Below are 72,089 nucleotides of genomic sequence, written 5' to 3' on the forward strand. Positions count from 1 at the left end.
AAGATTGCCACTTGGAGAAACAACCTGGTTTTGCTAAATTTCTTCTGCAAGTCCTCCGAATACAGGGCCTGAGATTTTTAAGGGTGTGTAGGCATTGTTCTATTTAGCATTGCAAAACTTATACATGACAGCTAAATCTTATTTTCAGAAGTGACTGAGGTCCTCAGGAGCTTAAGGAGTCAGAGCAGGATTTTAAAAGCTGGTTGAAACATGATTTGGTTTCATTTGAACAGACAGGAAACAAAGAAGGACCTACAAAGACACTCTGGCAGTGGCAAAGAAAGCTTATGAACTGCCTGTCATTTCACTTTACAACAAACCACTAAAGTCTTCTCCTAACACCTACCTTCAAGATCAATCCCAGGGCAAAGGGAAAAAAAACCAAAGCAGCCCAAGATTTGAAGAAATGTACAAAAGGAAGGGGCAACACATGATAAATGCTGAAGGACTAGTACATTATATGATGACAAATCCTTCCTGAGTAGACATCAGATGGGAAGAAAATGAGTGATGTATTGGGAGTGAAGAAAGCAAAAATGGATAAGTAAAATATTTTAGTCTACTTTGCCAGGAAAACAGGACTTATGTGATCACACTGTAAGTATATCTGTGCCTCTTTCTTCTCCCACTTAACCCTCTTAACCAAATTAAATAGAAGTGAAGAAACCTTCCAAACAATTTAAGTGTCTACAACTTCCATAAAAATAAACGGCCAAATAGAGAAGATGATTTTTAGAGCTGCAACACACTCAGCTCTCTTTTTTAACAAGCAGAGAGCCCAAAAGGGAAAATTACTCTTGTATATATGCTCTCATTGTAGGAAAAGCTTGAGTTAGAGCTAGCAAGTCCTTAGAGCACTGACTCGGGAACGAGAGCTACTTACATTAGAGAACTGGCAAAATCATGATCCTCACCTGTAAGTCCTCCCTGCTGCATGGACAACTGCTTGCTTTTGAAGCAAGCAAAGAGAAGTTTCAAGGTAAATTAACATCAGTTTTTGTCCACCTTAACAAACCATGTGTAGCAGGCGGCCAGCTGCTTCAGTTCAGCCACCAAGGCAGCTAGTATTGACAAACGTATTTGTTAAAGAAGGGGAGGTTCCTTGAAACATAAGCAGGGAATCAGAGGAGAGGGGAAAGCAACTCCGAGGACAGGGTAAAGGAGAGTTGAGCTTGGGTTGACTGTAAAACTGAAAGCAAAAAAAAAGGTTAGTAATAAAAAGGCAAGAGTAGAAACATCTAAGGTTGGAAATCAGTACAGATCGTTCATGGAGCACAAAAGAGGAATTCACCAAGCAACAGGGAAATGAGAAGAAACAGAGAAGACCAGGGGCCAAAGTCAAGAGAGAAAAAAGCCGAAACAGCAAATTGTTTGGAAGTACAGAAAGGTGGGGGGGGGGGAAAGCCAAAGGCTACTACTCATCAGCATTTCTTTCCCTATTCTTTTCTGCTGTCTTAGGAACCAGCTTTTCTTCCCACTGTTTCTACAGAAGCTCTTTCTCCCCCTGAGTCAGAAGGCATTTCTTACCATCAGCTTTTCACAGGCTTCATGCTGCTGCTTTGTAGGCAGGAGAAAACAAGACTCAGTGGGAGGAAACTCCAGATCTTATTCAGATTAACATGAGCAGTAGCTCTGACCATGCTTCTTCTCCATCCAAAGATCCTCCCCCTCCTACCCAAGGAGGCCACCTCTTAACACACACCTGAAATCACATTTTATATTTGACACTTACAAAGCACTTGACAGGAAATGAGATGCTAAGTAATTAAACTGTTGTATACATTAAGCATTACCACAGAATGAGTTACTTTTTCAAGAAATTTGTACTTCTCTGAATCTGGAAACCCCCTTCCATATAGAAAAATAGATGGACGCAATAGGGGAAACTAGGATGTAACAGGCTTTGACTACCCAAAGTGCCTGTAGCCCAGTTTAGGCACAACTGAGGCTCTGATCTTAAAGTTCTGTTTCCCAAACTGGTGAAGACCAGAGCCTCAGGAAAAATTGGAAATTACTTCGAAAATGAAAAAAATTCCTTTAAGTATTGCATGTATGTGATACACAGTAACCATTTGCAGCTCATAGCTTGAAAGGGTGCTTTATTTTGTTTCGGTACAGATTCAGTCCAGTTCACAGAGAACACATTAGTTAATACATATCTTCACTTTGTAGGAGAAATGGGCACAAACACGAGCACTCAGTCACCAGCCTTTTATAGCTAATTTATGCAACTTTTGCCTCTAAAGCATCATGTATGGTACACGGGTTTCACTAACATCCCATATAGGAGCACTGTAACATCATCTCTAGAAACACAGGAGAAGATGATGTAAATCTCAAGGACTGTAAAATTATATATATACTGCTTGTGGAGTTATCTTTCAGAATAATGTTTTTGACATTAACTTGAAAGTTTGTTTTAAAAGAATGAGTCCCTGAATAATATATGTTCTTCCTTGAGGCACAGGTTCAAATTCAGGCTATGATAGCAATCTTCACTTTAAGCAGCCATTGAGAGCTGAGGACTCAGAGCAGCCAAAACTGTCTTAAAACCAGGTCTCTGCGAGCTGCAGTAGCAGCTAATAGGAAGAAGGGTACCTGAATCTCAGCAGAAAAAAAGCAGTCTCCCATATTTAATCATTTTATTAGAACATGAAATAGCAATGAAGGCAAGGATGTTTGCTAAATCAGTCCCTGTTAACCTACCAAACTTACCTTCATTGTTAGATATAAGGTCTGGTAGCACTCATGAGGCTTTGGGTTTTTTAAAGCACAACATAGGACTCAAAACTCCAAAAGCTCATCTATTTCCCCCGCACATCCAGGCTTATGCCAGGTGGTCTAGCAAAAGATACTGTCACTCTTCACAAACCCTTCGTTACTTACAAAGTTCTTTGATACACCCAATACAAACTCTCCCCATCACAGACAGAAATTCTATCTTTAAGCAAAATAAAGCCGATAACTGCCTACAGTATTTATCTTCTACTGAAGAAAAAAAAAAAAAAACAACAAAAAACCAAACCAAAACAACAAACCCTCTCTCTGGAAGGGATTAAAGAAGGGTGACTTTTTTTTAAAACCATGTTGGCTGTAAGGGTGACAAAAACCCAATATCCTCCACAATGTAACATGAAACCAGCAGGAACATAAAAAATACTGACAGAATGAAGATGAGAGGACAGAAAAGGAACTATGAAAGATACTTTCAGTCTGAAGCATGTTTCAAGTAGCTTAGATTTTCAAAGCCATTTTAAAAGTTTTGTGCACTCAACTTGCTTCTGAATACTCCGCTATTTTTTCTGACTTTTCCACCTAATTACTTTTCTCTCCTCTCAAAGAGCAACAGAAAATGAGAAAACAGGTCACAGGAGAGACAATGAAAGCAGTGAGTTAGCATATACTATCAAGTACAGAAAGTATTCTGTAAGCTGTCAAATATAAGAGCAAAACAGCAACCTTCATTTTCCCTCCCCTTAAAGCATTCACGTTTTGAAAATGTTTAAAAGAAAATGTCCAAAGTTCATGCCCAAGCTCCTCAAAGTTTTAAACACAGCATCTTACAACTGGGAGAACACAGTTTATCTTTTTATTTGTAAACCAAAGTTTGAAATACCTTACAATATACTTTTAATTTGATTTTTCTAAAGAAACATCATTTAAGAACTGAAAGAACAGTGTGCCACTAAATGTTAAGGACCACATTTTAAAAACCTTTATTAAAAAAAGGTTATATAGGTATGATGAATTTAAGTTGTATTTTAAAGTCAACTACTTAAGCATCTAAATGATTTAAAATGAAGTGCAAAATTGGAAGTCCAGTCACAGATGAGGCTGTAGAGTTGTGCTCAAGATAGAAGAGGTCTACCCGTGGCAGGCACAGCTGCACACTCACAAGCTAACTCAGTCTGTTTCAGCCATGAATCCTGCAGTTCTGAGCGACACCGCTGATTAGGTCAGTTTGATCTACTTAATATAAACTCTCCCTTTCTAATAAGAAGGATACTAACTAAAGCTTTCAGTTAAGCAATAAAACCTTTCTAATTAGCAACAAAAAATAAAAATTACATGCTTGCTCTGTTTCAGGCACTTTTAAGATCATAGTTTATTTACTATAGGTAAAAAGCTAGTATACAGATTAAGGGATCCCTTAAATTTCAACTCTACAGTTATATACCATCTAGTATTCTTGCTCTGAATATTAACCAAAAAAAGTTTCTAAACACCTGTAAGCTCCACTATAAATCTTCACTGTTGGGGGGGGGGGAAATCAATGCTTAATTTGTTCAATGCATAATATTTACACTGTGAAACCAATGGGAGATAACAAGCAGTGGCAAAGAGACAATAAATTTTAAAAAGCCAAAGTTTTATATATTTTTTTTTACAATAGTGTGCTAATCAGCATAATTGTATATAAAAAATTAGAATATAGCAGAGCGTCCCATTACAGAAATTTTAATCATCTGAACTGCAGTCATTACTTGCTAACCGTTTACATGCAACACCTGCTAGGACTGACTTTTTGTTTTTAAAGTGTAAAATAGATTACGAGGTTTAAGAGGCAAACATTAATTTGTGTACAAACAAAATTTAAAAGTGTACTCAAGAACTGTACTGGTCACAAGCCTCTTCCATATGGGGGGGGGAAGAAAAAAGTACAAACGATGATAGAAAGTGGTCTCTTTCTATACGCTAATTATCAAAGGCAATGCATAGACTGAGAATACCTGGATGGCAAACTCTGTAGACACTGGAAACAAACAGCTTTCACCTACATGCTCTTTATAGGAGGCCTTTCTTTCCATCAAATGTCAATGGCTGATAGCAAATAAGGGGCACCAGGTGTACAACTAAATAGATCTTGCAAAATACTAAGATGGGGCAATTGTTAATATACAATTTGAACTATATATACAATATAACGGAATGTATCCCATCCCAAAACTGGTTTATGAAACAATTGGACCTTTCTACATTAGCCTTACAACTCAGCTATCGTTCTAATGAAAACATAAGTACACAAGAGACTTGCATGAAAAGTAAAATTTATGGGGCATTTTACAGGAACTATTGACGAAGCTGCTTAATGGCATTTCTGCTTTTAAAGTAATTTTGTTAGATATAATTGAAACAATATCTGTGTATAAAATGTCCTGACAGACACTTCAACATGGAGCTTTGGTGATTTTAAAAGGCCCTTTTTTGATCTGTTATGAATTGTACTGCAGAAGTATTGATGTATGTACACATCTGTGTCAGCTGAGACTAGTGATCCAACTGCATGCACATTTCCTCCTTGAGGTACTTTCCATGTTAAATCACTTCAATAACAGTAAGATGAAAAATAGATTAAACAAAGTATTTCAGATAACTCAAACTGAATAGGAAATAGAATGCCAATATGGCAGTAAAACCTTTTTCTGTTGTTTTTAAACAGGAAGGTCTCTTGTACCAGCAGAATCCTGTATACAGATACACAGAGAAGGAGGGAACACACTACTTATAATTCCCATTAAACAAGAGCTGATTCATCATGTGAGAAGGTACAAATTACAGAAAACATGAATAGTCAATAGAAGAGAAACAACTGGTTTACATGAAAGAAGAGAGAACACTTCAGTCTGAACGCAGTTATTTTGTGAAAGCTGCTACAACAGCCCACAGAACCTCATTCGTGTTGGCTTTCATACATTCAACTTCAGGGTCTAAATCCAGAAGCTGCCGCACTCTCTTTGTGGCTAAATCATACTGCTCATCCAAAAGGGGGGCAAAAGCGTTCTCCAGAACATCTGAAGCATGGGCTAAATAAACGAGTGCCAGTAAGCGCTTGTCCATGCGGTGAGGGTCATTCACCCATTTGTCAAGAACTGCTTCTTGAACCTTCTTGATGAGGCGCTGTTTGATATTGTTGTTGGTGAGAGGGTGTGTAGTCATGTCAAAAAGAAGGAAGTTCTGTTTCTCTGTTGTCAGTACACCTTTTTCCACTAGATTTTTAGCTAACCGTTCACGGACATTTCGCAATTGGTAGTGCAACTTCAATGGGTTCCATGTTTCACCTAAAAAAACAAGCAAAAAAGCCAAGAGTCAGGCAAAATTTAAGCTGTACTATTACAGTTATTTCCCCCCCCCCCCGCAGAATGAGCTGTCAAATTCATATAGCTGACTATTACACTAAGATATTGTGCTCATGTCAGCATTTCTCTGATCTCCGACCTACCCAGATATATGCATAGAGACAGAGACCACGAGAGCCTCTTTGAGGAGTTTCAGTGTACATTTAAAGTTTGGACGAAATGCTAGCTAAGCCATGTCTTGATTAGGGATATGACAAATAAGCACTCTTGTACTGAAGAAAAAAAAAAAAAGAAAAAACCGCACCCCCCCCCCCCCCCAACAAACCACCAAACAAACCACCACACAGTCATGAAGAAAGAGTTAATAAAACCAAAAATAAGCATCTCCTCCAATCTTGTCCGTTTGTCTACTTCCAGCTTTTTATCAATTCAGAAGCTGGAAGAAGTGTCATTGCCATTCTTTCTGCCATAGAGACAAGCTAATGCACACCTATCCTATATGTCTCCCTCATTTCTCTGTTTCTTCAGGTTTATATTCTTCTCTCCCTTCCTGCCCCCACCAGATGAAACAGTGACATGCACTGTGTGAGCGTGGGTGTGTGCATTACACACGTGCACATGTTGGGCAGGGGCTTTGATGTTTCTATAAAAATTATTTCTAATGGTTTTTTGTTAAGGCAGGAGAACTGGGCACTTCTAAGCGCACACACTCACACACTCTGAGAAGGGAATTTTAAAAGCACAAAATCAGCATCAACAGCTACTGAGAAAGCTAAAGTTATAAGCACTGAGAAATCCATCTTTGCTTAAGAGTTTACTTAACAAGCTAAAATTTTAGGTCCAGTCTACCTAAGTATTTATTGTAAGTATTAAAATCCCCTCCTGATATAAAAGAGCCTATGCATTTTAAGAGGCGAAGGAAGAAACAGCATAAAGTATTTCTTACATAGATGGGGGTTTTCCCATAAATTATGTGAGAATTTCTATATCAGAAAGCTTTTTAAAAAAAATCATTGGTTAACAAATACTACTACTACACAGATTACTTTCTGTTTCTCCCATTGTGATGGAAGGTGATGTACACTGTAACAACCAAGTAACAGACAAGTAAACAAATGAGGTGACACCAACTGCATAGTGAAAGGTAGAGAACCCATCTGGGCCTGAACTCCACAAGTCCCTGTAGGAATCACATTCTCATTGAATGTGATTCCCCAGCTTGACCACGAAGCAAGCTATCACACACACATGCACACACACACACAAAAACCAAAACAAAAACCATCTCGTCTCCTTACAGTGTTTCAAAGGTGATTTTCAAAGGGCAAAGGTAATTTCCTAGATGTTTCTAAATTTGTTAGGTGGATGTGGCTATACGATAATAAAAACCAGTACTGTGGTGACACCTTGTGACCAAACTCCTCAATTACACAGGCACTTGCTTGTTCAAACACAGACAGATATTTGTTACATCTACAGGAAGACCTGACATTTTGATCCAAACTTCTGTGTTCCCTATACTTGCTTCCCTTAGAGGCTATCTGATCTAAACAAGATCAGCCTGGCAAACATCGCCTTAAATGTCCATATAAATATTTCCATTATAGCTTTGAACACTAACTTCAAGCAGCATTCTTTGTATCACTGATAATTATGGATAGAGTAGCTATTTTCCAGGATCAGGCCCTAAAGTAAAATTCTAAAAGAGTTTATCAAAACCCAAAAACAAAACATCAAAATATTTTTCTTCAAAGGGCAGTTCTCTAAACCATGGGAAATGCAAAGAACCCTAATACCATCCAAGAACTAGTAATTAAATACCCATGTGTAAGTAAAAATGATTGATCTAAGTCTCAGCCACAGCACTGACAATAACTATCTTCCCAGAGCCAAAGCTTAGCAGGGTCAGGAAAACCTTAGCTTAGCTCAAGGAAAACCTACAACATTGTTCATTCATTAGTTGACCTTTTTGAATCAGTACTAACTTGATGTGCTCCGCACTGTGAGAGAAGGTGAAATGTCAGCACAAATTATTTGGGACAAGAAAAATGAATTGGTTTTGCAGGCTGTAAAAGTGAAAGGGAGCTGAACAAGAACTAAACTGCAAGGCTACGCAGCAGCCATGCCCCCTACTGACAAGGGCTGCTTTGTTCTCCTCTCTCCCCCCCTCTGCCTGACAGTCAAGGAGCAAGAGGGGAGGGATGGCAAGGGCACCGAGTATGAACTGTATGCGAGTATGCAAGGAAGGCTGCTTCAGGTGGTGCAGGACGAATGGGAAGAACATAATGCAAACAAGAAGGCAGAGAAAGCTGGAGAGATTTTGCTCATTTTTGAAACTCTTACTTATCTGTTGTTACAAGTAACAAATAGATTTAGATAGAAAACTTCAAGTATCATTACCCCCTACCTCCCAAAGTCAACAATGTTGACAAAACAGTGGGTTTTTTCCTGCACTGTTTGCACAACTAAGTACAGCTCTGATCTACTCCAGGGAAGATGCATTTTGTGTGTTTTGTAAAAACAGACAAACCTTAGAGATGAATTTTGGCTACAGAAAAAAGAAAGAAACAAACCAACCAACCAATAAAAGTACTACATGTTAAAAGGAGGTCACTGTTAATTTCAGTTTAATTTATGCAGCCTGAGAATACAAATGTTGGCGAGGTATATGAAGAGCGTTAACTGCAATTGTAAAGATGAAATCTAATTGACATTTCATTTTTTTGGCAACAATTTATTAGCTTTACAGGAAGAGCTGTGTGCAAAGTACTCATCTTGAAGACTTTGTTTTGAACAACTAGAAGTATCTAATATTTGAAAATATTTGTTATATTTCTCCAGTTAATGGAAAAATAGAAAGAACTCCTGACTCTTTATTGTTTCTTTATGATTAATGGCCAAATCACCCTCAATTTTTTACATCTGAACAGTGAGCTCCTTATCTCCTTTCTTTATCAAAAGATCTGAATACTGAATCCATATGGCTATATCCAAACTTCCACTAACCCTCATTTCTAATTACAGAGAAAGGCAGTTGTATCTCCAGGGTGCAGTCCTGATTTACTTCAGAGTCAGCGGAAGACACCTCTTCCACAGAGTAGAGATGTCCTCTGACACTTCCATCTAGATCCTTTCTGTACCAAGTTAAGTCAAAAGCAACAGTTACTTATATTTGATTAAAGGCTACAATCAACAAGAGACTACTCTAGAGGACAGACTAATTAACTTTTTTGCATACTTTCTCCCCCAAAATCTTACAATATAATCTCTAGTGATGCCAGATAATTAGCTTTATGGGGGGGGAAGCAAATATATTATGTTCAAGGATTACCACTAAGCAGTTCAATCCAATTTTGTACTGTTTCAGGAGGTTGGGTCTCTTTTATGTGTTTCAGAGCTTCATCAAGCAGAACATCCCCTGTAGGAGCATCTGACTTGCAAATCACCTAGGACAGAATAAAATGCAGTCAGTATTTTGACTTAATTCATATATCATAAACATCCAACAATAAAAACTGGAAAAATTCTACCTGTTATCAGAACCAAGGAAAGTTTTAAGGAGTGAGGAATCTTCTCTAAGAATATGCAAGTTTAAAAAATACCTAGTTGTTAAAATAAAACTATTTAGGATTTTAAGTCTTAACGTAGCTTTGTAATTAAGTTATCTATAGCCTAAATTAACCTTAATTGACTATAGTATTAATAACATGCTTAATACCTAATTTTTTAAGGAAGATAATCCACTAACCTGGCCAGGTCCTTCGCTTCCTCCCCAAAACAAAGTATACTACAGTGTTAAATTGCTCTGTGATGGCAGTCAATTTTACTGCTTCAAGTCAATTTATTCAGAAAACTGCAGTTAAACAATTAGGCCACATGAAACTGAGAAATCAATTAGAAAGCGAAAAAGCAGGAAAACTGGTTTTCTTCTTCCATATATTGATGGATAAAAATAGGTTCAAGACAACATCTATAAGTTTTACAGCTCTGAAGAACGTGTTGACCAGCAACACTATGTTCCATTCACTAACAGTTAAAATACACGTATTAGGCAAAATACGTACGTACCAATAAATCCCTTAATATGCAATAATAAATGCAATATCACTTAAGTTTGTTATTTAATAACTTCTAAAATTATTTGAGTTCTTCCCCCAAGAGAGCACAGGAGAGAGGAAAAGAAAAAAAAAAAAGTCATTCACAGTAACATAATAAAATTTAAGAATTTGAGTAACTGCTTGTTTACCAGTATAAGTAGTTATATAAACCATGTACAAATACAATTTTTTCTGGTTAGAAAAAACAAGAGCACCAAACTAAAACATACAGATTTAACTAGCCCAAGTCAATATGTTTGAATAAAAACAAAAACAACAAAATTCTATCTTTCTTTAGGAAAAGAAGAATTACTACTGCTTCAAAGCTATTTATGAAAATAATGATTAAATCTGGCAATTTAAATAGTTTTACAAGTTAGCACTTTATAAGCATCAGGTAAAAAGATAACAGGCAATTGACAGAAAAACTAACACATCAAAACAATTCCACATATACAAGAGAAGCAGCAGGTGAAAGATCTTATTTTTAGTAAAGCTTCACAGTAGTCAGAAAGGTATCCTGGAAAAGCTTTAAGTGTCTTACTGAAATATATCCCAAGTTCAGTTCTGTTCTGTAGTTCTAATAATCCTTACTACAAACAATAGAGGAGTACAATACGTTTTCATAGGGTCTGTAGATGACACTGAAATGAGTTGCAATGGTAAGACAGCTTCAATACTGGCAAGATGATCCCAAACTGGAGATGTGTACAAAGTCAATGAGATGAAATTAAAAAGAAATGCAAAGTAGTATAATCAGGATGAGAAAACAGATGACATATAAAAGATATAATAAATGACTATATAGTTCAGAATGGCAGAAAACCCATCTAGTAATTCTAGCAGTAGACTACGAACCAAATGAAAATCAATAAAAGCCAAGTCTTTTGACAAAATAAGAATTTCATTCTAAGCTGTATTAACAGGAAATTGCTGGAGAGATCTTTGTGAATACCTAACAGGTCATAGCTGGAATACTATGTCCAATTTAGATGGTGTCTATAAAGCACAGAAACTAAGATTTTAATAAAAATCAGCAAGAATGAACCAGTCCGCAATGCCAGGCTAAAAAGAACAACGTTTGTTTAGACCTAAAAAGAAGTATGTAAGATATTTTTACAAAGAGGGTATCAAACAGTAGTTTAAGGTGTCTACTTTGGGAAAAATAAAAGATACCAGCTTATTCTGGATATACATAAGATGCAGGATGTATTGTCAAAAACTACAACAGGCAAATTAAACATCCAGGGAGGTTGCTGAATTGCATTCAGTGGAGAATTTTAAGACTAAACATCTGCCAGGGAGGACAGGATGGAAGGACCATCCATAAGGACCAGAGAAACCTGATGTCATGGTTTAACCCCAGTCAGCAACTAAGCACCATGCAGCCACTCACTCACCCTCCCCCCCCCGTGGGATGGGGAGAGAATCGGAAAAGCACAAGTAAGAAAACTCATGGGCTGAGATAAGAACAGTTTAACAACTGAAAAACAACGAGTTGTTGTAATGAAAAGGATGTAACGTAAGGAAAAGTTGTAATGAAAAGGAAAATAAGAGAGAGAGAGAGAGAGAGGAACAAAACCCAGGGAAAAACAATAAAACAAGTGATACAACCGCTCACCACCTGCCGACCAACACCCAGCCAGTCCCTGAGCAGCGATCGCTACCCCCCGGCCAACTCCCCCCAGTTTATATACTGAGCATGACATCATATGGTATGGAATAGCCCTTTGGCCAGTTTGGATCAACTATCCTGGCTGTGGCCCCTCTCAGTTTCTTGTGCACCTGGCAGAGCATGGGAAGCTGAAAAGTCCTTGACTAGTGCAAACATTACTTAGCAACAACTAAAACATCAGCGTGTTATCAATATTATTCTCATACTAAAATCCAAAACACAGCACTATACCAGCTACTAGGAAGAAAATTAACTCCATCCCAGCCGAAACCAGGACACCTGATTTTCTGTTACTGCATCAAGATTAAATGGTCTCTTGAGATACTGTCCAGATCTCCACTTTTGGAAGCTGGAGATCACTCCAACCATAAATCTCAGATATTTGGTTTTAAGAACACAACTACATTTTAATCCAGACAATCCATATTTGAAACTAAACACACAACAATGCATATTTATCTTTCTGATTTACAAGCTTGCACCATAGCATCACTCAAAACCTTTATTAACCACATATAATGTTATTGCATATCTTCCAGTTTTATATCAAGAGACTAAATTTTTGGAAGTTTCTCTTCTTTAATTATACAGGAACATACTTTAAGTTGGGTTTTTAAGCTGCTAGACTGTGGCTATTAATGGCCACCCTTCAGATATTCCTTTAATAATTAGCCTAAAAACACCCAACTTATTTATATTTACTTATTTTTAAAAATGACATTCCAGCAGTATTTTAGTTTCTTTGATGTGTCCCATATGATTTGTTTCACAGTAACCTTAGTTACACTGGATCATTCCAGCCTGCTGCAGTTGGTAACCTACTACTCACCATCTCACTTTAACAGGTAAGATGTGAAATCATCCTTTTGACCTGTTTTATTGAAACAAACACACACACACCTCGCTGAAGAGATATATCCCACGCTTAAAAGCATTTTTAAAGTAAGATTTAAAAAAAAAAGTTTAGAAAACAGCTTTTCTTGCTTATTTGGGGTTAAGATACTTTTTTTGTACCACTGCAAAGAAGTTTAAGAAGCTAGTCTGAATATAATCCACCATGACAGTATGAGCCTAAATACACAGGCATTTAGAGGAAAGAGCTGTAAGGAGCATAGACTCTCCCATTCAACTCAGTCAGGGCTCCATAAGCTCTTGGGAAGCCACAATACACAGTGATTTTGTTTCCAAGTTTACCGTTCTCTGCAGCCAGGCATACAGCACTGTTTCTTCTCACTTCTCTGCTACATTGCATATTCACTGCACAGATTCTTCTGATTACCCTTCCCCTCAAACAAAAGTATTTTGGTTCACACTTCCACAGTATTTCTCTTCCCCTCTCCTTCCCAGCACATGCAGACAGGCAACAGGGGAAGCCCAGCCACCTCTCTCCTATGCTCATGGATCTGCTCTTGAAGGAGGATTTATTGACTAATGCTTCTTGGTTAACTCTCTCCAGAGTCATAACAGCACAAGAGTGGGAAATTGAGTGGGTTGGGGATCTTGTGAATTGAATCATCACAGAAGATTAAGCATCCGCAAGGGGGTATTTTTTCCTCTCTCTTTAATAGATGAGCTAAGGTAGAGAAAGAAGCTAAGATCCTGGTTCTTCAGAGATGATGGTCCTTAGCCTTACTGCAAAGAATATTTCTTTATTTTTTGATTTATCATGTACTAGATTTGCCTTGTATCCAACTGCTGAGGACATTTCAATTATACAGAATATTTAATTTTAATTTTCCACAATGCAGCTTTGCAATTAAGCAATGCTAAAGATGAAGCACCCCTTGCATTGATTTTTAAGTAAACTTCGTTATTTAGTTTTAATACAAAAATTCACTCATGCATTAATCACTCAGAATTGTCAGCTATAAAATACTGAAGTTAATCCGCCAAGGATTTGTTGGGATTTCTTTTAAGAACTGTAATTATTGGGTTTGCTTTCTAAGACTGTAAGGCAGCATAGAGTACCATTTTCTATCTTCTCTAACCACTAGTCTTAGAAATTACTTTATTTATACATAAACCTCAACACTCATTTATTTGTTTCTAAAAGTGATACTAGTAGATAGAACTCCAAAATGATGCAATTATTACATACTCTGAAGCCAAATTTACAAGGATGTTGCAACATAAGATACGTCATATTGACTTTCAGAAGTTTCACTAACATTCATCAAGTCCTTGTCTGCCAGTTTCTCAGTCTCATTTGTCTCTCTATGGCATTCGAGCATAGATTTAATGCATCTTGATCACTTCTGAAGTTGTGTCTTAGAAACTGCAAAAAATAATCAGCAAAGATCCACCTGATTTAACGCTTGAAGTGAAAATCATTGTAGCTAGCAATCTTTTAAGTCAGCTGTGTGACCAAGGCCACCATTATCTGGTTATAAATCCATACTACTGCCCAAAGAACTAGTTCTACCCTCTTCTTGTTCTCACCTTATCGCTTGTGCCAGCAGTCTCACTTGTGCCCCACCTGATGACAAGATCAAGAAAGTGATTTAAATAAAAACTAAACTGATCAAAGAAGTGAATTAGTTTTCAGCCAGAGTGGTTACCTGACAAGGCTACACAAACACTAGTAATAACCCAAGAGAGACTCCAATAATAAGCCTCTTTGCAAAGACAGGACTACCCTTCTTGGCTGCAGCACAGGCTAAAGTGACTGAAGCCTAAACTCCTCCCTTCAGACCATGGCTTGAATATACAAGGTTTTGAGTCACAAATCAAAGCTTTAGGTTTAATGAGATTTTACCTTTCCATAAAGTCCCAGAATGGAGCAGGGGTGGGGAGGGAGAAGGGCTAGCCTGAGGGGCAGAAGCTATATAAAAATGGTATTGCCACTGAAACTCCACCTCACTGAATCACAACCTTGGATGCAACTAGACAGCTCATTCCACTCGCTAAGCACGGTATTTAATTCACAGAGAAAGCTGAGGGCAAGGGAAGCAAAGCCTGCAAAAGGGGGACAAGGGGGACACTTGGTAGAGTTGAGACAATTAAATCTAGCAAACATAGAAATGAGACTGAAATTTAGTGTTAATGCAAGACTTCAAATAAGGTATAAAACAACACAAGTTATTCATGAGAAGGATTTCTAAATTGAGAGAGGTGGGGCAAGTGGAGAAGAAACATCATATATATATCAGTAGTTAGGGATTTTATTTGCAAGAAATTCCTTAAGCAGAAATCAATCTTCATTTGAATTTTATATTAAGCCTTTTTCATAGAACCCTCCTGCCTGCAAAAAGAAATATCTCGATTGCCTTACAACAGCAGAAAGAACAAAGCATTTAATATTGGGTAGCTTTTAGCTCTCCTTAAACAATGGGGGAAAAAAAAAAAAAATTTAAACAAACACACCAACCCACCCCCAAAAATCACATGATAAAATTAAAAAAAGGAAAACAATAATTTTGCTTGTATTCTTTATTGAAGATATGCACAGGTTATTTTTCCATTTTCCTAAAAAGACACAGTTAAAATTTCAGTTAGATAGAGCTGACAAGGTTTGTGTAGAATGAAAATAACTGCTAAAGAACATTCCTGAATGCCTAAGGAGCCAAAAGCTTTGGAGGAAAAAAAAAAATAATTGTGCAAACTAATCAATGCTGAATATGCTTAAATGAAGATAAAAGTAGTAGGAGCTGTTTGTCTGAACAGAGGTTCGATTCTTCAGAAGAGGAGGAAGCTGGGAGAAGGTTGGGGAATTTGTAAAGCTTTCCTTTAAAAAATTTAGCAAGGGATAATATTGACAAGGAAACGTGCCATAAAAGAGAATTTATTTGTGATGGATAGACAACATTTGACCATGTTTTCAATAAACTTATTTTACAAGTATCCTCTAATGCTGATGAAGTAAAAATTCTTCAAGCAGTGTGACTTTGCACATTTTGTACTAAGGAAAAAAATCCCTGTGGCAAAAGTAATAAATTAAGGCACCTCAAATCTTCAGCCTAATTCAATAAAGAACCTTAAAAATTTGCCCATCTTAAAGGTCAGTGAGTACAAATTTAACACACCGGTCACATGCTTAAACTAGATACAGTTTTGTGTTCTCAGGGGCCCAAGGTACAAGGATCGTTTCCTTCCCATGCACTGCAAGCACTAACTGCAACACTGTGTACACCAGAATTAAACAAGTGACTTGCAGGATACATCTGGCAGGCTGTCAGTTAGCCATCCCTCTCAGCCCCAGCCCACATCTCGCCAACATTGCAAAATCCAGTTCCTTCAGCAGATTACAACTTGTGCTACTGGCTCTCCGCAGCAACCGCTGCCACCGCATCCTGGCCAGAGCCACTGCCAACTGTTTGTGCAAGGTTCCCAACAGCAGCAGGAACACATCAATGGAACAAACAGGAGCAGAGAACAAGTACAGAAGATTTTACAAGGCACTTCAGCTCACCGTTTAAACTCTTTAGGTAATAACTCTCTGCATCTAACTTAGGTCACTACTCAGAATCCCTATCCCCATATAAAGAAAAAAAAAAAGTCTTTTATAACTGGTTGTAAGAAAATTATAGCTACTGTATTGCCTGGAGCATGACACAAAAGTAAATGTGACCATTTTCCTCCACTTACCTTTCTTGTTAATAGACTTTTGCGCCTCATTCCACAAGCCTCTAACTGAAGACGCCCTCGCAATGCCAATTCGATTAACATACAGCCACGCAATCCTGAGGAGATGCAATCATTCCAGAATGATGTGTAGCCCTGTGAAGAATGAAAGACAGTAAGATATTTCCATCTCCACCTGAAAGCAAATAGAAAAAGAGGCTTACTGCATTCTCTAAGCAGTTCTCCAGCTCTCATACACTTTTGAAGTAGCATCACTAGTCAACTACCATTCCTGTATTGAAAACATGAAAGAGAAAACAGACTCATCCCCTATTAGTTTCAACACTTCGTCTCTGCTCTTTGAAGAGCAGGGAAACTTCAGGAAAGTGATACAAAACAAAACAGCAAGATATCAAGAACTGCGAGATATAAAGTGTAGTTTATATGTAGTCAAAATAAACTTATTACATTTTTAAAACATCAAGCATTTGGCATTACCAACATCACACAAGCTTATTTGACTTTCCTGAGAAATATTAACATGATTTTACATCCATAAACAATATGGCACCAATAAAGTAATAATAACCTGAAAAATCAATATTACATAAAATATGAAGTATATTGGAAATTAAAAGTCCAAACACAAATGTTGCAATCAACACAAACCACAGAACAGATTTTTCAGCTTGAATATAGTAAACCAAAAGACAAAAGTTTTCAAGCAAATATTTGGGACAGCTACTATTTTGTCATTTAAATCCTTTGAAAACATATTTCTAAAACTTGATGCATGTTGTTCTTATACGGACTGCAATACTGCAAGCCACATTTATTCTATGAACCACACCACATCTACCACGCTTTTTCATCTATATTTCTACATTGACAGCTGTCTGCTTAAATGGCAGAACAGAATATTTGACCCAATACATTTACTCAATATCTAGAAATACATGTATTGTAATTTGGTACTCCATTGCTCAACAATTATGACACCCCCCCCCCCCCCAAAAAAAAAAAAACCCTTATAAAAAGGATTCTATTTTAATTACAGAGTAGCCAACAGTTTGTCGTGGTTTAACCCCAGCCAGCAAATAAGCACCACACAGCTACTCACTCACTCCCCCCACAGTGGGATGGGGGAGAGAATCAGAAGAGTAGAAGTGAGAAAACTCGTGGGTTGAGATAAAGACAGTTTAATAGGGAAAGCAAAAGCCGTGCACACAAGCAAAGCAAAGCAAGGAATTCATTCACTACTTCCCATGGGCAGGCAGGTGTTCAGCCATCTCCAGGAAAGCAGGGCTCCATCACACGTAGTGGTTACTTGGGAAGACAAACACCATCACTCCGAATGTCCCCCCCTTTCCTTCTTCTTCCCCCAGCTTTATATGCTGAGCATGACATCATATGGTATGGAATAGCCCTTTGGCCAGTTTGCATCAACTATCTTGGCTGTGCCCCCTCCCATTTCTTGTGCACCTGGCAGAGCATGGGAAGCTGAAAAGTCCTTGACTAGTGTAAACATTACTTAGCAACAACTAAACCATCAGTGTGTTATCAACATTCTTCTCATCCTAAATCCAAAACACAGCACTATACCAGCTACTAGGAAGAAAATTAACTCAGTTCCAGCCGAAACCAGCGCACAGTTAAATATTAAAAAACATGCAAGAACAGTATCCAAGACAAAACAAAATAATTCTGAGAAATTATTTGTCTTTTGAGAAATAACTGCAGAAACACTTGGTATGATTCAGAAAGATCTTCCAAAACTCCTCTAGTGATGCATCTCTGAAAACATTCACTTTGGGATTCTTTAGAGAAAAGTACAGGAAACAAAAACCAAAAAAACCAAAAACAAACCAAGAAAACAAACGCACACACCCCCCCCCCCCCCCCCCCCCCCAAAAAAAAAACAAACCACCAACCCCCCAAAAAAAAAACAAAAAACCCCCACTTCCTTTCATAAAATTTATCCTAACCAGTAACAAAGACTAGCTTAAATCAAGAGCAATACAATTTTATTCTGTTCGCAAATAAAAGCTGCCAATGTATAGAGATATCAGATGCATACATCCGAAGTCTGCTAAACACACAAACCAGTCACTAACACATGCCATGAAATATAGATTTCTAGGAAAACGATAATATTTGTTTCTGTTTAGCACTTAGCTATTTTCAAGAGCTGTATTATATAGATGACCAATACTTCCAAAAATTCTACAAAAGCTCTGAATCTCTAGAAAGTAATTACTGAAATATGTCACAGACATTTATTTTAAAGGCCATAAATATAAGGTTGGAAAGGCATTTGAGAAGTTATCTAATCAGCCTTCTACTCAGAGCTGATACTTTGCGAGTATCAGCTACTCTCATAAGTCAGCCATTCTGTAAATTAAGATTTTGGTTGGCACCAGACATTTCTTTGCCAAAAAACATGCAAGATAAGGTGCAGTATTTGCTTGATGAAAAACAAACAAACAAACAAAACAAACAAACAAAAAAGACTCCTACATTCTACTATTTTCAATCAAATAGCCTCTTTACATAAAAATAATTTTTTAACTCAGACAAAACATATGCAAACTAAAAATCTACTGGACAAACTTACAGCTGTGGCATGATAAATATACACTTCTTTCTATTCACAAAAAGTGTTGTTATGCAAACAATTCAAGCACTAGAATTTTTTTCCCCTTGTTTAGTAATGAAAACTGAATTTATTTTTCAAGTGAGTATTTTTCAATGAAGTGATGTTAACTACACCACTCCCAGCAGTAATTATCAGATGTAAACTCCTCTGCTCCAGCAGTTATTCAACATATACGGCCTCAGGCTGTGGGTTGCAGAGAAATACAGGATCATAGGATAATTCAGGTTGGAAGGGACCACAGCAGATCTCCAGTCCAACCTCCTGCTCAAAGCAGGTTCAGCTATGAAGTCAGATCAAGTTGCTCAGGGTTCTATCCAGGCAAGCCCTGAAAACCTCCAAGGACGGAGACTGCACAAGCATCTAACAGTTTTTAATCAAGTGATCCTGAAAGTCAGGTCAAAAAGATTATGGTCTTCATAAATGGAACTGCTTGCTCTAGTGGACTAGATGACATTAAAGTCATAGAACGTATACTGCCTCACCTTCTGTTTTGGGGTTTTTGGTGGTTTTTTTTTTTCCCCCAGGCTCAGAGTTTGCAGGTGATCCACAAGAGAAGGAACATCATATTTCAATATACAGATATTATACTGCTATTAAACAGTAAGGAAAGAGATATTTTATAACAGTGTCATCCTGAACATTTTTCAATCCATTAAACTGATCTTTCCAGATAGTTCAGGCAGATAGACTGATCGTTTTTGGCACTTACTGCAAAGACCTCAGACAACTGAAGGAACCTTCACAGAAGGTCAGTTTAGCACACAACAGTCTAACTAAATCATCCTTTAAATTAACTCAAACTTCCTGGTATATCTGAAACAGAGTAGCAGCAGACATTTATCTTCAACATTGCAAACAGCTCCTTGACACCCTACTTTAGATGGCATATAGCATAACTAGAAAAAGGTGCACAAAAGAGAAACAGTAATGCTCAGCATTATAGAACTACTGCCTATTAAAGAGGCTATAGATGGACAGTGAAGAAAAGGGGTAGAGAGAATAATAATGTACATAGAGGGAGAATAGCAATATAGAATAATGTACTGTTTGCACAGGAAACAATTATTTTTTTCTTTTTCCACAGACAAGAACTAGAAGGTGGTAAATGAAGCTAGCTCACGGGTTGGAAAAGTCAAAGGCCAACGTCTTTTCCATGTTTCTATTCAACTGTTTTTATAGGAAGGCAAAAGTTTTTTTTTAAAAAACAAAAAACAAACACCTTTAAAAAAAATGAGTTAAATTCATAGGAGACTGATAATGAAGTTTGACAGACAGCAATGGATCTGTAAGCCACGCATGGCCTGGGAAGCCCCCACCCAGTTGAAGTCAGTGTACACTGGAGGAATAGTCATTCCATGTTCCCTGAACATGGCCTGACCATTGCCGGTTACAGGTTATGGAACAAGGATTTGGTTTGAACTTTTAACACTGTTCTCATATTATATTCCAAATACCTAACAGTCTCAAAACACTTAGATTAAAGATCAAAGATCACTATTTACAGATGCAAGTCATTCCACTATTTAATGCTCTTAAATAGCGCTAGTATTCTCACAAATACACCACCAAATATTTTTGCTTTATCTGTCTTCCTACAAGTCTTTTATAATTTTATAAACATCCTAACTCAATTAAATACTTATTTCATTAAAGTTGCTAAGCAGCGGGGGGGGGGGGGGGGGGAGAAAAAAAGTCTTACAAGGCAGGGAATTATTTTTATCTGACAGCAATCACACTAGAATAGCACTTTAAGCTATGAATAGCTTGCAAGACAAAATTTTAAATCTACATTGATTCAAAGATCAAAAGAATGTTTACAATTGTCATGTTTATTTACACAAAGACAGCACAAAAGCATTTTTTTGTCAGAGCTGACCTAGAAATTCTCAAGTAAAAACTAGTTTTGCTAGACAAGCATAACGGGAAATGAAAATAAAGTTTATAACAGAAATTTGTTACCATATTAACTTTGAAAGCTCAGACTTTCCACTCAGGTATGGCAAAGCACAGAGCTAAGACTAAGATCTTCTTTCTGCTTAAAGAATAAGTTATCCAAAATCCATGTTCATTAGACCATTTCTCTCCCACCACCTCTTGTAGCATTTATTCCCTTTCTCCTCTTCCCATGCCCCTTACCCAATTCCCAAGCTCACACGTCTTCCTGTTCAGTTATCCATTAATCACTTTAAACTCTCACTTATTAAATACTCTCCATCTCCTAACGATGGCCCTGTGCCTCAATGTTACCCAACCTACCTTATCTTCCACCCCCTGCTTTTACCTTGCCTCTTCAGCTGCACTTCCCCACGATCAAACTGTGACACTCTCTCTCCTACTGCAGCCCCCTTCCCCACCTCATCTTACCGTGACATATAATACATTAACTTTTCACTTCCAGGTTTATAAAGATCTGAATTTCTGTGACCCTCATGGATTTCCTTAGACCTGTTCACACAAATGGTACGGACAAGATAGCAAAGTATGTATGCTATATATGGTGAACAGCCATCTTATTCTTGTCTCTGCTCCAAGAGGGGGGGGAAGCCACATAATTATATTAGCATACATACAAGCAAGCAAGCCTTACCGATACACTGGGTCTAGTTTTGCTGAGCAAAGTGCAAGCTCTTGCAGCTTCTTCCTACTTACCGTAGGAATACCCCAGCTCAGATCTGCATACAAAACAGTGTAAACATATACCAGGACCCAGTCTCCTACAGATGCTGGTATGCAGAGTGCAACAGGAGGCAGGGTTCATACACATAGCCTGCAGGAAAGGAAGGGACGGGGAAGAGACCCTGAGTGGAAAAGCCCCACCAATGTCCCTTAAAACTAACTTACATTATTCCCTAACAATGTCCTTTCCCAGTTTGCCTCCAAGATCCCTGACTCTCAAACTTCACAAAGCTATACTTAAAACGGAATAGGGTCCTAGGACTTGCAAAAAAGCATTTATAAGGATTGCTAGAAATTATGAGAACTCCTGCATAGACAAAGAACTAATGTCATTCAACAGCTCAAACATTATCACCCCAGCTGTGAAAAACCTAGTGGGATCATCTGTTTATGCTATAATAAAGCCATAGCAAGATGGGCAAACTATAGAGAAAACGTACACATTAGCTCTGACAACACCATAGCATTCTGAATTTGGTGGCTATTCAAATATTTTGTTGAAGCACTCAGTACTAAGTATTACAGAATAAGAGCTTGCAGAAGTATTAAAGTACACTTCTGTAGAACACATTGATTTCCAATTTTTCAAGACACTCAAAATTTAAATTTCTGGATATTTAAAATCCATAAGTTACTCAAGAGATTTCATAAATCAAAGATTATTTGTAAAAATTTTTTTTTAAAGACAGATAAGACAACACTTTCTCATTCTCTGATCCCAAAAGGCACTGCAGTAATGACCACTATAATTTACTAAGTATGTAAACAATCAGAATGAGAAGATTCTAACACGACCAGACCGCCTGAAGGTATTTAGCAAAGATCAGTGCCAAGTGCATTAGCAATTTCTACACAATCCATGCTGCTTTAAGAACTTGCACGAAACTTCAAAATAATTTCACTTAAGCACAAAACAGCCAACCTTCATGGGGCAGTCATTCAGTTACCTCTTACATTGTTCTACTCGGCTTCCAGGCAATTGTCAAGCTAGTTCTATAAAAAAAAAAAAATAATCGGTATTTTCTCTATCCCAAGTGCAAATTAAAGCCACCCAGCAGTAGCAGTACAAAAACTACAATTAAATTGCAGATGCCATTTCACATTTATAGACATTACACACCTCAAAATACTGAGAAAGTCTCTTTAATGGATTACAGAGTGAAGGTTAAAAAAAACAACCCCAAAACCCAAAACTTCCTTCATAAAAATGAGGACAAAATACTTATATGAGACCATGTAATGTTTTACTTCAGAATACTTTCTTTGTTTTACCCATAAGAGTTACTAAAAATCTCTTCCCACTACAGAAATATACATTCTCTCTCTAATTTTCAGTTAACTCCTAATAGGAGAGCAGTTCTACTATACCTGGCACAGACCAGAAAAGGGTGGGGAAGAGTGAAAAATACATGAAAATATCCGATTCAAAAGAAAGGAAAAGAAAAGAAGCACTTGCAGAGTTCCAACCCTGAGGCTTCAAGATACACACATGGTAATAAAAAAAAAAAAAAAAGATGTGTTTAACTTACTTGGTTAAGGCCACCTGTTTACAGAACCTTCTACAGCACAGCACAGACTCTGGCTGCCAATGCATTCCCTGATCTAACCCAGTTAGTCTCAAACTATTATAGATTACTTTGCAGACCACAGAGCCATGGCAAATAGAAATCAGCTTTATAAGTCTTTTAATAAAGCCATGTAATAGTCTGTGAAGATAACTGAGGGTTACAATAGCCTGCTCACCATAAAATAAAATATTTATTTATTTTAGCAACAACAGGCCCCTCAGGCCCACCCTCAGATCCACACAGACTCATATTCAGTATTAAAGGTCAGTGTTAGGTCAAAGTCTTGGCCCTGACTCAGACTCAATTTACATTTATGAAGAACTACAACAGCAGAGCTTCTCTGAGATAATGCGTGTAACACTGCCCAGTCTAAACTTCTCTTTCTAAATGCCTTTTCATTTTATATTCAGACTTAATAGTACTCCTTAAACCCTCACCTAGCACCCTCTACTTAAAAGCAAAACAAAAGATCTATTGTAACCAAACTGAAATAAACCAAAGGGGAACCTTCTGAAGGAGAAACATCACCAGTTACCCAAAACCCTGAATCCCTGTTCTCAGGAAATTCCAAATTCTTCTTTTATGAAAGACACAAACAGACAGACTTCAAAATTTAGTAAAGAATGCAATTTCTGAAACTTAATTTAGAGACAGCAGAAATAAAATGTTGTTTTAACCCTTTTTAGCCACAGTAGCCCCATCAGAAAAGGAGCTGTCCAACCTGGAAAGTAACAGAAAGCCAAGATAGACAGCAATTACAGCTCCTGAGGAGTCCGAAAGTCCTAGCTCTGAGGCAATATATCTGACAGTCTATCAAGAAGACATGAAACCCCTAACTTCAGGGTTTCTCAGCTAGGAAGCACAATCTAGGTTAGAGAAAGCTTTCACTTTAGCAAACAGTAAATTCTGAATTTACAGGTAGCGTGTTTTCCATTAGAAGAATATTTCAGAGGAAAAATTTCAGCCACCTCTACTTGGATGCTGAAAGATAGAAAAACTAGACTTCCTGAACTCTGCTGGAGTTTGCTATTACTTTTATTACTTCTGCATGGATGGTATTCAAATACTATGTCGATGGTAGCAATATAAAAGCTCTGAGACATAAAACTATTGTTTTGTTTATACATAAACAACTATCTAGCTTTCCCAAACAACGGTTTCTTCCTTGCCATCTATTCTTTCTGATACGTGGCAGACTATTTTTATGGTATGTTCTCAGAAATCACAGATGACAAACATACTAGAAAATATTCTGTGCTTACTGGCATCATGGGAAGTTATTGAGGGCAATTATCTCCAGGTCTCATTAATCACCCTCACAAAATTTACATGCCAGCATAATAAAAACAACAACTTGGAGACCTGTAAAACATACAAGGTTCAGTTCTACTTTTAAGATGAGAATGAGAAGAAATAGTTGTCAACAGATGTATAGCCTGAGATGGACTAACTAAAGCAAATATGGAACTTGGAAGAACTTTGAAAGTCAGTTTAGGCCACTTGTAGGATTAGGCAAAGCAAATTGAGTAGTCTGCTGGTATAAATTATATGTGAGAGACTGATTTTCATGTTGCATAGCACAATTGGCAAAGAGCCTGCTTACTTCTAACATTTACACAGCACGTGTCATGAAGCAAGAATACCCGAATGCTTGCTTTGAGTAGTTATCTCAATACTGAGAAAAAGACTCATGTTTTGTATATACATAAATTCAGGTATCTTTTCTTAGAGATACTTAAAGTGGCAGAGAGAAACACCGGGGGGAAAAAAGCAGGAAAAGAAACTGAGGACAAAATGACATCCCAGTGTTTAATTACTTTCCCAGCATGAGCATCTCTTTTGAACCACTACTTTCTGCACACCACTTCAACTATTCTTCCTTCAAGAGACTCATTTCAGTTTAACTGACCTTTCAAATCAATGTCACAGCATCTCATTTTAACTTTGCACAAAACCATGTAACTTGAGAAGGTACGTCCTCCCCCATGTCTTCGTTTTTAGCCATTTGAGGGTTAAACCTGAGAATGCAGTCCAACAAAGCATGAACTGCTGCTGAAGACAAAGTATTTATTTTTTCACCCCATCGTAGCACATTGCTGCTATCTCTCTTGATGCCATAGTAGCATTCGTGTAGTCAACTAGATGAGAACGTGGCCTGTCTGAAAGCTAATAGTCAGTCTCTTCACCTGATTCACTGAGAAGATGAACAAATTGCAGAGGCAGCATGGAAAAGGGAAGGAACATGGTTGGGACAGATAGCAAAAGGCAAGAGCATCCCCTTCAGTGATAACCCACACTTCAATGGACAAACTTATTTCAAAGCCTGAATAGTTTTCACAACCTGAATAGTTACGGCTAGAACTATTCAGTTAGCCTTTGGGATAAAGAGCTCAAAAACAAACAAACAAACCCACGTACATTATTGGGCTACCTATACTGAAGCCATTCATGAGCACAATCTGCTCAGAAAACACAAAGGACATAATGTTTAAGGCATCATGCACTATATTCATCACTACCTTGAGCTCCCCATTTTGGACCTCAGCAATGATTACCCTAATCATCATAAATTTGAAGTTATATTATTTAAATCTGACAGGACAGCAATAGCATCCCTTTCTGATTCTCTGAAGCAATAGCAAGTTCTTTCAGAGGTGTCTACTACCCTATTGTTAGCCAGCACAAAGCACAGACAGAACATAATAATCCAAAATCATCATCTGTCACCCATTTGAAACCTACTGCAAAAGACAGGCAGAGATTATTTATCTCGAAATATGAGCTGTGGCGAGTTGTATTTCATAATGGACTTGATCACAATTGCGACAGAACTCTCACTTTTTTAGTCAAGGAGTTCCTGTCTGAAGTAGTAATTTTTGGATCTACAGAAAGACAGCTAGGGAGGGCAGAGGGGAAAGGAATAACAGCATACGCTGTCCAGGTACATTGCAACAGGTTAAAAATTAATAGGAATTTTGATCTGCCACAGTTTTCACATCAAAGATGGCTGTTTCCTTCCCCTTGCATCCCATCTCCAACATAAGAATCTGTTGCAAGCAACTTTACAACTTTAATCTGTTTCACAGCTATGATTGTTGATGACAAACACTGTTTTTAAGTATTTTGATTTTAATGAAGAGTACTAGCAGACTGAGGAGCATAGGGCTATCATATTCCCAAAAAAGATGAGACCCATCTTAATATACTGTTTCCTTTATGTAGTCTCTCTACAATTACTAATATTATTTTGATTTTTTGAAAGCAGATGGAATTACCTGAAGAACTTCTACAACACATCTCCTTAAAACTGTTCCCAAATCCAAAGAGGCAAAATACAAAATACAAGCAGTATGTATATATAAAGGATAATTAAAGTACCTGGTTTATTATAAATTATGTTTTAGCATAGAATTTCAATCCTTTCTGTTGACCCAAAAGCTTCATTTTATGAATTCCAGATTCATCTGTCATCAGTATTCTTCTACAACAGAAACACTATGTCCTCTTGGATATTCACATCAAGTCATACAATTAAATGGAGATGCTAGCAGACAGTGGTAGGAGAGGACAAAGAAGAATAAGTGAACGTCAGCTTCTGACACCTTTACATGATTCTGTGGTTCCTATCCTTTTAGCTGAAAGTACAATTGCTGATTAGAAAGAAAAATTGCCTGCTATTGTTGCAGGTAAGTAAATCTCTTCTTTGTGATAATGTAACTATAAGCAGATATCTCTGGCAGATCAAAGTCAATAACTGAGTTACTGTAATAAGTTTATGGATTCTTTAGATAAGAAAAACTCTTAAAAGCTAGTATTTTATTTAGGAACATCATCATTCTATAAGGAATAACTAATAAAATTTCTGAATCTCTTGAAGGAGGTGGAAGTCAGCAAGATTGATGCTATATATGCTTAATTTAATATTGAGCATATTTTATAAAGTATTTGTCCAACAAATCTGATACCTGACTTTTCAAGTCAATCCTAAAAACTTCAACCACATCCTTTTACAGAGCAGGAAATTCTTATATTAGAAATAAGGTACACTTTTAAAAAGTTTACCCAAGTTTATTCTTCCAGCAAGAAGCTTCTCAACATAAAAATAAGCAAACAGGTCTTGTAAAAATGAACACAAAATACAAAAAACAAAAAGAACAAAAAAACAACCCCCAACCCACAAACTTTTCCAAGTTCTCAATGACAAATAGAAAAGCTGGTCAATACTAGGAGAACTAACTGCATATTTATTCTGATAATTTGAAGCCCTTAGATCCTGTTGTACAGCCAACCAGCATTTGTTCCTCCTTAACTAGGTCCTTATACAGATTTCTATAAAGCTCCGATTCAGCTATTCCAGTAACCTTAAAGAGACTGTAAACATATAAAGCACCTTAAACTCCAGCGGGAACCAATTAAAAGTCTTTTTACCAGCATAACTAAACATACTTATAAGAAGTTGGGGGAAAATGCAAACAATAGAAAATAATTATGGAAGAGGAGAAAAAGGAAATGCTTCATTGCGACATTCATCGAAGACAGCTTGGAACGTCCAAAATTATTTGAACCCTCAAGGCAAAATTAGGCTGCTCTCACCACAGGTATCTTATTAAATTAATTGATCCATTTTCACCTTCAGGGGATCAAAAAGATCTGTTCTTTTCTTTCCAATGCAGGTTATTGTAATTTTTATCTACCTGAAGATGAGCATAACCACAGCACAGAAGCTGCAGCTGACATGGACAAGAAAAGCTGACATGGACAAATTATGCATGTGCTTTAATGACCTAGAGATTCTCTGTTACTTTCCAATATACATTCAATACATATATATTAATCTATAAGTCTAATAACTATAGATTTATTACCTCTAAGAAAATCTTATACTCCCAGACACTACAGTACGCAACAATGCCAGACAGATTAAAACACAAACCCAAATTCAGCTTCTGTGGCAGTATTCTCTGGCAAGACCCAAATCAATTTCCTTTGACAAGGAACCGTGTGGTCTTACCCCAACCCATTCATACTCAGCTGAAAATATAATGTTCAGGGTTAGGGTCTTGCTTAAATAATTCTTCATTAATAGTTTCAATCCCTTCCCTCCTCTTGTCTATAAGACAAGAGAGAAGAACCAAAGCCTCCACAATTCTGGAATACAAGAACGACGATAAGATGAGAACATGCTCAAAATTTTTTTCTCATGTTTAGGTTCTAAGACAACAAGCATCCCTGAAATGCAAAACTGATTTTTAGTTTTGACAGCAATAATATTCGACAAAATTTATTATTATCTAGAAGATTATAAAAAGACAAACCCTCCATTTTTCTTATAGAATTGTTCTCACATCTACTGTCTGACGGATTTTGAATTTCACTGCTTCTCTGGACCAATCTGTTTTAAAACATTTGGTGAAAGACACGACCCAGCTTCACCTGTCAGGAATGCATTCAGAGAAGGCAGGCACACGTGCATGTGTGCACGTGTGTGTATAAATAAAATAACCCAAACTGAGAGATTCATTTTTCAGGTAGCTCTTAAATGGGTACAAAGGTATTTCAGATCCAGTAAAAGAAATACAGTTCTATCTATCTATATAACTGCAAAAAATAAAAATGCTTCTCTGAAGACAAAATAATTTAAGGAGACATTCATCCCTCTTAGCAGTCATCCCTAAAAAATAATAATAGAAAGATAAAAACAACATGCCCAGAATTTGTGAATATTCAAAATATTCAAGTAAGACACCTGCTAGAGGAATACTTTGGATTTTCTCACATGTCAAAGGGAAAAATAGTCAAACTTCAAGTCTGGATATTTCATTTGCAATTAAAATAAACTGGATTCCTCTTCATACTAGATTAAGGGTCTGTGTCAACCTATACCTAGCTAGCTCTTTGCTGCAAATCTTACCTTTCAAGTAAACCATCACCTTCTCAACCCAGAAGGTTGCAGGAACATCTAATGATACATCCTGACCTACAGAACTTTTGAAAATTAGTATCTGGTTTAAAAAAGCAAGTCAGAGTGCAGAAATGTTTATTATTGGAATACTACAATGTGAGGACTTTGATAGCTGACTGCAGTCCCTCTTGAATTCCTCTTTTGATGCAATTTAAATCATTAGCTATTTTACTGGAACATAAATTGTAGTCTAGTTATAAACAGAAGGTAAATTAGCAAGGAAAATCTCTGAAGTGTTCTGACAGCCAAACGCTAGAAATACTTTAGGTAAGCAATCACACATATTCTACAAAGTGCAATATTGTTGACAAGAAACTTGTCAGGTATTTAATTAACCTGCCACTACATTTAAGAATAAATAACAAACAGCAACTGCTGTTGACTACTGAAAGCACTGTATTGGGTTTGCATGGCAAGTTTTTGGTAGTCCGGGGTGGGGGGTAGAGGGGTGACTTCTGTGAGAAGATGCAAGAAGCTTCCCCATGTTCAATAGAGCCAATGCCAGCCGGCTCCAAGACGGACCCTGCCACTGACCAAGGCTAAGCCAATCAGCGACGGTGGTAGTGCCTCTGTGATAACATATTTAAGAAGGGGGGGGGGGGGGGGGGGAAACGGCTGCACAACAGCAGTCGGAAGAGAGAGGAGTGAGAATATGTGAGAGGAACAACTCTGCAGACACCATGGTCAGTGAAGAAGGAGGGGGAGGAGGCGCTCCAGGCGCCAGAGCAGAGATTCACCCTGCAGCCCATGTTGGAGCAGATATCCACCTGCAGCCCGTGGAGGACTCCATGCCGGTGGGCACCTGGCGGCCAGCCAAGGTCAACCCACCACAAGCCAAATGCTATTGTCCAGCTTTTCAAGCATGTACACAGGCATACATTACAGAGACACACCTCTTCACTAAAATGAAGTTAAAAAACATAACTTTGCTGAAGAGGAGGCAACTAACACATGCACAATGCTGAACCCTTAAGAGACCCCTGAACAAATCAACACTTAAGAGTCTGACTGTTCGTTTAGGAATGAAAAGACAAACTTAGAAGCCTAACTTTCACCATGATTAAGTGTATACACATGCAGATAATTACTTCAAATATTTGCGTGGTTCTTGCAAAGACACCTTCCATCAGGGTCCAATCTCTATTCTCAATACTTTGTGCAAAATAAAAGATGTAGTTAATTTGTTCCATAACCTGCAAATTGATTTCTACACTACCCGCTATTGTCACTGAGCATAAAATCTGACATTTATTTTAAAGAAATGTTTAATTAGAACTGGTGCTTAAATCCTCCACATCAGATATTTCACTCAAAAAAAACCCCCAAGGCTTCCCACAGCAGTAAGCAAATATAGCAGGATCAGAAAAATAGCTCACATCCTGCCTAGATACAACAACCGGAAGCTTACAACACAAACCTTGCACACATTTAGTGTCTCCTAGTGGTGGGTTGACCCTGGCTGGCAGCTAAGTCCCACACAACTGCTCCCCAATCCCCCCCCAGCAAGATGGGGGGAGAGAATAGGAAGAACAAAAGTGAAAAAAAAAAAAAACAAAAAACAAAACAACATGTGATGCAAAGACATTCACTCACCACCTCCCACACGCAGACCGATGCCCAGCCAGTCCCCAAGTACTGACCACCTACCCACCCCCCTTTAATTGCTGACCATGACACTATACAGCATATATCCCTTTGGTCAGTTGGGGTCAGCTGTCATGGCTGTCCCTCCTCCCAGCTTCTTGTGTACCTAGAACCTACTCACTGGGGGCAGGCATAGTGAGAAACAGAGGCAGCCTTGACGTTGTGCAAACACTGTTCAGCAACAGTTAAAACATGGGTGTGTTATCAACACTGTTTTGTGTTATCAACATTGCTTTGGTTAAAAAAAAAATAATAATCTAAAAATCTAAAACCTAGCACCATACTGGCTGCTATGAAGAAAATTAACTCTACCCCAGCCAGACCCAGTACACTCCTCTTAAAAGCAGTAAGAAAACCCAAATCTGGTATGCCCTTCTAATGCAGACAATGCAAGTCTAATATTGGCTGACTAAAGAATAGGTGGAAGTTTCACTCACTTTGACTAACTAAGCCACATTAAAACTACAATTCCCTCCTCTGGGCTTATAAATATACTGTATCTGCCTCCAAATACAACAACTATCCCTCTCTTCTACCTTTTATTCTACAGTTGTCACAATTTAAAACACTATGTAAAGCACTGTGTTATTTCAAACTGGGGAGCTGTACAATGTTTCATTTTGAGGGATTTGCATCACTTCATTAATGTGGATGGATTTCCAGAGGAATGTTTTGGGTGTTCTAAAGAAAGGGGGAAAAAAAAAAAGTGTGCATAATGAATAGGAATTCCTCTCTGTCTAAACTTCCCATAGTTTCCTTTCAGTTTGTTCTTTTGTGAACAGGTCTCTCACTCATTTCACTTAGTCTGTTTCTTGAAAATTGTTTGCACCTGAATGTCTCATAATAATGCCATGTCAACATTTTCACTACGAGATAAAAAAATTCCACTCATTTAATTGTTCTCACATTAAACAGAACAAGTTCTTCCATTTAGTACTTAACATGTACTAACTGTAAATTGAAAGTCTCAGACACAGACTGCAGATGCTGCTAAAGCAGAAGTCCCATTTAAACATCCAGCATAGGCAAATCAGTTGTAATTAGCACTTCCTAAGTGATTAGTATAGATCAAACATCCATCTGGCATTTACCTCAACCTAGCCAATAAATGTTGTACCTGCTTTCTCCACTGTGCAATGCAGAATACATACTGAAATGGCAACATAATACATATGGAATGCTTCTCTCGTAGTAGAGAATGCCGAATGTGGAAGCGCTGTAGTAAAATCAAGCGTCTACTGAAGTAAAAAATGGAAGTGCAATGTGCTGTGAAAAAATTATTTGCTAAATAGAAAACTCATGGTACAGCCCATGTACAAAAGACACCTAGCCTGGCAGATAAGGACTCTAACTAATACAACCACAATGCTATCTAGGTAAGACCATAAAGGCAGATGACTAGAAAGTGTATAGCAATAAGTATCTGTCCTGGTTTCGGCTGGGATAGAGTTACTTTTCTTCCTAGTAGCTGGTATAGTGCTGTGGTTTGGATTTTAGTATGAGAATAATGTTGATAGCAACAACTAAACCATCAGTGTGTTAAGTAATGTTTGCACTAGTCAAGGACTTTTCAGCTTCCCATGCTCTGCCAGGTGCACAAGAAGCTGGGAGGGGGCACAGCCAAGACAGTTGATCCAAACCGGCCAAAGGGCTATTCCATACCATATAATGTCATGTTCAGTATATAAATTGGGAAGAGTTGGCCAGGGGGTAGCGATCACTGCTCAGGAACTGGCTGGGCGTCAGTCGGCGGGTGGTGAGCAGCTGTATCACTGTTTTTTTTTTTCCCCTGAGTTTTGTTCCTCTCTCTATATCTTGTTGTTTTCCTTTTCATTACAATTTATTATTATTATTTTGTTCCAATTATTAAACTGTTCTTATCTCAACCCATGAGTTTTCTCACTTTTGCTCTTCCAATTCTCTCCCCCATCCCACTGGGGAAGAGGGTGAGCGAGCAGCTGTGTGGTACTTCGTTGCCAACTGGGGCTAAACCACAACAGTAGCTTACAAGTGCTTAAAAGAATATCAGCAACAGAAAGATATGCAAAAAGCCTGATAGCCTAATTTCCCAGTGTGATGAATAAATCCTGTAACATCCACAAATAGTAAAAGACCTTTGAGTGTTTAACAGCTCTCCGTTTACAAAGATCTAGCTTACAAGACATACTATTTTATTATCTTAATGGTCCATCACAAACAGGAAAAAAAAAAGTGTTGAAATGCAGTATTTTAGTATAAGATATACTGGGGGAAGTGGGGAAGACTTGACATGCATAATAGTGGTCTGCGCTCAGACTAACAGCTTAGTCATAGTACCACACACCTATGTGCTCCTACTCATCCAGGCTTACATATGATGTACTTAGAGAAAGCGAATATTGTGCACTATTTTATGTGTAACCTTGTAATTTTTATGTCTGAAATGTGTATGTGAAATCATTCTGCAGTAACATTTCATGAATGTTTCTGAAAGGAAAGAAAACAAATTACTGAAATTGATCTAAGACCTGTTTGCAAGCTGGGAAAAACCCAGTTAAAAGTGGCACATGATAAATTGACTATTTTTTTTTCTTTCTTTCTTCACTAAAAGTTATGAGAAAACAGATTGAGAATGTTGTCTACGCAGAGGAAACTGAGCCATGCATTTACTCCAGACTGGCTTCCCCTTCCCATCCTTCCAGTGGATGAAAAGCTGGACATGAGCCAACAACGTGTGCTCGCAGCCCAGAAAGCCAACTGTATCCAGGGCTGCATCAAAAGAAGCATGCCCGGCAGGTCAAGGGAAGTAATGCTGCCCCTCTACTCTGCTCTGGTGAGACCCCACCTGGAGTACTGCATCCAGCTCTGGAGTCCTCAGCACAGGAAAGACATGGACCTGTTGGACCGGGTCCAGAGGAGGGCCACAAAAGTGATCAGAGGGCTGGAACACCTCTCCTATGAGGAAAGGCTGAGAGAGTTGGGGTTGTTCAGCCTGGAGAAGAGAAGGCTGCGGGGAGACCTTATTGCAGCCTTTCAGTACTTAAAGGGGGCTTATAAGAAAGATGGGGACAGACTTTTTAGCAGGGCCTGTAGCAATAGGACAAGGGGTAATGGTTTCAAACTAAAAGAGGGTAGATTCAGGCTAGATATTAGGAAGAGATTTTTTACAATGAGGGTGGTGAAACACTGGAACAGGTTGCCCAGAGAGGTGGTAGATGCCCCATCCCTGGAAACACTCAAGGTCAGGCTGGACGGGGCTCTGAGCAACCTGATCTAGTTGAAGATGTCCCTGCTCATTGCAGGGGGGTTGGACTAGATGACCTTTAAAGGTCCCTTCCAACTGAAACCATTCTATGATTCCCCCAGTAATGCAACACAGAAGTGAATATGTGCTGTAGTAATTATTTGCTCTGTGAGTAGGAAAGTCATTCTTGAATATACTGTCTGTAACACTTAGCCTGGTCAATTTAGCATTGCAAAAAAGGCCCGTTACATGTAGCTTAACTAATTGAGATAAATGCTGCAGTACTTGAACTACTTTAGTATCAAAGAACACCTGAAATAATACCACTTTTTCTTTAACGTAAAGTGTTAGTTTTCAGTTCCGTGATTACTTCCCTTCTAGCAATTAACAGCAATACTTTCTCAGATATACTTCATGCAAAATTTTTTAATAAAAACAGCTTGATACAGGACAGGAAAAAAAGTTACAGCTTTGTTTTTTAAGAGTGCTTAGAAAAACTGATAAATATCACTAGAAAGGCTTTAACAGTGTTATTGCCTTTGTCCTACACTAGACAGCTTGACATGAAAGAAGGGACTACACTACACTCAAAGTTATCCATGAATAAATAATATAGATTACAGATTAGCCATGCTGTAAGAGCAGGGATAACCACACTAGCTGCACGCAGAACCATGAAATATAAACACCATTTCAACACAAAGTCAACTTGTATCCAAATTGCTGCTTCCAAATCGGCATGTCATCCTCCAAAGAGCCCAAAAGCAGGATTTACTCAGCAGCACAGTAAGGAGGCACTTTACTGCACCTTGTAACACACAGAATTTGGGTACTCCTCCTCCCACACCTCCTATCTTCTGCTAGCCTGTAATTTATGTATGGACATGAAATAAAAAAATGACCAAAAAGGTAGGCAACTATGAAAGAAAGAATTTTTCATCACAGACATTACATACTTTGTTGTTATTAGGCCCTGAACATTTTACCCAGGGAAGTGGTTGAGTCACCATCCCTGGAGGAATTTAAAAGACATGTAGATGGGGTGCTTAGGGACATGGTTTAGTGGTGGACTTGGCAGCGTTAGGTTTACGGTTGGACTCGATGATCTTAAAGGTCTTTTCCAACCTAAATGATTCTATAATTTGAGAAAAAGCACACCTTTGTCAAGGTTTCACCACATTCATATATCATTGTTCAACTGAAGTGTGAATTCCCAGTAGATGCCTCTTCATGTTTCACTCATTTGTCTCAGAAATTTTCCAGCAAAATTTGGGAGCTTTTGAGTTGACATTCAGGCTGTTCCTGAAACTTCTTTTTTTTTGGGGGGGGAGTGGGGAAGACTAAAAAGATATGAAGATGACTTTTGAAAACTCAATCATTTGTTACACAGGCAAAAAATCCCAGACTTCTGCATCACAATAGGAATTTCACAAAGCCAAATCTTAAGATCAGGGAAAACACCACCCATTTTGAATTTTTGAATATTTTGAATTTTTTCAAAGTTCCTACTTCACCTTTCAGAAAAATCTCTTTAGGATTAAAATATAAAATTCAGTAACAAATCCAGCTACTCAGATTTGTAAGAAGAATAAAGAAACTACATTTTAGCACTAATCTGATCAACACAAAACAGCACATCTGAAGCAGGCAAACTGGCTCCCTAATAACTTATTTCAATACAATGAAAAGTATCATAAGCTGGAGACCTTCACATGAACTATTTGGACAAAAAGCTATGCTGTAACACTAAATCTTCACGAATAAATGAAGTTTCTGAAAGCCAAACATGAGTAGCAAAGATCCAAAAGAATTTCTGTACCTAACAAAGTGATTTAAAATTACTTCACTCTCACAAATGACATTTTAGTCTTCACCAACAAAAGCGTAAATAAAACCAGAAATATTTACTGTTGCAGCAGACTGCAGTACATGACGATTATTTCAGTGTACTTTATGTGAGTTTTCTTTCAGCAAATAAGGAATTAGTTACAGATCAAATAAATATTTTATCTTACTAAATATAATTATCTGAACTACAGAAGTAGGTGTCGTGTCTCTATAGCTGCTTCAATTTGTTTATTTGTAGCACATTGTATAGAGGACAGGAGCAGCTGTGTGCATTGCTGTATTTTAATAGATTCCCAACTTGTACCGGGAGAACTCCAAAAAGGAAAAAAAAAAAAAAAAAGACCCAACCATAAAAACCCCTACACGTACAAAATACTTAAATGGAGCGACAGTTATAGAGCACACCCACCTAGCAACCTCTCAGTTTTCTATGGGACTGAGTTACAAGATGTCTGGAAAAGCTGTAATGAACAAACTGGCCTGTACTTATCTCTTAGCTGTCATTTTTAAATAAGCTAACTTAATATTTATCACTCCCTTCTTTTGGGAGTGATGACCTCAGATGCTTCAGTAGTTCTACAGAATAACCTCCCTTTTACTGTGACTTTGACCTATCCTACTGCAATACTATTTTTAACCTAATACAGCAAAGTATTTTATTTTGTTAAGTATTTTTTATTCCTATAGCAACAGGCTATTGCTCTATTCTAAATGGATTAACATGATTCCCTTTCCCAGTCATGTTTCTGAAGGGTTTCCAAATAAGTTGTAGGTGTTCTTGTGATGCTCCTTTTGTTCCAGTATATTACCTGCTCCTCCAAGGACACTGCATCTGTGATGTTATGCAAGCATGCACATATTTCAGCACATACCCTTAAAACCTATCTTGACTTTGGAATACAGAAATAGTTATGTATACACAGAAGATACAAACAGAAGAGGAACCATTGGTGGAAAAAAGAGCAACCAGTCCACATACATAAACTACATTATAATTAGGCCAAACGGGAAAAAAAAAAAAGAGAGACCACGTCCAGGAAGCACATGCAAATGCAGTTAATTGTGTTCAAGCATTAACAATGGAATTGAGGCATGCTGTGTTTGTTTTAGGGCAGCTGGACATTCCCACCACTGAACCCATACTGCAGCAACAACCAGGCAACAACTCAGAAGTTTTGCTGTGGTTGTTACAATCACTGCACTATCCTGAAAGCAGGATTCACATAAATATCTAACAATCTCCTAGAAACACTAAACTCATCAATCCATCACTGCCTGAATCTTCCTGAAAAACTCTCTCCTATGAGTAAAGGTTCTGCCATCTACACTTAAAAATTATAAATGGTAGCTCCTTACATGTGAGGCGCTTTTTTTTTTTTAATACAATTTACATAGAGTTAAGCCATATTCACCAGTGTTTAATATTAGAAATAAAATTACCCCAAAAAAACCCTCAAAGCTAAGTTATCAATGCAGTTATCAGTGACTTTTCTGAGATAGAAGCTATTTTTAGGGAAACGTTCTTAGGCCAATTCAGACTCCTTTATTTATTTATTTTAAACTCAACACTAAATTATTTTATCCCATTGCAATAAAAAGGAAGGATGTTATCAGCTTTAAATTTACTGGATTTCAATTGAGATTATAGCTCATATACATGCCTTTGCCTTTCCCTTACACTTTGTGTAGTTTCACACTTATACTTTACAGACCCTATATTGCTTTTTGCTGCTTGCTGTCATGACAAAATCTCACACAAATGTCACGGGAAGTCAATTCTATTGGAAGTAAAAACCTTTATAAAAATCATTTCCAGATGCATAAAGTACCTAAGTTTTGCTTACTTATCATTAGAACAACAGAGAACAAAAAAAAAAAGCCATATTTGAAAATGAATCTGTAGTTTTATTTTCAGTTTTAGAAGGGGAAAAACCATGGAGACAAAGCGGTTTACATAGTGTAAGAGTGAAGGGTACAAGCAGACACAAAACCAAAATACAAACCTTAGTGATTCATGTTGTCCTGGTTTCAGCTGGGATAGAGTTAATTTTCTTCCTAGTAGCTGGTATAGTGCTGTGTTTTGGATTTTAGTATGAGAATAATGTTGATAACACACTGATGTTTTGGCTGTTGCTAAGCGGTGTTTACAGTAGTCAAGGACTTTTCAGCTTCCCATGCCCTGCCAGGTGCACAAGACACTGGGAGGGGGCACAGCCAGGATAGTTGATCCAAACTGGCCAAAGGGCTATTCCATACCATATGATGTCATGCTCAGTATATAAACTGGGGGGGAGTTGGCCAGGGGGTAGCGGTCGCTGCTCAGGGACTGGCTGGGCATCAGTCAGCAGGTGGTGAGCGGTTGTATCACCGATGGTTTTTTTTCCCCTTGGGTTTTGTTCCTCTCTCTCTCTTGCTCTTGTTGTTTTCCTTCTCATTACAATTTATTACTATTATTTTCTTCCAGTTATTAAACTGTCCTTATCTCAACCGACAAGTTTTCTTACTTTTGCTCTTCCAATTCTCTCCCCCATCCCACCGGGGGGGGGTGTGTGTGAGAGAGCGGCTGTGTGGTACTTAATTGCCGACCGGGGCTAAACCACAACACACGTCTAACAAAGCTCAGAAATGGTGTATGCTGCAGTTTGTGCACATAAGCCCCCTACCCTAGAGACGACATTATCATATTATTTTTGTCTAAGTCTCAACTGCAAAATCTCAAGGGAGTCATGAATATCTGTGCCACTGTAATAATTTAGTTCCTTTTTCCATACAAAGAAATATTATCTGCAGTGTGTGCCACTGCTGCACTTAGGAAAGTTAGATGATTTACAATTTTGATGCACACTGGTGCAAAGCTGGATTTTTAGGCCCAATGTTAATTATTAACTTTTGATATACTAGGAATACTTGCACCATGTATTCTTTCTAGGCAGACAGAGCATTCCCTGCCTTGAAATCTTTACAGCCTAATACCCACAAATTCAGAAGACTTAGCACACAATCATGGGGAATAAAAAAGGGCTGAAAAATCACCCAGTCTATCCCACCTTCCTCAAGGCAAGGCCTCCTAGGCAATCCTGCCAGACATCTGTCTCGTCACACCTAACTTACTTTCCTGCAACTATTAAGGTGTGTAGAAAGAGAAACATGCATATGCACGAGTCTTCAGATTCAACAGGTGGAAGAACACAACACTGTGAATATCTACTGACTTTATTAGGATACCATGGCAAGGTCCATCTGAAAAAAAATGGGATTACAAGAATATGGCCCAAAATACATAATCTGAGAGAGAAATAAAATATGTTATTGCAGCAGGTATATATACAGATATACCCACATGCATTAAAAAACAAATGTTAATTAGGAAAACTACTCTTTAACCTATTCATTATCAACTGGAAAATTTATTTTAGATGCAACATACAGTCAAAGAACATATAACTTAGCAGCTTTCCCCCCCCATTATTCTGTGCTCATGTACACTCACAGTTTTAAGAGACTTCCACCCAAATCAATAAACTGGCTTCATTAGTTTACTTATCACTAAAAAAAAATAAAGCAGGTTGCTTAATTAAATTCATATTATAACTCATCTAAAATAAAGGCATATTATGCTTCACCATACACCACATCAAACTAAACTGACAGGACTGACTCTCTGCAATGTGTGTGCTTTTTATATTTATTACCTCTTTCAAATGAAACAAAAAATCCAGCACACTGGTAGAAGTATACCTTTCTCAATGACTGTTATTCAGTGTCATGACACCCAATTAAACTATAAATTCAGTAAAAACACAGAATTACATAATAATGCCATTTCCTCATTTTGACACACCTCTCATTATTCAAGGCCCATTTTTGTCAAACATATCTCCCCGAAGTTTAAGACATTTTTAACATGCGTTAGTCTGGAAAGTCTTATTAAAAAGGGCTGCTAAGCATTCTAAAGCACCTGAGAACCCTATGAGTAACATATAGTTGTGTCTGACAAAATACATAGGCTCCCACATGAGAGCCACGAATAAGTATAGGAGTATAAATACTACAGGTCTAACTAGGGCCTCCAAGTCAACCACTAACGCTATCAGAGGCTCCAGGTCCCTGTCTTCCCCCAAGCCCTATGCTGCCTTCCTTGAGATACTACAAACATTAGAGCCCCTCTGCGAACCCTACATCCAAAGGCCGATCCGAAATCTCCGCCAGGTTCCCTCTCACCCAACATCTAAGCACCTTCCTCACCTCCTCCAAAATCCCGAGCCTGTTCCAGCATGCACCCCTACCTCTAGCAACGTGACAGTCCCCGTCCCCAGCAACGCCTCTGCCCCAAACCCACAGCAACACTCACCCAGCAGCGTCCTTGCCCACATCCCACCCGCACCCTAGCGCCACTTAAGCTCCCCTTCTCCATCAACGACCTCCATAAGCCCCCGAATAACCGGTGTCCCCTCAGGCACCCCCTCCCCAGGGCCCCCCAGCACCACTGGGACTCCTCAGCCACCCCCTGCCCAGCGCCCCTCACCTCGGCCCGCCCCAGACCCGCCGCCACGGCCCCGGCCGCACCTCACGGTCCTTGAGACCCAGAAGCAGCACCTCTTCCATGAGGGTAAGCCGTGTTTCCTTAGAGTCGCCCTTCTCGTCATCGCCGGGCTCGTCCCGGCGGCCTTCATCCTCCGGGACGACCCCCACCCCCCACTCCTTATCGGCGGCGGCGCTGCGGGAGGCCTCAGTCCGGCGCTGCACCAGGCCGGAGCTGCGCTGGGTCAGGGAAGTCATGGCTGGAGACGGCAGGAGGTCAAAGACCCGCCGTGGGGAGAGGGGCTTGGCGACAGCTCGAGAGGGGGGAGAAGGGACTGTAGCCGCTCCTGCCTCCGCCCTATCCGCACCGGAGCAGCGGCCAGCTGTGGGGACTCATGAGGAGCAGGGCTCGGCCGCGGTAGGGCCCCTGCGGCGACCGAGTTGGCGGAGGCGGCTGCTCCTCCAATATGGCGGTGCGAGCTGATGTCAGCGGAGGATGTGGCAGCGGCAGGCGGGGAGGGGTAGACGGGACCGGAAAAGGCCGCGGGCGGGAGGAGCCCCCCGCGGGGCAGGAGGTGGGGACGGGGCGCCCCAGGGACGCGGCCCCCTCGGCCTCCGGGAGTGTGGGCGGTGCCGGCCATTGTTGACTGTTACTGTCACCTGGGTCTGTGGAGGACGGTTAATCCAACGCTCCCGGCGGAAAGGAGGGGGGCCGGCCGGCGCCCACCGTGGCATAACCCGGGGCTGGGTAGTACACAATCTTAAATTAATATTTTTTTCTTAAAAAGTGCCTTATTTACAACCTTAAGTCTCCTTGATTTCATTTTTAGCCACAAGACCATGTCTTACTGCTAGTGCAGCCCCCCACGAATATATCTTCATATATATATATATATATATACTCATCGACTAAGCTCAGGTGAGCACATGGAGCTCTCGACTTTAAACCGAGTAAATGGAGTCCCTCGCCTCTGCAGTCGATGAGGCATCTTTTCAAAACTTTAGCCCTTTTGAGCGTGGCACACCAAAATCTCAAAACTACTTATCAAGGCTAAATCCCATATATGTTTCCAGGTAGCATATTTTATTGCAGAATAAAGGTGCTTAAGATGCAAGGATGGCCTATACTTTTTAGTTCACAATTAGGATATTACATTTGGCCATATTGAGATATATATAGATTATTAAAAATACTATATATAATATGTATCTAAGATAGCAATAAAATATTTATATAAATATTTTGAATACATATATTTTTAGATGCACCCTGTTTACCAAGAGCTCCAAGACAATTTGTAAATCACTCCATTATTTCCCACACCCCCAGTTCTTGCATAATCTGCTAATGTGACTTGGTGATAATTCAGTATACCTTCTTCAAGATCACTGATAAAAAAGAATAGCAGATGGACAAAAGTGATCCACAGAGGATCAGAATCACTCAGACAAATGTTTGCAGATTGTTCCTCCTCTGTGTTTTGATGCCTGCCAATTATTCACAGTCCACTTACTGTGTGACATTCTGATTTTTTTATCTTTCCAGTTTTTTTAATTAAAATGTTTTGCTGTACCAGGTCAAATGCCAAACCAAAGCCTGAGGATATAACATCACTGTTACATTTATCAAATAAGCCTCTGCATGAAGAAGAGATACCACAACAGCATTACAAGATCTGTTTTCTGGAAATGTCTCTTCTGAGTAGTAATTATACTAAAATCTTTATTAATTTAGTCCTATACAAGCCACTCGGATATTTTGCTGAGGATTACGATCAAGATGAGAGGCATGTAATTAACCTGGTGTCATGGTTTAACCCTAGCCAGCAACTAAGCACCACACAGCCACTTGCTCACTCCCCCCCGGTGGGAGTCAGTGGTTTTTTGGCAAAATTTAAAATGTTTAATTGTCCTGGTTTCAGCAGGGATATAGTTAATTTTCTTCCTAGTAGCTGGTATCCTGCTGTGTTTTGGATTTAGGATGACAATAATGTTGATAACACACTGATGTTTTAGTTGTTGCTAAGTAATGTTGACGCTAGTCAAGGACTTTTCAGCTTCCCATGCTCTGCCAGGTGCACAAGAAGCTGGGAGGGGGCACAGCCAAGATAGTTGATGCAAACTGGCCAAAGGGCTATTCCATACCATATGATGTCATGCTCAGTATATAAACTGGGGGGGAGTTGGCCAGGGGGTAGCGATCGCTGCTCGGGGACTGGCTGGGCGTGGGTCGGTGGATGGTGAGCAGTCATATCACTGTTTTTTTTTCCCTGGGTTTTGTTCCTCTCTCGCTATCTTGTTGTTTTCCTTCTCATTACAATTTATTATTATCTTTATTATTTTATTCCAATTATTAAACTGTTCTTATCTCAGCCCACGAGTTTTCTTACTTTTGCTCTTCCAATTCTCTCCCCCATGCCACCAGGGGGGGAGGGTGAGAGACTGGCTGTGTGGTACTTAGTTGCTGACTGGGGCTAAACCACAACAGTCCTTTTTGACACCTAACGTGGGGCTCAAAGGGTTTGAGATAATAACAGATTAACCAGAGGGCGTTAAGGAATTTAGATCTCTGTTAGTAGTTGCGGGCCACGATATTGATTCATCTGTTCTCGATATTGGCTTACCTGATCTGCACCATGCTCGTTTTTTTGCTGTACATGTTAAAGAGCGGTGTTAGTTTTTGCAGTTTGCTGTGCTCTGCAGTGATTAGTGATGTTTGGCCTGGGAGATTTGTTATTAAAACAGTGACCTTGGGTTTATTTTGGTATCTAAGTGCAGTACTGAAACCATTACTGTATGTTGGGTACCACCTCATGGAGACAATTAGCAATTATACCTCTTACTCTGAGAGGTTTTTTATGGAGGAAATACAAAATGGCACCTTCGCTACTTCATTCATTCACCTTCGCTACTTCATGATGTTGCCTCCTTCGTTACAATAACTTATCAGTATCTTGAACATCCTTGGGTAGTTAAGATACATCTATTGGTATTGCTTGGGAATACTGTTTCGATCTTGTCCAAGATTAGTAAGCAATTTAAGAATATCATCCAGAGATCTGCCCCAAGGCTGGATAGTTATGAGTGGCAGGGTGTGGGGGACAGCATGGGCAAATGCCTAGGACGGTGGGCACCTCCAGTGTTTTGGAACTTCACCCCTGAACAAGTGCAGAATCCTGAAAAATTAGTAGAATATTTGGAAAAAGAATGTTGTCACCCTGACAATTCGAAGGAGATGCAAATCACTGCAATGTGCTGGGCCCTGGCCCATGCTTACCGAGCCCTGTTCAACACTATTCAGAACCCTCAAGGATCTGGTGACAAAACAACAGACAGCACGGCTACTCCAGCCCCTCCTGTGACAGGCACTGCGGCTGATCCAGCCCCTCCTGTGATAGGCAGTGCGGCTGCTCTGATTCCCCCTGTGATAGGCACTGTGGCTGCTGTGATTCCCCCTGCGACAGGCACTGCGGTTACTCCGGCCCCCTCTGCGACAGGCACTTCGGCTATTCCAGCCCCCTCTGCGATAGGCACTGTGGCTGCTGTGATTCCCCCTGCGACAGGCACTGCGGTTACTCCGGCCCCCTCTGCGACAGGCACTTCGGCTATTCCAGCCCCCTCTGCGACAGGCACTGTGGTCACTCCAGCCCCCCGGCGATGGATAATGTGGTTCAACCAGGGAACCAACCCGTGCCAGTATCAGTCGCCCCTATACATAAAAAGAAATCCTGGAAGCGAAAGTCAGCTTGTTTAGAAAGGGAAGATTAAAGAGCAGGACCATCACAAGGAGAGGAAGAGGAAGAACTTGTGGACGAGACGGAAACTACCTGATCCCTATCCCTGAGTGAGCTGTGAGATATGCAAAAAGATTTCAGCCATCATCCAGGTGAGCACGTTCTCACCTGGCTGCTGTGATGCTGGGATAATGGGGCCAGTAGCCTGGAATTAGAGGGTAGGGAAGCCAACCAGCTGGCATCCCTTTCTAGGGAAGGGGGCATTGACAAAGAGATTGGAAAAGGGGCACCAGCCCTCAGCCACTGGAGGTGACTCCTGTCAGCTATGAAGGAAAGATATCCCTTCAAGGAAGATGTTGTATATCGTCCCAGGAAATGGACCATCATGGAGAAAGGTATCCAGTACCTGAGGGAATTAACCGTGCTGGTGGTGATTTATGGTGACCTGGACAATGAGCAGTTATCTAAAGATCCAGATGAGGTCCAGTGCACACAACCCATGTGGCGGAAGTTGGTACGGAATGCACCATCGTCGTGTGCCAACTCATTGGCAATACGAACCTGAAAAGACAGAGATGGTCCAACAGTGGATGAAGCGGCTAGCCAGCTCTGGGAATATGAAGAAAGTATCTCTTCCTCCCTTGTCTCGGCTGTGGAGAAACTGTCCCGGAAGGTCCAGTGACTCAAAGAAGATAGGTCCTATTTTCCACCTGTATGGACCAGTGTCTCAGCTATTAGGAGTCAGCGTTCTTCTGCTCAAGAGAGAGGATATAGAGGGTTCACACCACGGGGCACCCTATGGTTTTACCTGCGTGACCACGGAGAGGACATGAGGAATTGGGATGGAAAACCTACCTCGACCCTAGAGGCACGGGTACGTGAGTTGCAAGGAAAAACAATCACCAAAGGGGGTTCTTCCAGGAAAATTGCTGCTCTGGTTTCCAGTGGACAGTTCCCCAGACAGAGTAAAAGGGCTGATCTTACTCCTGATTTTAATGAAGACAATGCTGACTCGTATATACAAGAAGTGGGTAATGAATATTATGACCAGGACTAGGGGGGCCCTGCCTCCAGCCAGGTGGAAGAAAGGGACAACTGGGCTTACTGGACTGTGTGGATTTGATGGCCTGGCACATTAGACCCACAGGAGTATAAGGCTCTAGTAGACACCGGGGCACAGTGTACCCTAATGCCATCAAGCTATATAGGGGCAGAACCCATCTGTATTTGTGGAGTGACAGGGGGATCCCAACAGCTGACTGTATTGGAGGCCAAAGTGAGCCTAACTGGGAATGAGTGGCAAAAGCACCCCATTGTGACTGGCCCAGAGGCTCTGTGCATCCTTGGCATAGACTACCTCAGGAGAGGGTATTTCAAGGACCCAAAAGGGTACCGGTGGGCTTTTGGTATAGCTGCCTTGGAGACAGAGGAAATAGAACAGCTGTCTACCTTGCCCGGTCTCTCAGAGGACCCTTCTGTTGTGGGGTTGCTGAGGGTTGAAGAACAACAGGTGCCAATTGCTACCACAACGGTGCAGCGGAGGCAATATTGTACCAACCGAGACTCCCTGATTCCCATCCATGAGCTGATTCGTCAACTGGAGAGCCAGGGAGTGATCAGTAAGACTCGTTCACCTTTTAACAGTTCTATATGGCCAGTGCAAAAGTCTAATACAGAGTGGAGACTAACAGTAGACTATCGTGGCCTGAATGAAGTCACGCCACCACTGAGTACTGCCGTGCCAGAGATGCTGGAACTTCAATATGAACTGGAGTCAAAGGCAGCCAAATGGTATGCTACAATTGATATTGCTAATGCTTTTTTCTCGATCCCTTTGGCAGCAGAATGCAGGCCACAGTTTGCTTTCACTTGGAGGGGTGTTCAGTACACTTGGAATCGATTGCCCCAGGGGTGGAAACACAGCCTCACCATTGGCCATGGACTGACCCAGACGGCACTGCAACAGGGCGAAGCTCCAGAACATCTGCAATACATTAATGACATCATCGTGTGGGGCAATGCAGCAGAAGAAGTTTTTGAGAAAGGGAAGAAAATAGTCCAAATCCTCCTGAAGGCCGGTTTTGCCATAAAACAAAGGAAGGTCAAGGGACCTGCACAGGAGATCCAGTTTTTAGGAATAAAATGGCAAGATGGACGTCGTCAGATCCCAATGGATGTGATCAACAAAATAACAGCCATGTCTCCACCAACTAGCAAAAAGGAAACACTAGCTTTCTTAGTCATTGTGGGTTTTTGGAGAATGCATATTCCAAATTACAGGCTGATCGTAAGCCCTCTCTATCAAGTGACCCAGAAGGAGAACGATTTCAAATGGGGCCCTGAGCAATGACAAGCCTTTGAGTAAATTAAACGGGAGATAGTTCATGCAGTAGCCCTTGGACCAGTCCGGGCAGGGCAAGATGTATAAACTGTGCTCTACACCGGAGCCGGGGAGAATGGCCCTACCTGGAGCCTCTGGCAGAAAGCACCAGGGGAGACTCGAGGTCGACCCCTAGGGTTTTGGAATCGGGGATACAGAGGATCCGAGGCCTGCTATACTCCAACTGAAAAGGAGATATTGGCAGCATATGAAGGGGTTCGAGCTGCTTCAGAAGTGGTTGGTACTGAAGCACTGCTCCTCCTGGCACCCCGACTGCCGGTGCTGGGCTGGATGTTCAAAGGGAGTGTCCCCTCTACACATCATGCAACTGATGCTACGTGGAGTAAGTGGGTTGCACTGATCACACAACGGGCTCGGATAGGAAACCCCAATCGCCCAGGGATCTTGGAAGTAATTATGGACTGGCCAGAAGGCAAAGATTTCAGAATATCACCAGAGGAGGAGGTGACGCGTGCTGAGGAGGCGCCACTGTACAATAAACTACCAGAAAATGAGAAGCAATATGCCCTGTTCACTGATGGGTCCTGTCGTATTGTAGGAAAACATCGGAGATGGAAGGCTGCTGTATGGAGTCCTATACAACAAGTGGTAGAAGCTGCTGAAGGAGAAGGTGAATTGAGCCAATTTGCAGAAGTAAAAGCCATTCAGCTGGCTTTAGACATTGCTGAATGAGAAAAGTGGCCAGTGCTCTATCTCTATACTGACTCATGGATGGTGGCAAATGCCCTGTGGGGGTGGTTACAGCAATGGAAGCAGAACAATTGGCAGCGCAGAGGCAAACCCACCTGGGCTGCAGCACTGTGGCAAGATATTGCTGCCCGGGTAGAGAACGTGGTTGTAAAAGTACATCATGTAGATGCTCATGTACCCAAGAGTCAGGCCACTGAGGAACATCAAAACAACCAGCAGGTGGATCAGGCTGCTAAGATTGAAGTGGCTCAGGTGGATCTGGACTGGCAACAGAAGGGTGAATTATTTATAGCTTGGTGGGCCCATGACCCCTCAGGCCATCAAGGAAGAGATGCAACATATAGATGGGCTCGTGATCGAGGGGTGGACTTGACCATGGACACTATCACACAGGTTATCCATGAATGTGAGACATGCGCTGCAAATAAACAAGCCAAGCAGTTAAAGCCTCTGTGGTATGGAGCGTGATGGCTGAAATATAAATATGGGGAGGCCTGGCAGATCGATTATATCACACTCCCACAAACCCGCCAAGGCAAGCGCTATGTGCTTACAATGGTGGAAGCAACCACCGGATGGCTGGAAACATATCCTGTGCCCCATGCCACTGCCCTGAACACTATCCTGGGCCTTGAAAAGCAAGTCCTGTGGCAACATGGCACCCCAGAAAGAATTGAGTCAGACAGTGGGACTCATTTTCGAAACAACCTCATAGACACTTGGGCCAAAGAGCATGGCATTGAGTGGGTATATCACATCCCCTATCATGCATCAGCCTCCGAGAAAATCAAACAATACAATGGACTGTTAAAGGCTACACTGAGAGCAATGGGTGGTGGGACATTCAAACATTGGGATACACATTTAGCAAAGGCCACCTGGTTAGTCAACACTAGGGGATCTGTCAATAGAGCTGGCCCTGCCCAATCAAAACTTTTATGCACTGTAGAAGGGGATAAAGTCCCTGTAGTGCACATAAAAAACATGCTGGGGAAGACGGTCTGGGTTACTTCTGCCTCAGGCAAAGGCAAGCCCATTCGTGGGATTGCTTTTGCTCAAGGACCTGGGTGCACTTGGTGGGTAATGTGGAAGGATGGGGAAGTCCGATGTGTACCTCAAGGGGATTTGATTTTGGGTGAGAATAGCCAATTAACTGAATGGTATGATGTTAATTGCTATACAATACTGTATGTCATCACTTCTATGGTTGCTATACACCATATCAATGGTATTTCAGTAAGAATCACCCAGATTAGTGAAGAATGAACTTTGATAAAACCAAGCAAAGTGCAGCAGTGATGGAACCAGAACTGGCTTCAGCATGCAACAATCCAACACCACACACCATCTCTCCTGCCCTGAAAGTCTGTTATGACAGATGGAGCCCAAAGTCATGGACTAAATGAACTCAATGGACATTTTGGAGGGATGGCCCATAGACCAAGGGAATGATATCTGTGTGTATATATCAAAAGACAGGAAAAGTCGTGGTGATTAACTGGAATTAATGTAATGAATTGGAATTCAAATAATGGAATGATGTAAATGGTATAGAATAAGGGATGGATACTGTCCTGGTTTCGGCTGGGATGGAGTTAATTTTCTTCCTAGTAGCTGGTATAGTGCTGTGTTTTGGATTTTAGTATGAGAATAATATTGATAACACACTGATGTTTTGGTTGTTGCTAAGTGGTGTTTACACTAGTCAAGGACTTTTCAGCTTCCCATGCTCTGCCAGGTGCACAAGAACCTGGGAGGGGGCACAGCCAGGATAGTTGATCCAAACGGGCCAAAGGGCTATTCCATACCATATCATCATGCCCAGTATATAAATTGGGGGGAGTTGGCCAGGGGGTAGCAGTTGCTGCTTGGGGACTGGCTGGGCATCGGTCGGCAGGTGGTGAGCAGTTGTATCACTGTTTTTTTACTGTATCATTTTTAAACCCCAGCCATCAACTAAGCACCACACAGCCGCTTGCTCACTCCCCCCCGGTGGGTGTCAGTGGTATTTTGGCAAAATTTAAAATGTCACTATACTCTCTGTTCCTTGTAAGGTATATAAATACTCATCAACTCATTAAAAATACACAAAGCCCGATGGTGCAAAGAAAATGGTTCCTTGGAGTCTTAATTTACAAGATAAATAGTGATTAGAACAGTATTTTTGTTGTTCATGTTTGCTACTCGTGTTCATTCAGAAGCGTGTGTAGAAAAAATGTTGATTACTTTTGGTAGGTTTACACCCTCTAGTTATGACCAAAGATCCACGCAAAGAGAATCAAATAATGAGTGGTAATTTTAGAACATAGTACATGTGAGGCAACCAGAGGCATGGGGTCAGTCACGGAGAAAAATAAAGATTCTAGGAACTAGTGGTCGTATCAACTCAGCAAAGGTGTGTGAGCAGCTGGGACAGGGGAACTGGAAGAAAAATCTAGAAATATTTGGCAGAAGCCATCTCTGAGCCTCTGTAACGACTGTTGTAAAGGAGATAAAGCTGCATTTTCGAGTTACCTTGTTCCTGAGAAATCAGCCAAGTGCACTGCAATGTCTCTTCTGCTCCTGGTGGAGGTTGCATACCCAGCTTGTGCTGGATGGTTTGTACTTCTGATGGCAGCCAGGAGGTTATGATCACAGTGAATGCCAGAAGGTTTTTAAGTTTGGCACAGATGATAATACCTTCCATAATACCTTCTATCCAGGGAGCTCAAAGCATGTGATAAACGTTCGTAGATTAAACATGCAGACATCTCTGGGTTACGTTTCTCCCCAGTTCATTCAAGAGTCAAAACAGGACGGAAGCAAGTCTAATGCGTTTGTTACATTTAAAGCTGGCTTTGAAAACATGGAAGAATAAAAATCTTGTGCTAGTCAAATGTTACAGAGCACTATGTCTTACTGTCTTGCTGTGAACTTCTTTGCACAGTCATTGCCATCATGACCTGTTAGACACCAAACGTGGATTTGATTATGACAGAGTGAGAAAATTCCAGAAGACGTTTTTTGGAGGGGACACACGTGGTCTTAATGGAGGGAGTTCAGAAGTGAGACTGTGTCGTGGTTTAACCCTAGCCGGTAACTAAGCACCACACAGCCACTCACTCACTCCCCCCACAGTGGGATGGGGGAGAGAATCAGAAGAGTAAAAGTGAGAAAACTCGTGGGTTGAGATAAAGACAGTTTAATAGGGAAAGCAAAAGCTGTGCACACAAGCAAAGCAAGGAATTCATTCACTACTTCCCATGGGCAGGCAGGTGTTCAGCCATCTCCAGGAAAGCAGGGCTCCATCACGCGTAATGGTTACTTGGGAAGACAAACACCATCACTCCGAACGTCCCCCCTTCCTCCTTCTTCCCCCAGCTTTATATGCTGAGCATGATGTCATATGGTGTGGAATATCCCTTTGGTCAGTTGGGGTCAGCTGTCCCAGCTGTGTCCCCTCCCAACTTCTTGTGCACCCCCAGCCTACTCGCTGGTGGTGTGGTGTGAGAAGCAGAAAAGGCCTTGACTCTTTGTAAGCACTGCTCAGCAATAATGAAAACATCCCTTTATTATCAACACTGTTTCCAGCACAAACCCAAAACATAGCCCCATGCTAGCTACTATGAATAAAATTAACTCTATCCCAGCCAAAACCAGCACAGACTGCTCACTCAGCAACAGACCACTCCTCCAGGCACTGCCATTTTTCTGTTTTGACCTGTATTCCAGGTGCCTCCGTTGACTGCAAAGCAGAAAGCTTGAGAATATTGTCCTGTGAACATTTTCCCATAGGGTTAAAACAAGCCAAATGTGGATTGATTTTCTTTGGGTTAATTCTGCACTGGATTATATCTGTGCAACACCATTTATCTTCAGTATTGTAAAATGAATTATCACTAGATCATTTCTATGTGATGGCTTTTAAAGAGATCTCACTGGCTATCGCTTTACCATCCATGCAAACATTTATTAACACATTTGATGCTAAAGAGCTGCTATTCAAACAGAAGTCTCTTCACAGGGGATTTGCAAGGAATTTTTGAATGAAATCTACACTGCAGACCACATTCTTAGTTCAAATTAAAGTAATAATTTGAATTGTTCATACAAAGGACACTTAGGACATGTTACCTGCATAGTATAGATTGATGAGCATTTGAACATCAAACACAACATAGTCTCTGAGGCTAGCCAGTTATTTAAAAACATGTTGCTGTCCAGTTGAATAAGTACATTTTCATAAGTACCGATTGCATTGTTAGGAGTTCATTAATGATCTATAAATATGTAAGAACTCCTGCTATGTACTTGTTTAGCACCAACCACAAGACTACCTGTACATGTCTAAGTAAAGATGTACAATATCTAACCATGAGACACAAGGGTGTGTGACTATAAAGCGTCTCCAGTTTTTGAATACTAGTATTTGTAGCAATCACAGTGGATTCAAACAGAGCAGAAACCTGACTAGTAATCAGGAACTATCCGAAAACTCATAGCAAAGCAATAATTTTACAATCAGCCTTGTACATCTACAGCGTGCTCATGTTTTTGCCTTTTAGTGGCTTTTTTTTCTCCCTGAAAACTAGACTGAGGAAGAAGAAAGGGGATTTGGGGCTTCATTCATGAAGCCAAAAAGAGCTAAAAAACAGTACTGGAAATACACAGTATAGCTGGAAAGGTTATATGGCTTTTTTCCTAGGGAATCCTAGAATGGGGACAGGGGACTCACTAGACGAAAGCCTCACTGACTCCAGAGTGAACCGGCAGCTGAGTACATTTCTCTGCATGCCCAGACATAGAATCATAGAATATCTTGAGTTGTAAGGGACCCATAAGGATCATCGAGTCCAACTCCCTGGCTCCTCGCAGGACTACCTAACACTAAACCATATGACTAAGAGCATCGTCCAGACCCTCCTTGAACTCTGACAGGCTTGGTGCCGTGACCACTTCCCTGGGGAGCCTGTTCCAGTGACCGGCCACCCTCTCAGTGAAGAACCTTTTCCTAATGTCCAATCTGAACTTCCCCTGACACAGCTTCATTCCATTTCCTTGTGTCCTATCGCTGGTCACCAGAGAGAGGAGATCAGCACCTCCCCCTCCGCTGCCCCTCTTGAGGAAGTTGTAGACTGCAATGAGGTCACCCCTCAGCCTTCTCTTCTCCAAGCTGAACAAACCAAGTGACCTCAGCCATTCCTCATAAGTCTTGCCCTCGAGACCTTTCACCATCTTGGTCGCCCTCCTCTGGACGCACTCTAATAGTTTGATGTCCTTCTTACATTGAGGCGCCCAAAACTGCACACAGTACTCGAGGTGGGGCCGCACCAGTGCAGTGTAGAGTGGGACAATCACCTCCCTCGACCGGCTAGCTGTGCTGTGCTTGATGCACCCCAGGACACGGTTGGCCCTTTTGGCTGCCAGGGCACACTGTTGACTCATGTTCAACTTGCCATCAACCCAAACCCCCAGATCTCTTTCCACGGGGCTGCTCTCGTCCCCTAATTTGTATGTGTAACCAGGATTACCCCAGCAGCACTAGAAGAGAGCCAGTGAGCCTGACAAAAATAGTGTCGAAAAACTTGGCATGAGAAGAGTTCCCCAAAATACTTTTTTATACCTGTGAGGAAAAGGAAAGCAAGTGTAAAAGAGTGCTTGCATTGCTTGTTCAATTACATGTACTGCTAAAAAATACCCCAAAACTAAAACTAGTCTCATTGTTCATATCCTACATTATGGAGCAGCAAATGCAACTCTTGTGCTTCTGCAGAACAAGCACACGAGCAGAAGACACTTAAGCTTTTACTGGCCTTAAGTGTCAAAATGCACCTGTGGCTGAAATCCAGCGAGGTGATCTCTTACTGCTTACAGTAGGAGAGCAGGACCAGGCACTACGCCAAAGCAAAGAAAGCACTCCCTATCCTGGAAGCATGGTCCCACTCTGAAACACAGCTCTGTAAAAAACAAATTTAGGACTTTCCCTCTTCTTTAAATCAAATGGGCTCTGTTTTCCTAGCTGCAAACTCGGCCTGGAACTGGAGAACCAACTTGGCACTTCACCATCAGTCGAACATCCTGCAGCCAAAACCAAAGCATTACTTACATCTGCACAACCCCAGGAATGTAAATTGGCCTCAACTATAAACGTCATGTTTGAATACGTGTTCACTAGTCATTGTTAATATAAGGTTAATACAAGGTGTTAAAGTGTTTCTAACATCCTGTTTTCTGACAGGAGCTATTTCTGATGCTTCACAAGGCCACGTTGCTCTCAGCTATACTACTGCAACTGAACTAAAAACTTCAGCAAATAATTTTTATGAAGGTGTACTCACAGCTGACAATAGCAGGGACTTAATTTTGCCATTAACATCAGGAAATACGGCATGGAATATACAGGAGGACCAAAACTGTCTAAAAAAGAAGATGCCATTTTTACCACCTTCCATTAGCAAGACCATATTGGAAAAATACTGTAGCACAGAAATAATTTTCAAATTTGAAAATGTATAGATAGATAAAACTACTTCAAAGTAGACTTTTTTACTATGTCTCTTCAGCACAGCTGACAAAAATAAAAAAAAATGATCAAAATTCCTAATTCTGCTCCATCTGCCAATTTCCCTTCCGCAGGAAGAGATTGTTCTTGATTTGGGCAGTTGGCCAGCTCAGAGTCTGATAGATTACTCCAGTTAGGAATAAAGCATCTTTGATGCAGTTTGGTTTATTTACAAAATTATACAGCCCTACTTCTTTGAGCACAGTATAAATCAAAGAGCTGGAGATAGCCAGCACCTGACCCACAAGCCCTTTTGCGAGGCTTCTCCTACCAGTTCTCCATAAAGCAATACATTTCATGCTCCTCACTGCCATCAAGTATGTCTCAAAATCTAACTGACACACCAAAGTTACCAATGAGTGGTTACGCAGCTATTGCCTGCCCCAACGCAGGACAGACTGCTTAGTCTGCCATAGCTCAACAGTGAGGATTTGGTGATAGCCAAAAGCTGAGATTACTTGCCTCTTAATGCAACACGTACCTTCTCACAGCAGGCCTAGGAAGATGTTCAGGAGAAATATGAATCAGTGGGTGATTTTAACTGAATAAGAACTTCCTGCAATTGTAGCTGTCTGGGTGGTACCTAGTGGCAAACCAATAGTTAAATTAATTGAACAAAAGCTAATATAAATACATATTCTACACCTTTATAACTCAACCATATCTAAAGGGATTTTCACTAAGGACTGAAAATCCCATCATAAAAGCTTTCCATAAACTCACACAGCTGAACAGATGCTGTTAAAGGGTACAACTATTTGTTTCTTTTCCCCCACGTGCCCATGGAAAGAAGAGCTAATCCTCCTTTCTTCACTTAAAAGAGTTCAGGTGTATTAAAAGAATTCCTTTTCAGTCCTGTGATTAAATTTACATTTTCAACTCCAGTTCAGTATGCTCAGAAATGATTTAACTAACTTAATATAACTTTTCAAAAGAAATTTCTTGGTGGGGGGAACAGCCATATACAACACTCTTCCAACAAATGCAAAGACACAAGTCAACTTTTCCCTTTGAGTGCACATTTCAGCTGGAGAGAAATTTGCCTTGTGAGGATAGAGCTGGTAGACAGCAGGTTGTGTATTAACAACTTAGAGGAAAAACATTCAAAAAGGGGAAGGATGTCTACCAGCCTAGACAGAATATTAATGTCAGCAGCCAGCCACCAGTAGGGCTATTATTCCTTTAATATGATCCAAAGATTATGAAGAAATGTTTATGTTTGATCATTTCCTGCTGCCTAAGTGAGTTTGGGTCCTTGGTAATTTTATTTCAGCTGTTTCCAGCATCCATTATTACCTGCAGAACTCTAGAGGCTTCGCATATTCATGCAGTCTCTACTTAACACCAAAACATTAAGTAATGGTTTTACTATTACTGTATTTCATTTCAGTAAGTAGCCCTTTTTATCATCCTTTCTGCTAGATAGCTATTCAGCTGCAATTTGAATCATAAAAAGGACCACTGCCTTCGGAACAGCACTAGGTAGATAAATATCCCCAGAAAATCAGGGTCTCTCAATCAGAATGGAGAGAGCTCCATCCTACACCTGAGACAGATAATGGGCTGCATATGGACAAAGTACATCACCTGCATTAAAACTAAACAAAAACGAGTAGTAAATAAGTAGAATGTGTTAAAAGGAAAAAGTTAAAAAAAAAAAAAGAGTAACCAATCAGCTTAGCAATGTGTGGCTGAAGCTTAGAAGAGAAAAGCAGGAATGCATCAGGAATCCAAAAATCACTTTCTGAGCAATGGTTGTTTTCAGATTACAAGTCAGAACATGATTTTTGTTTTTCAACAGCTGCACTCAATCACTGCTTAATCACAGCCCAGGCAGCATGATGGTATTTAAAAACTCTGCCAGTCTAAACTAAAGCATGGCCTATGAAACAGCAGGCTTGAAGAGTACAGAAGGGTGTTTGATGCCTATAGATTGGATTAGCTGTTTTTGTTTACCTTGCCTTCTTACTGTAGCAAAGAGGTCAGTTCCAATGCAACTATTCTTTAATCACTCTATAAGGCTTCTATAGGCAACCTCAAACTAAAGCTGTTTTGGTTTGTGGTTTTTTCTTTGTCTGTGTGGTTTGTTGTTTTTTTTTTTTCCTCAAAAGCATTAAATAGCTGGAGTTAGTTGTGCATGTTATTTACAACATTTTGGTTAGCTGCACATTAGATGTGGTTCCCAGGATTTATCTCTTTCTCAACAACACAGCAACTCCAGAGCTAGATTTACTACAATTGTGGTTCCATTTTTCACCTTGTCTGCTGTAACTGGGGGTTGCCTATTGAAAAGGGCATCCTCAAACAATCTGCTCCTGTTGTTTCCCTTGCACCCTGTGCTGGTCTTGGCTGGGATAGAGTTAATTTTCTTTCTAGTAGCTAGTATGGGGCTATGTTTTGGATTTGTGCTGAAAACAGTGCTGATAATACAGAGATGTTTTAGTTATTACTAAGCAGTGTTTATACTAAGTCAAGGACTTTTCAGCTTCCCATGCTCTGCCAGGTGCACAAGAAACTGGGAGGGGACACAGCCAAGATAGTTGATCCAAACTGGCCAAAGGGCTATTCCATACCATATGATGTCATGCTCAGTATATAAAGCTGGGGGAAGAAGAAGGAAGGGGGGGAATGTTTGGAGTGATAGCATCTTGTCTTCCCAAGTAACTGTTATGTGTGATGGAGCCCTGCTTTCCTGGAGATGGCTGAACACCTGCCTGCCCATGGGAAGTAGTGAATGAATTCCTTGCTTTGCTTGCGTGTGCAGTGTTTGCTTTACCTATTAAACTGTTCTTATCTCAACCCAGGGGTTTTCTCACTTTTGCTCTTCTGATTCTCTCCCCCATCCTGCTGTGGGGGGAGTGAGTGAGTGGCTGTGTGGTGCTTAGTTGCCAGCTGGGGTTAAACCATGACACACCCCCATGGGGTGATTTGGAGCAACAAGCTGATCTGATAGAAAACTAATCCACAAAAGTAAAATTATGTATTTCCATAAAATCAGCTGGCAGCTATATGAAACTAACAGCAAAGGTGGTGGGAGCATACTGCTGGGCAGTGCACAGCAGGACCCCCTGTGGCAGCTGTCTGCAGTTGCCCCACATCAGGTGTAACCCAAACCCTGCTGGGAGAACAGACCATCATTCTTCAGTTGCTCATGACTCCTCAGTGCAGGCATCAGTACAGCAAAGTACTGAAAACTACAGGAGATATGTTGCATTAGAAAACACAGCTTAGGATTATCACCCTTCTTTTTCTTTGATGCAAGTGTCATTGGTGACAAATGCTGCACAATAGGATTTTATTCTAAATAATTTTATTATTACATGACAACTTCCAGAGCTGTAATGCTCCATATTGACAGGGAAGTGAAGGATCTTGAACTTTGAAAAGACTGGATGCTAATTGTTACCAGTTAAGTCATCTGTAGTACTTCTTGTCTGGCTTTCAGATATTCCCATCACCTCAGGAGAACGCAACAGGAAAAACTAAGTATAGATGGCAGGTATAAAACCAATCTTTTGCAAACTGAAACAGACATCAGAAAAGCATGTCAAGAAAGACTTTTTAAGAGTGAGCCCACAGTAAAAAGTTCAGGCTTGGAAACTGGAAAATACAGGAAGTGGCTTATAGGAAACAAACTAGGTTCATCTGTATAGAGAACTTAAGGAGCTTGGTAAGAAGCATCCTGTTTTGATTTGTGAATTGGGGTCATAGTGAAAGTTGAAATATCTTCTTGCATCATCACCAAAACGTGAAGCAATGAGCATTCACATCCTCTGCATAAAGTTTGCTTCTCTGTCATCGCATTCATGCATAAACATCAGTGCCTGTAGAAAAACAAAAAGTGAATCCCACTGACTGTAAAGTGAGCTAGCTCACTAGCCCACAAAGCTCTCTGACATTTAAAAGCTTAATAGTATTTATAAAATACTTGAAGATTTACACTCTTAATTAGCAAAATTGTACATTAATGCTAGCTGTGTTAGCTGTTCTTAATGGGAATTTTTATTCAAAATGGGAATACAATTAGCAATAAGGATTATAAGTGACCTTTCAGAAGTCATACAAATGCTAGCTGATTTCCAGGAAACTCAATGTTTCCTAAGCCTGAATTTTGGCTCCTACAGTATAATTAAAAGTATATTTCAGAACACAAAAATAGACATTAACAAAGATAAAGAAATTTATTTTTTTTTTTAGTAAGAGAAAACTGGGATACCTGATCTGACTGTAAACGAGCAGATTTTCCTATTTGGGAGATGCATTGCTTTTAGCCTGAAAACTGCAGATTTGAATCATGCCTGAGCTGCAGGTATACAGAGGTTTTAGTTTCATTCTCTCACCATTATTTCCTTAGTAACCACATGGGGCAGCTAATCAGTTTCCTTTCCACCCACCTGCACCAAAGCTTTGGTAACCAGTAGATAATTTTGATCATATTTGACAGAAATAGATTTCAAAAGTTATTAGATTCCAACAGGCAATCTGGAAACTATATGGCCTGGCCAAGCCAAGTCATGTGTCCTGGTTTGGGCTGGGATAGAGTTAATTTTCTTCCTAGTAGCTGGTATAGTGCTGTGTTTTGGATTTTAGTATGAGAATAATAGTGATAACACACTGATGTTTTGGCTGTTGCTAAGTGGTGTTTACACTGGTCAAGGACTTTTCAGCTTCCCATGCTCTGCCAGGTGCACAAGAAGCTGGGAAGGGGCACAGCCAAGATAGTTGATCCAAACTGACCAAAGGGCTATTCCATACCATATGATGTTATGCCCAGTATATAAACTGGGGGGAGTTGGCCGGGGGGTAGCGATCGCTGCTCGGGGACCGGCTGGGCATCAGTCGGCGGGTGGTGAGCGGTTGTATCACTTTTTTTTCCCTCCCTTGGCTTTTGTTCCTCTCTCTCTCTTGTTGTTTTCCTTCTCATTACAACTCATTATTATTATTATTATTATTTTGTTCCGATTATTAAACTGTTCTTATCTCAGCCCATGAATTTTCTTACTTTTGCTCTTCCGATTCTCTCCCCCATCCCACCGGGGGGGAGTGAGCGAGCGGCTGCGTGGTGCTTGGTTGCCAGCTGGGGCTAAACCATGACATCATGTCATGTCCATTTATTTGGTCCCCCAGGAACCAAGATACTAAACTTGGCTTGTCGAGCAAGTTAGTAGCAATGACAAATCTATTAACTGCTGATACAGCATATGACTTAAGAATAGAGAGAAGATGGAGGGAGGGAAGACCAAAGATGCTATGGTATGAGCAAGGGTTGGAAATGCCAGAAGAAAGGATGAAGTTGAGGGAACTGTGGTATGGCCAGACAAGACAACGTCATGGGAAATCAGTCTTCATTGTTCTGCTGTTCACAAAATAAATTAACAAATGCACTTCCCAGGTAAATGTTATCTGCCTGCTTTAAGCATCCAGGCAAAACATTAAGGGAATTACCTAGTTCATTTTACTGGATTGCTGAAATGAAAAAAAAAAAAGAGAAACCAAATGCCTGCTGGAAGTGGAGTAACAGGCTGCAAGTGAGCAACAGCATTTTATTGTTCCGCAGGGTTTCCATGTGAGGACAAGGCTTCACAGTAGTCCAAAATGTGGCAGCATCAAGCACCCCTTGCCCATACAAACACTTACCAAGATGTTAGCAGTCCTCTATTAAACTCTTCTCAGCCTCTAACAAGTTTAAAACTGACACTCTTTAAAGTCAAACTTACCTCCCAAGCAAGCCTCTCTGGGACTCAGAACTGTTTGCAGTCTCTACCATGTTCTTCTAACACAGCCTGAACAGCCTCATTTCTATTCCCTTTGTATTCAATGTGGAGGTGCCCTCCCCAAAAAATTGTTTCTCCAACTCAACTTTTCAAGTGCATACTGGGCAGTAAATAATGCATATGATGTTTCCAGCTAAAGACTAGAATGAAGGTAATCTTTGATGTGACAAAAGTAACCCATCATAAGACATCCACTACAGAAAGTATGCTACTACCTGCTGAAGAAGTTATGCTTCCATGCTTTGAGCATGAATAGAAAAAGCTTTAACTGGAGCAAGAGATCAGGAGACCAAGTTGGCTGTAAGTACCTTTATAAAGTATGTTTGCATTCCAATATGGTATACATCAATGGCTGAACATTTTCACTACGGTGAATGCAGTCTTAAATCAAAGCCAAGCGGTCAAAGTACACTCACTGATCTTTAGAAGATGTGGGTGAGGCAGAGGCACACCTTGTGTTACAACATGACCCAGCACTTCACAGCTGCTGCATAAGCTATTACTGTAGGAGACTTCAAGAACAAGTCTATCACAGTCTTGTAACATTCTCTTTAGGAAATATCCAAAGTGGCATGATTTTTGAAGGTGTGATTTATGCTAGTGCTGTTTTCATGCAGAAGCTAGTAACTTGTAATCTCTGGAAAAAAATTAGATGTTTTTCACTTGTACTCTATGGTTTACTGTGACGATCTCCCAATCCATGCTCAATACATGTTTGGTTTGAGAAATACTCTGCTGTAGTAATTTCAAGAAGTTGCTTAGTTTAATACTGTAAGAACAATGTTCCCTCTTGAAATGGGGGAAAGACAAGTACATTGCTAAGACTGAAATAAACAGTGTTTAATAAAGCCCCAAATACTGACATTCAGCAGACACTTTCTAGACCACCTTAGTAACTTCCCATAGTTATCCTACTACATCACACTGAACTTTCCTCTTTCCTGAACTGACAGCACCTCTCCAATAAGCTTAGCCAGGTCAAAACTGCACAGCTTCCTCCCCATTACAGTCTGTAAATACCCAGTATATAACTAGAAAAGCCTTGTCACTGCAGATTATCAAGTTTGCTATGATTTAAAGCATCATTTGCAAAATATGAGCTTAAACATACATTCTAATTTCAGTACAAATATGTCAAAGTATATTTTATTGACACTCTCCAAACAGCCCACTAGAGAGAAATAACAGTATTTAAAAAACAAAACAAAACAACCAAAAACACAAACCCAAACCAAATGAAAAAATACCACCAAACCAACAACCTGTAAAGCTTCTAGCTTGCATTCAGTGTAAAAACTTGGAGGTATAAACAGAAGCCTGGATTAAAAATATTAAGTACATTTCCAATTCCACAGTGCAGAAAACCAATAACAATGCTATTTACTCTACATTAGAAGTGTTCCCATGTTCGATTCCACATTTCTCCTCTAAATAAACTTCTGATAACTTATGTACAAATAAGGTGTCCAACATCTGTTCTTTAATATAAATATGTAATCTCCATGACTGAAACATTGCAACAGTTTGATCAAAAGTATAGAAAAATCCATTTAATATTTTTTCTAATGGAAGTGTTTAAAAAAACCTTGAACCCAAATGACCTTAGAATGATAGGCATTTCTTCCCCATAAAAATGCATTGCTCATTCAACATGCGAAGTATTATTGCATACATAAGTCACTTGAATTACAATAATAAAGTCTGAAGGACATGTGCTGGACAGCCCATTCTAGCAAGTGCTAGCTGTAAGATCATATGTATCACAAAAGAAAGCATAAATACTAGTGCATTTTTAAATAAAATGCTACAAACTCAAGTATTGTCCTCGCAGTACTAAGACTTAAGGCAATCGAGTCAAGAAGCTTCAGTTTGGCATAGAGTTGCATTAAGCTCTCCCCCCTTGCCCCATTAATACATTTATTTTAACATATTAATTTATTTTGAGGTCTGCTGATACATTTTTGCTATACATATTATCTACAATTCAGTGTGAAATGACCCATTTTAATATACCTGACTACGCTGAGCTGATCCAATTTAAGCAACAGTTTCTCTACCACCTGAATTTTCCAGCATGGATTTCTAAATTGGTATGAGAATAGAGAAAATATTCAATGTCTACCCTCTCACTGTAACTGATCTTATGACTTGTATCCATTCTTGGGGTATTCTAGAATTTAAGGGTTCAAAATAGATTTGACAGTCAAATAATATTCAACTTTACAAAGGATGATTATTTGCAGTAAAAATACTTTATATATAAGCATACACACAGTAGATCAAAGTCAACAGGCATTTCTTTATGGCTTTTTTCACTGAGGTACTGTTATAACATCCAGCAACAGGATGCAAGTGTTCATATGGTATGAACGCCACATTCATAAGCTGTACCACCAACTCATGACAAGTGGCAACAGACTGCAAATCCAGCTTCACTGTAGGATTACAGAAAAAAAGAGAGTCTTCCCTTCTATGTGGAGGGTTTAAGTGCAAGCTACAGAAAGCTTCAAAGGCAACTGGCATAAATGGGGAAGGCAGAATGAAAATCTCACTCTATTAAAAGGAGAAAAAAAATACTCATGGCAAATTAGAGTCTCACAGTCAGGCCATTCCTTACAATTAACAGCAAACATTTGGGACAATATTCCAAGGCAGCAAGGGCATATAGCACAGCAGCCACACAATAAGACTTGAAATGTGTAGTTAAGCTCTTGCATCTGATCCTTAAGCTAAGCACATGCACAGGCTGAGAGCAGCCAAGCTGCTATTATAATACCACACAAGGTGAAGTCCTGCAAGCCAAAAGATGAACACTGTCAGAAAAGATGAGGTTGACAAGCACATGACTTCAGTTGATACCACAGTAGACAGAAAACCCCTGGTGACCACAAGTCTATTCCTCAGCTGTAAAAAACTTATTTTTAAATGCACATTTAGTTGCACCTTCCCCTGTTTATTTTACATGGGGGGGGAAATGCAGATGCATTAATAGTTCCTAGTCACGGTACTCCCAATCCTAGTATTCTTAACATAAGGGGAAGAGGGTTTATGTTAAAATAGTGATTGTTGCTGTATGTATTTAGTATTCCACCTTTACATCAGAAAATAATGTAATTTTTTTGAACAAAGTTTCCATATGGCTACTCCAGCCTAGACTTCTGTTTTTATTACACCTATGCTAGAAATGTGTTTCTGCAATAAATACTGTTAAGAGTGAAATGGAAGTTCAAAATATGCTCACTCATGGCAAATAGTTCTTTTCAACCAAGTTTTTTTTAACCTCACAAACCCATTAAACAGGCTGCAGATGCTTGAGTGAGTTTCTTATATTAGGATACAGCACAACATTTAAAACTCAGCTTAGCCACATACAATTCATACTTTAATTTATATACACTTTATGACATATCACCACTTAGATCAACAAATTCATCATCCCTCTTGACCAAGTCATCTTCATCTTCCAAGCCTTTCCAGATGCTAGTGGATAAAGCTGGTTTGATAGACTGTCTCTGAAGTAAAGCAAATGGAAACAAGGATGACAAATGGAGAGAATTTCTCAGCATTGGAACAGCATGTACATCTCCAGAAATAGCTTGACTACATTCTACATCCATTTTCACCTGCAAGCTTTGCACTTCCTCCATCAAGTCCAAAATCTTGGCAGCTGTGGCTATTGTACCACCACCATGAAGCTGGGCCTCAGGAATCCATCGTAAATACCGTTGTGCCCAGACTTTGATTTCAGAGCCATCAATGCGAGGTAACAGAAGACCGTGATAATCAACAGGTTTACTATGACAGCTATCATAAAATTCCCTGAAGCTATTGGGAGGTTCATCTGAAGAATTTATGAACTTGCCAATTCTTTTACCCAGAATGTTTTTAATTAAATGATCTGTTTCCTCCCTGAAAAATCCTCTCTTCGGGGAAGATTTTGTTTGTGTCAATGGCAAAGAAAGTTGCCATTGATGCTTTCAGAGAAAAGAAAAGAAAAATATACTGAGATAAATATTGATATGACTTCAGAAAACATCTTAAAAGAAGAAAAACATAACTTGTATTTAGAAAATACAAGCAACAAAGTCACTTAAATACAGCCACTGTTTGCTATATAGTCTAAAACTGTTATTCTTCCATGGCTAATACATCAAATACTTCATGCAGCATAATTAAGTATTCCAAGATAACTTCCCTGCACTGTAAATATAGCAATGAAGTAACAATGAATAAAGCATTTTTATTTGAAAAAGGAGGATTCTTTGCATGCATTCAAGTATTACAGACTTCCATGTTTAGTTTAAGCTAGCCACATAAATCAAGGAGCACTTGATTTAGAAGTTTTTATCCAATGGTTCCTCATTGCTTTCTACCACATAAGAGTTCCCTGATTAATGCTGTAGAACATACTAACAGTGTGTCATGGTTTAACCCCAGCCGGCAACTAAGCAACCAAAGTGGACCAACCAAAACCAGCACACAGTGTCTCACCTGAGAATGCTTTGTACAGAACAGAATTTAACCAACAAAACAGGGAGATTACAATTGAAAAAAGGCTACCCCAAACAAAACTTTTCTTACTGAATTTGTGCTACTTTCCAGTAATGAGGTGGTCCACTCATAATCCTCCATACCCTGGACAATTTTGTTGTTGTTGTTGTTGGTTCCCCTTCCACCCACCCCTCAGTACAGGAAAGACATGGACCTGTTGGAGCAGGTCCAGAGGGGGGCCACAAAAATGATCAGAGGGCTGGAACACCTCTCCTATGAAGAAAGGCTGAGAGAGTTGGGGTTGTTCAGCCTGGAGAAGAGAAGCCTCCTGGGAGACCTTATTGCAGCCTTTCAGTACTTAAAGGGGGCTTATGAGAAAGATGGGGACAAACTTTTTAGCAGGGCCTGTAGCAATAGGACAAGGGGTAATGGTTTTAAACTAAAAGAGGGTAGATTCAGACTAAATATAAGGAAGAGATTTTTTACAATGAGGGTGGTGAAACACTGGAACAGGTTGCCCAGAGAGGTGGTAGATGCCCCATCCCTGGAAACACTCAAGGTCAGGCTGGACGGGGCTCTGAGCAACCTGATCTAGTTGAAGATGTCCCTGCTCATTGCAGGGGGGTTGGACTAGATGATCTTTGGAGGTCCCTTCCAACCCAAACCGTTCTATGATTCTAAAATGCCTGCACACAGCCCAATTACACTCAAGACAAAATTAGGGAGGCAATTATAAGCCTGCTATGTATTTCAGTTAGTTAGGTACTCCACAGAACAACAAAATGAACTCACTTCAAACACATCAGTGCAACTCACCTGGATGGTAAGTCCCATGAGGAAGTTATCACTACACTTGCACAAAAGTACGAAAAAAACCCCAAAAAAACTTAAGTTCACAGCTATGCACAGTAACTGTAAAACAGTGATTTATAACTGAGGCGGGTGCAAATTGCATTCTTAAGACCCAGGTGAGACTGAGGTGTACATGTATTTTGTCAATTAAAACTTTGCACCAATGCTCCCACTGTAAGTACATTTGAAATATGACTGAGTTGTGCAAAATATATTTAACATTTCAAAAATTCAAGTTAAGCAGCACATATCTTACTTTGAATCGTGCAGTTTTGCATTGACTTTTATCTGGTTTTGGCTTCTCTGCATAAAGAGGGTTGTTCAGGAAATCCTGGGCCTTGGGGTCAAACTGCACAGACCAGTCCCACACAGTAAGAAATCTGAAAGGACTGCTTTGTGTCTTGAGGCTTTCACCAGTCTGCCAAAACAAACAGGTCACAATTAAGACTGCTAGAAAGGAATTCTGACCAAGTCGAGGTGAAATTAAGAAACTGGCTTTTCATAGAAGAGGTCACAGAGTTGCAACAACACTCATGATTTCTGTGTGTTCAATAGCTGAACAATATTATTAGATGCAAGTACAGACATGAAGGCTATCTATATAGTATTGTCTGTAACTTCAGACAGTGTTTCATTTCAACGGTGCCATTAGCATCAAGAATGCCTTTCACAGTTGAAAATGAAATTGAATAATCTGAGGAAAAAACCAAAGTTTTGAAAATCGGGCAGTAGACAGACACTTGAATTCTTCAAACACAGGAGGGGGGCAGGATTGTGGAATAAACCTCTCCAAACTTTAAAAGTTAACTGCAGTTATGCAGTGCTACCAGTTTAAATTTTATGATCAGCACTTTATTTATATGCAAGACTGTGATGTTAACTTTTTTTTTTTTTTAGTCTCTGTGCAGTCTTGCAGAGGATACTCCCATTGCTTCCAGCTTCTTAGGCTAGAGAAAAGCATGAACCAAATGTAAATCAACATACAGGACATGTTGATTTTGGAATAAACAGAATATACTATACAATAATTTTTCAGATAACTTATTATGCAGGACAGCAGGATATTCTTAAGTTAAGGAGCTCCATTTTCACTGAAGAGCAATAAACATGAACCTATAGCCACACATTATAAGTAATATATTCCTGAGTTATTTTCCTTTTGTCATCATGAACTCTGAAGTCCTGAACTTGACTCCTTATACCCAAAGCTGCAGTCATTCACCCTTCAAGACATCGCCCTTCAAATAAGCATGGAAAAATGTGCTGCTAGGGCTTTTTTTTTTTTGAGTGTTCCTTGCTTGTTGGTCAAACCTGTTCTCCAACACATTGCATCTACAAAATAACAAACTGTTACCGTATTAGTGTCTTTTTGATGTTGTGAGTTGAAGAGAAAGTGCTAAAAATAGGCACATAGAGGCTGTCTGACAAGACAGTTAAGTAAGTTTCTGTGAACTCAAATGCTGGAGGATACTGTTGTACCAACTGCCAAACACAATTTAGCAAGAGCAGAAAAACAGGAGCCTAAATAAAGAAAATACTGCATCAGTTTCAGAAAAAATATGTTCCACGATGCTATTTATTTTATAGTATTTAGCATCTCCAAATACAAATCTTAAGGACAGCAAGTCTGGTGAACTACAGAACTGCTGCATATAACTTTGGCTGAACTCTGAAGTATCATCTGATCTACCCTTGGCCAATTGTTGACAGAAGAGATGAACACTTTCTAACCTGAATTTTCACACATTGACTTGCTATGAAAGTTGCTGCTATGCAGCCTTTTAAAGCTGGCAAAGCAAAACTAGTTTATAGCAATTCTTTATCAGAACTAATCAGTTTACACTTATGATTTCCATTCTGTATAGCAATGTGATCTATTCCCAAAATACAAACAAAAATGAAGAAGTGAGACTGCAACATTTAGCGAGACAGTATAAAGTTAAACTCTAGATGTGACAAGAATATGCAATTCACTTGAGTTATTTCTATGGACACTACAATTTAACACAGTTTAAAAGGATACAAGATACATGTCTTTCAAAAGACTCCAAGATTGAATGGGAAATTTTACATTTATTCTTTTTAGTTATAAAGACATTGCTGAACTCTAAACAGCAAAAATAGTGACGCTGTACAAAACATCAACCCACAGAACAAAACAAAAGATCCTCAGAGTAATTAGAACTTCTGGACTGACATCTAAATTCTGGACTGACATTTAAATTTTAAATAGTATGTAAGGAAAGTAATAAAAAAAACATACCTCCTCTTTGTCACTTTTATGTAAGTGGTTACAACGATCCAAAAAGCCATGTCCTTCAATTGTCCACTCCTTCTGAATAAGGCTCTGAAACCCTGACTTTGTTCTGCTGTATGAATCCATCATCACTTGAACAAGACTGGAGATTACACAGCACAGATCAGTAGCACTCTCTTCTACAGAAGAGAACAGAAACCACATTGTCTACTTGGTACCGGGGAAAATTATGGAGCGGTTCATCTTGAGTGCGCTCAACAGGCATGTGCAAGTCAACCAGGGGATCAGGCCAGGCCAGCATGGGTTCATGAAAGGCAGGTCCTGCTTGACCAACCTGATCTCCTTCTATGACCAGGTGACCCACTTAGTGGATGAGGGAAAGGCTGTGGATGTTATCTACCTGGACTTTAGTAAAGCCTTTGACACTGTCTCCCACAGCATTCTCCTGGAGAAGCTGGCGGCTCATGGCTTAGGTGGGTGTACTCTTTGCTGGGTAAAGAACTGGCTGGATGGCCGGGCCCAAAGAGTTGTGGTGAATGGAGTTAAATCCAGTTGGTGGCCGGTCACAAGTGGTGTTCCCCAGGGCTCAGTATTGGGGCCAGTTCTGTTTAATATCTTTATCAGTGACCTGGACGAAGGGATCGAGTGCACCCTCAGTAAGTTTGCAGATGACACCAAGTTGGGCGGGAGTGTTGATCTGCTTGAGGGGAGGAAGGCTCTCCAGAGGGATCTGGGCAGGCTGGATCGATGGGCCGAGGTCATTTGTATGAGATTCAACAAGGCCAAGTGCCGGGTCCTGCACTTGGGTCACAACAACCCCATGCAACGCTACAGGCTTGGGGAAGAGTGGCTGGAAAGCTGCCTGGCGTAAAAGGACCTGGGGGTGTTGGTTGACAGCTGGCTGAATATGAGCCAGCGGTGTGCCCAGGTGGCCAAGAAAGCCAACAGCATCCTGGCTTGTATCAGGAATAGTGTGGCCAGCAGGACTAGGGAAGTGATTGTCCCCCTGTACTCAGCACTGGTGAGGCCGCACCTCGAATACTGTGTTCACTTTTGGGCCCCTCACTACAAGAGAGACATTGAGGTGCTGGCACATGTCCAGAGAAGGGCAACGAACCTGGTGAAGGGTCTGGAGAACAAGTCTTATGAGGAGCGGCTGAGGGACCTGGGGTTGTTTAGCCTGGAGAAAAGGAGGCTGAGGGGAGACCTTATCACTCTCTCCAACTACCTGAAAGGAGGTTGTAGAGAGGTGGGGGTCGGTCTCTTCTCCCAAGTAACTAGTGATAGGACAAGAGGAAATGGCCTCAAGTTGCATCAGGAGAGGTTTAGATTGGATATTAGAAAAGATTTCTTTACTGAAAGGGTTGTCAAGCATTGGAACTGGCTGCCCATGGAGGTGGTGGAGTCACCATCCCTGGAGGAGTTCAAAAAACGTGTAGATGTGGCACTTCAGGACATGGTTTAGTAGGCATGGAGGTGTTGGTTTGACAGTTGGACTTGATGATCTTAAAGGTCTTTTCCAACCTTAGTGATTCTATGATTCTATACTAAGCCATTCCTAAAACTTTGGGTAAGAAAGCAAAGTATTGCTAGCTTCAGATAAACAAACAAAATTGTATTTCAAGCTCAGAGAAGCTCACAATTTCTTAAAAGTGTTATACCATCAGAGAGAAGTTAATCCATGTTTCCCATGTTTCCAATACTTCTTTTTGTGAAAACTTAAGGTTTCTTGTATGCTTATACTAGGGTAATACTTTGACAATAAAACCGCAAAAAGCAAACTTTTAGTACAACAACCTTGATGCCTACACCCTTCAGTCTCCCACAGTCTGCCCCTCCTGCCCCATGCTACCAGGCCAGTTATCCACCCTTACCCTTCTTATCCTGCATGCATCTTTTCACAAGGTGTGAAATTGCCTCCTTATGCAACATGCATTCTTCACCCTTCAGGTGCCTTCTAGAAACATCTCTTCCCCATGCTAGGTTTCTCAAATGGCAGTGTGTGTGTGTGTGTGTGTGAAACAAAAACAACAACAACAACAACAACAACCACCCACAAAAAAACCACCCAACCCCCCCCAAAAACCCAAAAAAACAACACCACAAACCTAAATCACTAATTCAAAATAGCTTAATGGTTAACATTCTTTGGTTTTCCATGTGATTACATAATCTAGGAAAATAAACTGCTCTATGTGTACAATAAGCATATTCTTTCATGCATTTTTAATAAAGAGACTTCATAGTATTCAGTGTGTATCTAGAACATTAAAATATCCTTTCAGAAAGTTTTCATGCTCCATGTTCTGCAGCTTAAGCTACATCTAAAGAAATTTATATATATATATATATATATATATAGGATAATCTCATGAAATTCTTACCTACAAGAAGAACGTTTGTATGCTGTCTTTCCAGACACTCAGCAACTTCTATTGCTTTCTTCAAGATTTGCCTGTTGTGGTACAGGAAAAGTGAACATTTTCATAGCATTTTTACAGTTAAGTTTCTTACATTAGCGTCCCCTAAAAGGGGTTAGAACTTCAGACTACTAAAACTTGCCTAGTCCTTTAAAACAACAAAAATCATGCTCAACTTCTGTAAATGAAGAACTGTTTAGCTTCAAGAGGTATCTTTATTTGGCCATTAGTCATGCGTTTCCAGTTGTTATCTTTGTACATTTGCAATACAATACTTTATTCTGGATCAATACCAGCCATCACACACACTAAAGTATTACAACTGATAAGAGCCAGATCTTTATCCTGGAAAGAGTCAACATCACCACACTTATGTTCTAATCTACTACATGGTATATTTCTCCCATAATCTGGTTTTGAGAGGCAGAGGGAAGGATCAGCAATCAGATCTTGTAAACTTGCAGACAAAATTTATTCAGAGATTATCATTACACAAGGAAGACTGAGTGGAATTAAAGATCACAAACCCAGATGTAACACTGTTGGTTTCCAGACCTAACTCTTCATAAAGTTTGTATTTTCAGCAAAAGTTTGCACACAAACTAGGATTCTTGCAACTGCTTAGGTCACTAATAGAAGCTGACAGTTTATTTTGTAAGTGTGGAGTTGTCAGATTCTTTGTTCTAGCATCTGGAATAACTGAGAAGGCATTCCTACTGACTGCAAGAGCCAAGAACATGCTGATCCAGGAAGCAACTGGATCCAAGCATGGAAATGACCAGTCTCAAAACAACGTAAGGCTGGGAACTTAGGCTGGCATTTACTTTAAACTACTTGTAATCTTGGTTATGTCAATGCATTTCTCAACATATGATCTTCACTAGAACCTCTCATTCAACATTCATTCCTTATTCCAGAATTTAAATGTATAACTATCAATATTTATTGATTGTTATTCAGACTAGAAAGAATTGAAGCTGACTGCAGAAAACTGCAGCAGCACTTCATGGTAACAAGCTGATCACAGAATAAACTGGCAGACAGAGCTAGCACAAAGTAACACTGAAAACAAATAAAAACCCTCAACATTCCACTATAACAAGCCTTAAGTTAGCCAACACCATTCCAACACTTACTCACACTGTGGACTGCTGAGATAAGAAAAAAGAACTCGAGGAACAATCAGGAGAGGAAGGGGACAAAACTGAGAACAACTGTCATTTTCTAAATCTTTGGTAGGCTAACATCTCAAATACTGCAGTTCATCCCATCCTAAAGGATACTGCAGAAGTAGAGAGTACAGAGAAGAATGGCAAGGCTAGTCAGAGACACAGAATAGGTTTCATGCAAGAAACAAATAAGATTCTTCAGTTTGGAAAGAAGGTGACTAAGTGCAGGAGGGAAATTACTGCATCTACAATTTTAAGTTTGCTGGAAGAGTTGTAGTTGGAATGATCTGCTGCTTCTCACATCCTTTAATGTGGGAGGCTTAACACAATTCTGCACTGTAAAAATACTGTCTCAAGTTGTAGAAATAAGAGATATAAATGGGACCATAAGCCTGTCTTCATTTTCTTTCCTACTGGAGGTGAAGAATGTCTTCATATTTCAAGCTAGACAACCCACTACAAATGCATTTAACAGCAATTTGAAACCCAGAAAGTTACAGATATAGCAAACCTGATTATCTCTAGCCAGTTCATGCTCTCCAATAATGAAAACCATTTCACATCAGTTGCCCAGAAGTCTGTACTATTATCTGCAAAGAAAAAAAACCAACAAACCCAACAAAACAAAAAATTGGTTTACTCACTGTCCTGGTTTCAGCTGAGATAGATAGAGTTAATTTTCTTTATAGTGGCTGGTATGGGACTATGTTTTGGATTTGTGCTGAAAACAGTGTTGATAATACAGGGATGTTTTAGTTGTTGCTGCACTAGTCAAGGACTTTTCAGCTTCCCATGCTCTGCTGGGTGCACAAGAAGTTGGGAGGGGACACAGCCAAGATAGTTGATCCAAACTGACCAAAGGGCTATTCCATACCATATGACATCATGCTCAGGATATAAAGCTGGGGAAGAAGAAGGAAGGGGGGGACGTTCGGAGTGATGGCGTTTGTCTTCCCAAGTAACCATTACACGTGATGGAGCCCTGCTTTCCTGGAGATGGCCGAACACCTGCCTGCCCATGGGAAGTAGTGAATGAATTCCTTGCTTTGCTTTGCTTGTGTGCGCGGCTTTTGCTTTCCCTATTAAACTGTCTTTATCTCAACCCACAAGTTTTCTCACTTTTACTCTTCTGATTCTCTCCCCCATCCCACTGTCGGGAGTGAGTGAGTGGCTGTGTGGTGTTTAGTTGCCGGCTGGGCCTAAACCACGACACTCACATATACGTAGTGCTAATTAACAATCATCCATTGTAT

The 72,089-nt window shown here is 40.0% G+C and overlaps 2 protein-coding genes across 3 annotated transcripts in view; both read right to left on the bottom strand.

Moving 5' to 3' along the window:
* Positions 1 to 4,076: 4,076 nt before the first annotated feature.
* GOLPH3 (golgi phosphoprotein 3) lies at positions 4,077 to 40,999 on the bottom strand. Of its 2 annotated transcripts, none has more exons than XM_072859637.1 (4): positions 40,583 to 40,999; positions 16,434 to 16,565; positions 9,409 to 9,523; positions 4,077 to 6,059 (listed from the first exon to the last, which is right to left on the bottom strand). In XM_072859637.1, the coding sequence occupies exons 1-4, from the start codon at positions 40,763 to 40,765 to the stop codon at positions 5,635 to 5,637; spliced, it is 855 nt and encodes a 284-aa protein (XP_072715738.1). In that variant the 5' UTR covers positions 40,766 to 40,999; the 3' UTR covers positions 4,077 to 5,634. The 2 variants fall into 2 exon arrangements, with proteins under 2 accessions (XP_072715738.1, XP_072715737.1); XM_072859636.1 differs by having other exon boundaries at positions 40,553 to 40,999.
* Positions 41,000 to 63,043: 22,044 nt separating this feature from the next.
* MTMR12 (myotubularin related protein 12) overlaps positions 63,044 to 72,089 on the bottom strand; it is a 22,647-nt gene continuing 13,601 nt past the window's right edge. Inside the window, 7 exon segments of the mRNA XM_072859605.1 lie at positions 63,044 to 63,621; positions 65,247 to 65,408; positions 66,345 to 66,379; positions 66,382 to 66,511; positions 67,254 to 67,426; positions 69,632 to 69,702; positions 71,348 to 71,426. Coding sequence (XP_072715706.1) covers positions 63,046 to 63,621; positions 65,247 to 65,408; positions 66,345 to 66,379; positions 66,382 to 66,511; positions 67,254 to 67,426; positions 69,632 to 69,702; positions 71,348 to 71,426 — 1,226 coding nt within the window. The 3' untranslated portion in view covers positions 63,044 to 63,045.

Source organism: Ciconia boyciana, chromosome 4 (genome assembly GCF_034638445.1).
Source record: "Ciconia boyciana chromosome 4, ASM3463844v1, whole genome shotgun sequence".
NCBI lineage: Eukaryota > Metazoa > Chordata > Aves > Ciconiiformes > Ciconiidae > Ciconia > Ciconia boyciana.

Coding starts and splice junctions, on each gene's coding strand:
- GOLPH3 (XM_072859636.1), bottom strand. CDS start 40,765: ATGACTTCCCTGACCCAGCGCAGCTCCGGCCTGGTGCAGCGCCGGACT. Junction 16,566..40,552: donor TGGGTCTCAAGGACCGTGAG/GTGCGGCCGGGG, acceptor CATTCTTCACAG/GGCTACACATCATTCTGGAA. Junction 9,524..16,433: donor AAAGTCTATTAACAAGAAAG/GTAAGTGGAGGA, acceptor ATTCTGTCCTAG/GTGATTTGCAAGTCAGATGC.